Genomic DNA, 72089 nt, shown 5'->3' with positions numbered 1-72089 from the left:
TGATCTCTTGTCATAACAGAGATTTGTAGGGAAGTTTAAATTTCTTGGTGGTTCAGGCCTTACAATCTCTGACCTTGGGGTTTGGCTTGTGCTTCCCTGTGGATGTTTCTTTGTCAGTTCTAGCCCAGCTTATTCATGCCATTGTTTTATGGTCTCATCTGTTTGTACCAGTAACCTTGACATTTTTGCCCCCCTTTTATAAAGAGCACTTATCATCTCTGCTCTGACTTCTTCCTCTGCTCTTTTCTTGGCCTCTTGAAGTCTTCTTTGGGTTTCCAAATACAATGTCAGCTCTCTATTGTATATATCAATCAATTGTTCATGAGGCATATTTTGAAATTGTTCTTCGGTCATCCCTTTCTCCATTACAATCTTCTTCAATATTTGTACCCTTTGAGGGTCTTCAAACCACTTTCTCACATCCTCTTCTTTCTTTTTAGCTTCATCTCTCCCCTTCTCCAATCTCATCCTTAACTCCCTTTCTCTCACATAATCTTCTTGACTTTTCTTATCTTTGTAGGAATCTTTTTCTAGTTGAATTTTTCTTTTCAGATCTTCAAGCGAAAGATTTATCAATGAGTTGTAACTGTAACCATATAGTTGGAGAAACTTTATGTCATTATGTTTGGCCTTCAGTATTTCATATTCAGTTTCATCTCTGGCCTCTTTTCAGTTCTCTTCTTGCTGCTATCCGATTCTACCAATACTTTTTCTGCTTTTTCTTTCTTCTTAGTTACCTTTTCCATATAATCTGAAATATCATCTACCAGAGCATTCTTGTAAATTCTGTCAATTGTGTCAAAGGATTGCAGGTTCAGGAATGCAGGTTTGTTTCCAGCTTTTATCAACAAACCTCTTTTTAGTTCTTTTTTTCTCCAGTCTTCAGCCTCTTGATGAATACTCTCTCTTGTCATTTTTTCAATATATCTCTCATCATATTCAAGGCTTATCAAATAGGCTTTATCTTCATTCTCCCTTTCATCATCTTTCAATCCTATCTCTTCTTCATCATCAAGATCAACAGGTTCATCAATGTTGTGAAGTGCTCCAATCATTGGTTCTTCCAGATTGATAGATTGAGCTCCTTCAACTTATGTAGATCCAACCTCCCTTCTCTTGTACACTTTTACTTTCACAAATTTCTGCCTTTCTGGCTTGGGAGTTTCAGATTTAGATGTTTCTTTTCTTTTCAAAGAATCTCTTGCTCAGTTTCATGCTCTGTTGGCTCAGTGATTATTGGTTCTTCATTCACAGTCTTCTTCACTTCATCGCCATCAGTCTCTATGCTTATAGGTTTGTCTGTGTGGGTTACAGGTTCTTCAACAAAAATTTCTTCAACTAGTGGTTCTTGCATTGGTATTTCTTCATCTTCTTCATTCACTTCAGTAACTATAGGTTCAGTAATTTCAATAGGCTCTTCAACTACTGGTTCTGAACTCTTGCTCAAGTTTATGAAGTCGGTCTATGCCTTTTTCGCAACCTCTACTATCTCAGGATGATTCCCTTCAGGCTTGTTCAGTATGTCTATCAGATCTTTCATTATTACTAGTTTCACCATAGAACTTGCTGATATCTCAATTATATCATCCTCTTCTTGATTAACAGGACCTAAGCCAAGTTCTTGTTCTATATGTGTTTCTGGTTTAGGTTCTTCACTTTCAGGCTCATATATGATTGGCTCAGGTGGTGTGGGTTCAGGTTCAACTTGCACAGGCTCAGTTACCACTGGCTCATCTGTTTGTGTAGGCTCTTGATCATCAACATTTTGTTTTGCTTTTAGAGCTTCCAGTGTAGCCTTAATCACATCATCTGCCTCCTTCCTCATTCTGTCATTCTCTTCTTCTTTTTCTTTCATTTTAGTTAGTGCTTCAAGCACTTCTTGAGGAATTTCATCATCTTCTTCTTGAGCCTTTTAATTTATTGTATTCAGATCTTCATTCATTAGTCTCATGGCTATTTTGACATATTCCACTTCAGCCATATCTGGTTCAATTACATTATCTTTCATGAGTATGGCATCACCAGATTGCACTTTGTGTAGGGACTTCGGATGTAGGTCATCATCTGTGTATGCAATCCCTTTCCCTTTCTGTTTTCTCTTCAACATTTCTTCTTCTGTTTCATCTTCCTCATCATGCTCCCCCTCATCATCAGCATCTCCCTCATATTCTTGATTAATCATATTCAAGGAATTTGAGGGTCCAACTTCTCCAACTTCTTCATCAGAACTTGCATATAGATTTTCAATTAATTTTAAGCCCACAGCATCTGCATCTTCATGTTTCTCCCCCTGTTTTGGTGCATCTGAGGTCTTCTCAACCTCAGAGTGCCCCTCTAGGGTTCAAATCTTCAATAAAGCCTGTTGCAACGCTTTTTCAAGTGTTTGATTTCGCAGTGTTAGCACAGCATTCTTCTCTCTTAACAAAATGTTTTCAAATTCAAGCTCTGCATTTTGAACAACAACGTCGTAGAGATTTGGACTGGATGGTGGAGTTTCTTGGGTAGGCTTAAAGTCAAGTTCTGAGTAGGGTTCTGGTTCATAAGTTTCTAGAGATGGAGGCTTACAAGTGTCAGGTTCATGTGAGGTGGGTTGTGTAGGTTTAGCAATAGTAGTAGTAGGTTGGTCGTGTATTGGGGAGGATGGTGGTGTTGAAATATGTGTATCTTGAACAGGTTGGGTTAGTTGGGAAACAGGTGGTGAGTAATTAATTGTGTCATGTAATGGAGATGTTGGTGGTGAAAAAACATGTAAATCATGAATCTCTTCAGTGTCAGATACTTCAGGTTTAGTAGTGGCAGGTGAGGAAGGAATATTGTCATCTGCATCACCAAGTTCAACAGAGTCAGTGTCATCATGGAATTCTTAAGGAGGTGGTGAATCTGGAGGAGTAATTTTCTGTATGGTATCAGCAACATTTGATATTACGTTTGCTACAAACACATCATCATCCATAGGCTCAGTAGCTCTGTTGCTAGGACCTTCAACTGGTTCATTAGTTTCTTCATTAACTTCCAACTCTCCACCCACTAACTCTGCATCAGCTCCTTCATGAGCAATTTGTCCAGTCACTGGCTCATTACCAATGTTATCATCATTAGCATCATCTCCATCTGGACCATTATCCCCCATATTAATCATCACCGTTTCCCGGGGTTCTAGGCACATCAATGGCACCTAAGGCTGACACAAGCAGCCATGAGAGAACATCCCAGTCATCATTTTTTTTAAACTTGCACTTTGTTCGTTGAAGATCCGGCGATGATCTATTTATCAGTATCTGCAGGAACCTTGGATACATGAGGAACCACTGATTCACTTCTTTCTCAGCATTTGACACCAAATCGTTGAAGTTTAATCTTGATACATTGAAAGGCTATTAGTACAAAATCGCCACAGTGAGAGTGCCAAGCTCCCTGATCAGTAGTGTCCAAGTCCCTCTCCTTGGAGATAAGGACAGGATGACATGATGGATCAGGAAACGGTATAGCAGTGGAAAGCTGCCTTTCTTAAACTGTCCCTCTTTCACATCTCCTTGGTAACCCATAGTCTCTTGAAAAACTCTTAACAGTCTTGGAGCTGAATAAGATGGTTGAGCGTCAAAATTGTCGTCTAGGTTCAATGCAGCTCTTATTGAAGCTTCTGTAATCTCAATATCATGATTTAGGACAGAGCCCTCAATCCTCTTCCTGTTAACATCATTCACATAAGTGGCCGAGCCCCAAAAATCTGAAATGTGGTTCCTATAAATTGTAGGGCTTTCAGTGAGGGTTACTCTCAGGTTGGAATTCCTCATAAAAGTGATCATTAGCTCCAACTCATGGTTATCATCGTCTAGCTCCAACTGAGCGCACATATTGTGCCTCTTTTCGAATTTTAGGGCCATCAGTTCTGCAAAAATAAAAACAATAGTCAGTACACAAAGTTGCAGAAAAAATATGCGAAGGTAGTTAGAGAAGATTAGCGTCTTCAGTAACCTGTTCCGTAGTAATATGCGTACCTGCAAAAACAAGTAAACAATTAGTCCGAAATTCAATAAGAAACCCTAATTTCGAAATCAGCTAGACGATAATCGATCAATGATATCTTACCGAGGTCGAAACAGAGCTAATGTCTAATGTCAAAGTATGTTCGAGTAGAGATTGAATATTCGAGTAAGACGGGGATGCACGAGCAAGAGGTTTGCAGTTAGGTTTAAGAGAGGGAGAAGAAATATATGAAAAAGTTTCTAAGTCCCCCTTTTATACCTAACGCTTGGGTAGTACAGTACCTCCATTTGTCGTCTAGTGCACAACAGTTGTCATTTAATTTCAAATTTAATGTACCTCCCTTGCTCGAGAATATAGCCAAAATAACAGCTGGCTCCCACTGTACTCGAGTACATAGTACAATCCTTGCTCAACATACTTGTATTAATATAATGCTCGAGCACGAGTACACTTGAGATACTTTGCTCGAATATACCTGTGCTCGATGCCTTAGCCAAATGTTAATTGATTAGTTTGCTTGCTCGAGTATAGGATCATGCTCGACAAGAAGTGTACTCGACAATACTTAGTAAAATTCCCTTAGTCATGTATACGTGAGACACACTCATTGTTGAACCTTACTCGAATATGCATCATGCTCGACATTACTTAAATCTATCATGACCAAATATATGCTCGAGATGCAACTCTTCTAAGCAGTGGTATAACCTTTGCTCTAGTTACTTAGAGTACTATAACGTAATGTGCTCGAGGTACCTCTATGCTTGAAAGGCTTAGCAGATTTAATCCTTCCTATGCATGTACTCGAACATTCAACCTAAGAGTCTAGCATACAAGTTTGCTCAAACTACTTCAAAATTTCATCCATCAAGTTCCTCAGCTCGAATTCTCATACCTAAGTGGCTAGTACACAGCTATGCTCAAAACACTTAAGCGTCTCCTATCATTCAGTTCTTTGTGCTCGAAAACTTAGGTCTGACCACTTACCATGCAGTCATGCTCGAAACACATAACATCAATTTTCATATCATAGCAGGTTCTCGAAAGTAAGATGCATGCTCGAAATAAATAGATGAATCTTACAAATCATATAGCATACTCGAAGCAATTTAATTACACAAGCAAGCAAAGTTTCTTTGCTTGAAAGACTTAAATGAGTTTCAGTTCAGATTGTGAAGGTAACACATTTTATGCCAATTAGTTCGGACATTTTCACATATATCCTACGCTCAAATTTGCAATATTGCATAAAAGATAATCATTTCAGAACATTGAGCTGACCTAAGCAATTTGTTTAAGGTGAAATAAGAGAGCAAATTTCAGTTGAACATTCTTTTGAAAACATTTTCATAGAAAGATCTCAACATGGGATCAGATTGTTCAAAAGCGTCACACCATATCATAGTAAGCCTTATTACAATTTATGTCAGGTTGACAATAGGTAATTGCACTTAGCATGATTATCATGACATTTGTGATATACTTAAAGTTCAATTAAAGCTTAAGTGAAGAATGGTTACATTTTGGATTTCAGGTTGTTCCTTATCTCTTCTCAAAGCTTATTTAGCTTTCTCCAATCACCCCAATTTAACTTCAACCCCCTGATGCCTTGGTCAAAAAAATTTTTTATTGAGCAGTTTATTAGAAAATTATATATAGATATCAGACTATAAGGTTGAACGTTGGACTTACATGCCATCCGAACTTACAAGCCTTACATTCAGGGTGTTTAGGACTTATTTGGATGCCCCACCCCTGTAGTTCCCTTAGTGCCCCTTAAGTCATTATATATTGTTATTTGATATATTATTTTGAGGCAATCTTCTTTTTCTATATTATTCCTCTTTCTTTTTCCATCTTTTTATTTTTGATAAGATTTTGTATATCTATATTTTTATATCTTTCAGATACTTTGTAAATAAATTTTTTGTGTGACCAAAACACCAACAGGCTCGTGTATGATTGAATAATTGCCTTTCTGCCTATCATTCGGATAGATATGCAAGGAAACATACCTTGGTCTTCAACTGAGTCACCACATCAGACTTAGCAATTTCATTATATTTGTATCATGCATGTCATTACACTCATGAAAAGATATTCAAAGCAAAATGTCAATTTACTGAACAGAAATCCTTTAAGCCTATATTCCATGGGTTAGGGATTTTAAACAATATATTATCATTTCCCATAAGGTTGGATACAATTCCTATCCAAAAACCTTTAAGCTTCTATAAAGCTTACAATTGAATAATCTTATCATATCTCTTATGTGAGATCACCAAAAACCGTGTGGCTTAGTCAAGAACATTTAACTGCTTCAAAAACATTTCCTTAGAAAGTTCATTTAGAACATTGATTCTGAAAACAGTGTTGTCATTTAAGCACATTTAACAAGCACACACTTCAATAATATCAGACACATTTATTCAGACAGCATGAGTCATTCAGATAAGCACAGAAGTCTGTCGAGCATGCTCAGAAATTCATCGAGCATACTCGAAAGTCCATCGAGCAATCTTAAGATCTATCATTTCAGTGCTTGTGCTCGAAAGACTTAACTGTGTGCTCGAGCAACAACTTATGCTTGGAATACTTAAAAAAAATTTCTAGAACACATGTCCATGCTCTATCAGTAATAACATATCATTTGTGCTCGAATTACTTGAGAGATCTCAAGTATGGTTTGTTTGTGCTCGAAGAACATCAAACACACCAACAAACATAGAGTCATGCTCGAAATACTTAAATAGTTTTTCAAGACAAGAATCTATGCTCTAGCAACTGAGCTATGACATCTGTGCTCGAAAGACTTAGAAAAGTCTTCCAAGTACCTCTGCCTGTGCTCGAGGAGCAACAAGCACAGTATCAAGCACAGAGTCATGCTCGAAGTACTTAACCACAGAAATACATCATGTAAGCTCAGATCAAAGTACTGAAAGCTGTAATTAACAATAATATCACATTTTCACACAAAGACAGTCACATACATGATTCAATGCAAATAGAATGATCAGTTAAGCATAGCAAATCATCATGCAAACATTCAAAGTGAGTAATAAAGATAATCAGCGAGCACCTCACTTAAGCACATGTCCTCAATCAAACTTCATCAACATTTATCATTCCTAGGCATTTTAAAAGAAAATGAAACCTTGTTTTGTCTAAAGGTTTGGTGAATAAATCAGCCAGATTATCAAATGTATCTACCCTTTTCATTTATATTAAGCCTTTTTCCTGACAGCCCATAATGAAATGATGTCTAATCTCAATGTGCTTAGTCTTAGAATGTTGGACTGGATTCTTAGCAATGCATAGCAGCAGTATTATCAATTAAAATAGGAGTAAGTAAAAAATCCAGACTATAATCCAGTAGTCGATTCTGAATCCATAGAACCTGTGCATAGCAGGTAGAAGCAGCAATGTACTCAGCTTCAGCAGTAGAGATGGACACTGTAGTTTGCTTCTTGCATTGCCAAGACACCAGCCTGTTCCCTAGAAACTGGCATCCTCCTGAAGTTGATTTTCTACTCATGTTGCAACCATCATAGTCACTATCTGTGAAGGCCATCAAGTCAAAGGAAGGGTTCTTTGGATACCAAATCCCCAAATCTGGTTTTCCTTTGAGATATCTAAACTCCTCTTAACTACTAGCATATGTGAGACCTTGGGGTTAGCTTGGAATCTTGCACGGACACACACAGCAAACATAATATCTGGCCTAGATGCTGTAAGATACATCAGGGATCCTATCTTGGCCCTATATTCATGCTGGTCCACCGGCTCCCCCTTCTCATCAGGTACCATTTTCTCATGTGTGTCCATTGGAGTAGACATTGTCTTGAAGTCTTGGCACTTAAACTTGTTAAGAATCTCTTGGACATACTTTGATTGGTTAATAAAAATTCCATCAGCCTTCTGTTGTACTTGAAGTCCAAGGAAGAAATTCATTTCCCCCATTGAGCTCATCTTGAATTTGGATTTCATCACTTGCTCAAACTCTTTGCACATTTGTTCATTTGTAGAGCCAAAGATAATGTCATCCGCATACACTTGCAACAGCAGCAGATCCTTGTTCCATCTTTTGTAGAACAACGTCTTTTCATAGCTCCTCTGCAAAAACCATTGTCTAACAGATGGTTTGACAACTCATCATACCAGGCCCTTGGTGCTTGATGCAGTCCATACAATGCTTTGCTGAGTTTGTAGATCTTGTTGGGGTGAATTGGATCTTCAAATCCTAGAGGTTGAGTCACATATACCTCCTCATCAATCTTTCCATTTAAGAATGCAGATTTCACATCAAGTTGATAGACTTTTATGTTCATTGATGTTGCATATGCTAGAAATATTCTGATGGCCTCTAGTCTTGCAACTAGAGAATTTACTTCTTCAAAGTCCACTCCTTCTTCTTGTAAGCATCCTAGAGCCACCAATCTTGCTTTGTTTTTTATCACTATACCCCTTTCATCTTTCTTGTTTCTAAACACCCATTTGGTTCCAATAGCATACTTGCCTCTGGGCTTGTCAACCAAGTCCCATACATGTAAGTCGCTGAATTGATCTAACTCTTCCTGCATAGCTTCTACCCAGCTGTTGTCTTTTAAAGCTTGATTGATGTTCTTTGGTTCAAATTGGGATAGAAAGCAGGCATAGAGGCAGATGTTTGCTTTTTCAGAAGAGCTTCTGGTCACTCTCTCATGCAAGTCTCCTATGATATTCTCTGTAGGGTAATTTCTTTCAACAGAAGTAGTCTGCATAATTTGTTGTGCTGACACTTCTGTCTTAAGATTGGTCATATTGATCTCAGCAGTTTCTCTTTCAATTCATTCTTGAGTTTCAAAAACTTCTAGAGTTTGATAAATCTCAGATGATGATGCTTCATTTGATCCAATTTGTAAAGAGTCAAACAAGGACTAAAACCTGTCTTCAAATTGATTTGTCACTTTAGGCTGAACAGGTTGCTGACTTTGTATGGGTTCACTCTCTATATCACTTGGACCTTCATTAGGAACTTCATCTGTAGCCTCTTGTCCATTCATTTCAACTTCAGCTGCTCCTTGATTGCATCTCTCAAAGGTAAATCCATTTGGCTCATGAGCAACAGATGACCATAGCTTGTCCAGATTAACTTGTTTTTGTTTTCCTTTATCTTCAAAGCTTGTTCTGTACATGCTGTCATCCATGTCTTCATTATAAATCTTGAATGACTTGATCATCTTCTCCAAGTCAAATAGCCATTTGGGTCCTTCAACATTATTGAAGTGGTTTTCATTGAATATTATGTCTGAAGACTCAATGACTACCATGTGCTCTTTCACATAGACTCTGTAAGCCTTTAAATGAGATGAGTATCCCACAAAGAAACATTCCAGAGATTTTGACTAGAATTTGTTTAGATAGTCCTTTGTATTCAACAGTGAGCATCTGCATCCAAAAGGCTTTAAGAAATTCATGTAAGGTTTTCTTTTGAAGATAACCTCATATGGGGTCTTATTTTGAGCCTTGTTTAGTAGAACCCTGTTCTGCACATAGCAAGCAGTGTTGATTGCTTCTGCCCAGAAAGTGACTGGCAGATTTGCATCAGCAATCATGGTCCTTGCAGCTTCAATTAGTGTTTTGTTTCTTCTTTCTGCAACACCATTTGCTCAGGAGTTCTAGGTGCACTATATTGCTGAAAGATCCCCTTAGAAGTGCAGAATTCTTCAATTTAACTATTCTTGAATTTTGTCCCATTGTCACTTCTAATGACTTTCACTTTCCTTTCAAGTTAATTTTCCATTTTCAGCACATAGGATCTAATCAACTGTGGGGTTTCATCTTTTCTGCTCATGAAGTATACCCAAGTAAATCTTGAGTAATAATCTGTGATCACAAGACAGTATCTCTTCTTTCCAATACTTGGAACACTCACTAGACCAAACAGATTCATGTGAAGTAGTTCCAAGACCTCATCAATGGTATTTATCAATTTGCTCTTATGAGAGGATTTATGTTGTTTCCCTTTGAGGCAAGATGTGCATTTTTCTTCAAGCTTAAATTCTCTTGTGGGAATGCCAACAACATGTTCACCATTCACTAGCTTTTTCATATTCTTCAAGTTGACATAACACATCTTCCTATGCCACAATTTGGTCTCATTTTCAGTGGCTTTAGAAACAAAGCATGAACCACCTCTAGATGTACCAGTATTCATTCTCAGTTCATAATGGTTGCCATTTCTTGGAACCATCATCATGATCATCTCAGTTGGAATCGCAAATTCAGGCTTTAGAATTAGGCAGTGTTCATCATTGAAGGCTACTTTGTACCCTTTATCACAAACTTGAGAAATGCTGAGTAGATTATATTGTAGTCCTTCAACATGCAGCACATTCTCAAAGGATACCTTGCCATTGGTGAGTGTTCCTCTTCCAACAATCTTCCCTCCATTTTTATCACTCCCAAAAGCAACTGGACCTTCATACTTTCCTTCATAACTGATAAGAGCTCCCTTATCATAGGTCATGTGCCTAGAACATCCACTGTCCATGTACCACAAGTCATTACTGTTCAAGGACTGTTCCTGCACATATATACAAAAGAGAATCAGTTGGATTCTGAGTCACAAACTGCATCAGTTTGCAATTCAGATTCAAGTGAAGATTCATCAGGAGTTGGAAGTGGATCTTCATAGACTATCTCACAATCTTCATTTGAGTCTGAGTCTGATTCATTTGACACGACTGATGATTTAATGTTATTCTCTATCTGATCAATCACACTGTCTTTCCACTCATTTAGCTCCTTCTTAGTCTTCCACTGAAACCCTTTAGGTTCAAACCCTTGTTTCAATAAGAACTTTTCATCCCCATTAAGAACACCAGGTCTCATTTTGGCCTTTCTTTTGTCATTTGACCTTTTGTTCTTTACAGGCTTGCTTGATACTTTTGCATCATCCTTGATTTTCAAAACTTGTTTCAGTCTCTTTTCCAAAACAGATCTTTTCTCTTCATCACTTGAGTTGTTCTTCTCTTCATTTAGATATCTTTGATACATATGCTTGTATCCTTTCATATTAAAACCACAAACCACATCAGGGACCACAAACTCTTCTTCTTCAAACCAGCAAGAATCAGTGTGATGACCATAAGTATCACACTTCTTACACCATACCTTGGCATAGCCCCCATGTCCTCAAGCAATTGCTTATCTTTAATTTTGTCACTTGGTTAGGGAAGTCAAAGCCTAGGGATGTCTTTGGACATAGAGAGTTGCTGAAGTCCATTTTGATTGGCTTGTTCAGATCAGGCATCAGATGATATTTCTCTTTAACAAATACAATTGGTTTCAACTTGGATGGGAATTTTGAACAGCTTCCCTCTTCTTTAGAAACAAATCTTCTCATATGTACATGCTCCACATCTCCAATATCAAACAGTTCATTATTAGAGAAAACTAGATAGATTGGAGGATGGGACTGATCATATGAAGATGTCTTTGTCATTTCATTTCTTTTCTTGATTTATGGTTGTGGTCTTGCACAAATGTCAAATACCATATGTTCTTTCCTTATCTATTCATAGTGTTTCTTCATCTTGGGAGTCATCTTTGGCAGTAAAGGAATCTTTTTATTTTTCTTCTTGTTTGATCCCTTCTTTTTCTTCTTACCCTTAGATGATTTGGTACTGCCACAACTGCAAGTACTCTCCTCACTGGAGTATTCACTACATTTCTTCTTATCACCATCCTTCTTTACTTCCTCCTTGACTTCTGGATTCTCATTCTGCTTCATTACAAACTCTCCATTTTCATCAACAATCACCTCTTCATATTGTTTTACAAATTCAGATTTGTCTTCAAACACATTCTTAAAAAGTTCGTGGCACCTTTTTGTATTTCTCTTCATCTGTCATTTTAGCCACAAATCCCACAATGTTTCCAGTAGACACAAGGTTTTTCAAGAATTCCATTTGAATTAACAAATCAGCATTCCTTAGCTTCTCTTCAGCATACAATTTTTTCAGTCCCTCAATCTCAACTGTCATTCTTGATTTAGTTCTGTATGCTCGCATACAATCTTCTTTTAGCCCCTTAATTTGATTCTCATAGGTTGCTTCACTAGTTTCATACACATTTAGAAATGCTTCCTTTCTACCACACTCAGTCTTCCATTTTCCAACTTCCTAATTGAGTTCATCGATTGTAATAAGAAGATCAGAAATTGAAATATTAGAGTGTACCTGTGCATTTGAAGATTCTGGTTTGTCCTGCACTTTTGCTTTTTCAATCTTAGCTGTGTGGTTACTCCAATCAAACTCCCCATCCTGAGGCACCCTTGTGACTGCAACATTCCCATGATCCTTAACCTGATTTACATTGCTTTGATTGACTCTGTTCTGATTATTGTGAATCTGCAGTTGGTTGTTCCTTTGAGGCTAAAAGGGTTGTTGATGGGGTCTATTTTGGTTTTGATAGGGGTTTTGGTTGGTGATCTGATTTCTCTAACGCTGGAAGTTCTGGTTCTGATTTTGGTAGAATTGACTTTGATTCACTTGGTTTCCAACTTGCTTGGGCATGTTGCATTCTCTTGCAAAGTGTCCAGGTTGTTGACAGTTGTAGCAGATTGCTTTTGATTTGTCAAAACCTATTCTCTCATTCGGTCCATTGAAGCTTGATCTTCCAGTTCTGTTGTATAACCTCTTGCTTCTCACAGCCAGCATGGCAGCCTGCCATTTGATGTCCATATCTTCCAAGTCATCAGCATCAATTTGCTCAAGGTCTTCTTGCACAATGCTTGTGTTGATCAGGTTCTTGGCCACAAATGCATGATATGATTCGGTAAACATAGAGAACAAATATTGGTAGTCAATTCCTTGAGTTGTATTGTTCTGCACAAATGTTGACTGTCCACTTGCTGTTGAGGCTACATCATCTTCTATCAACTAAACATTAAATCTTGGCTGTCCACCACATGTTGAATTTTCCTCAGATGGCTCTTCATGATTGGCTGTTGATTCTTGATTGAAAGATTTCCCATGGGAGCTACAAAAGCATTGTTCACTTGAAAACTGGGCTTATCTTCTCTAATCATGTGGTTTTTGATCATTTCATGTTCTGCAGCCTTGAGGAATGCAATTACATCATCCAACTTAAAGTTGGGGAATTTGCCTTTTCCTTAATGAATTTGCTGGCTGTATACCACTCACCAGACAATGATGACAGAAGCTTCTTGTTTACCTCAAAATCAGAGATCTGCAGGTCAGTTGTTCTTATATTATTAACAATCACCATGAACCTTTGCAGGACTGATTTTAGTCTTTCTCCATCTTTAAACTTGAATCTATCCAGCTGTTGCTTCAGTCTATCTTTCTTGATATCTCTCAGTTCTGTATTTCCCTCAAACATATCAATAACTGCATCATACATTTCTTTAGCAGTTTTGTGATGGTTGACGGTTGTCAGTATTTCCCAAGACAGACCTAGCTTCAGCATTGATAGTGCTTTGTCATCTCTCTTCTTCATTTTCAGCTCAACTGTGGCATTGTTGTTTAGAGCATTTGAAGGAACATAGTTTTCGTTTGTGATAGAGGTCCATAGTTCCGGGTCATTGTAGTTCACAGCGGCTTCAAAGAGTACCTTCCATTTAATAAAGTTTTCTTGTCCAAGCAGTCTAGGAATTTTTTTGGTAGAAACTTCTTGATCTTCCATTTCAGCAGATCGGACTTTTAAACCAGAGAAACAGAGTAAAGCTTCAAGCTTTATCACAAACTTTCAGTCCCGTGGCCTTCAGCGAGCTTCCAAAGCTCTGATACCACTTGTTAGGACTGGGAGTCAGGTGCAAACCTTGAAAGGTTGACAAAAACACACTGACTCAGTCACCCAAAGTCCTATTGAATATCCCGGCGGAATCAAGATATCCAACGAATGGGAACGAAGGTGTGAAGTTGTAGACACGAAACAATAACAGATAATCAATAAGAACACAATCAAAGACAAAGATTCATTGTGTTTAATACATCATTCAATAAAACAGTGAAAGGAATGTCTAGGGTTTCATGACGGCGGCGGCGGTACGAGGAAACAAATAGAATATTCTTTTGGAATGTTTCTCGTATTGCGTGCGTCGTTATCCGTTTCCTCAATGGAAACCTAGGACCCTATTTATAAACCCTAACATTCCTTCTAGAAGTTCCTAATCATTACATAATGAAAGAAAATATAAATACAAGTGTAAGAGTCTTCGAGCAAGGTTTGTCTCTTGCTCGAGCAGACTCAGCATGCAGGGTATGCTCGATGAGTGTCTTCGAGCATACTTTACTTAGAATATCTTCAGTGAAGATATTCTCCTCCAACAAGCTTCACTCCTCTTGAACAATCCTTGCTTTGCTCGAACTAGTCCATCGAGCAACCTCATTCTTCTTGATGTCTTCAGTTTTGTCCTTAGACTTATTGAACAATCTTTAGCACGCTCGGATGTAAATCTTGCTCGGGGAACTGAACTGTGCTCGAAGTCCTTGCTTTGAACACATGACATCTTCTTATTGCATCCATATTTTGTCCCCATGTGCCCGACCATCCTGTGCTCGTAACACTTGGTTAAAACTTGTATGATCAAGCTGTCTGCTCGATTGGCAATCCATGCTCGATAGAAGAATACTCTCACTCGTTGAAGTGTAGCTTGCTCGAAGCCTTAATACTTAGAAGAATTGACCACTAATGGTTCTGAAGACCTTGCTCGAAGTAGTAAAATCAAGCTCGATAGTCTAAGCTTGCTCGAAGTCCATACTTAGCCATTTCTTGAGAAGGTTGAGAAGATTCCAATCTTCCTTATAGAAAATCCGACCCAACAGTGGAATAAGATATGTGGCATACACATTCCATAAGGAAAATGGCCTAAAATCTATATAAAAAAAAATTCACAAAAAAAGCCCCAAAGGAAGTCCATTGTGGGCATCCAAATAGAGATGGAATTAACAAATACAGCCCTCTCAATCACACCATGTGCACATCTTCAATTTAGACCACCAAATTAATTGCTTTAATAATCTAAATGATGAATTTGAATGTTGTATGGCACTGACACTCATTATTTATCTTATGTATAATTTTATTTTCTAGGTTCACCATAATCGCAGTTAACAGTGATGATGTTCTATATCATCGAGAGACTCTATCGAATAACTTCTTAGAGAAAACTTTGAAACGAAAGAACATTGCATGATTAAAATATTCCTCGACTTGTATTTCGAATGTATATAAAGTTGTATATTTTCCATCGATGAAATTACATCTAGAATATGGTAACATATTTTAATATGGACAAAGTGACTCACTAAGCGCACTCATGAATTTTTCGATCTCTCTATACATATGGATCCTTATAATACATATTACATCAGCCCCCGAGGCCTTAAATTTCCCAAAACCACCCTTAAATAATATCGCGGACAAAAGGTTTCCAAACTACACCTGATTAGTCGAATTCGCGCGTTAACTAACCGTCTAAGTAACCACCAACCAACTCAGGCCCGTTTAGATAAAATTTGTTGTAATTACACCCCATAAGTCCACACGACACTACACAAGCTGAAGGGGTCGGCAATTCCCTTGTACAACACAAGAATTACCTATTAAGCAAGAATTCACGCTCTACCAAACCATTTTAGCAATCACCAACCAACTCAGCCTCGTATAGATAAATTTAATTTTATTATAGTCAATAAGTTCACACGACACTACACGAGCTGAATGGGTCGGCAGTTCCCTTGTATAACACACGAATTACCGATTAAACGAGAATTCGCGCTCTACCGAACCGTTTGAGAAATCACCAACCACTTCAGCCCCGTTCTAATAAAATTTAATATTATTAAAGCTAATAAGTCCACACGACACTAATGAGCTGATTGGGTCAGAATTTCTCTTTTACAACACACGAATTACCGATTCAACGAGAATTAGCGCTCTAACGAACTGTTTGAGCAATCACCAACCAATTCCGCCCCGTTTTAATAAAATTTAGTATTTTCACAGCCCTTATACCACCATATTACTATACAATCTGATCGGGTTGGTAATTCCCTCAAACAATGTGCGAATCGCAACAATTAACGATTTAAACACCCAAAAACCTAGTTTTCGAACTAACAACAATTGGCCAAACAAGGCACCACTAATGGCCCTGATATTTTAATTTGATGCTAATTACAAACTTTAGAATCCAATAAAAGCAAAATCCCTAATCTCAAACCTCAAAAGGTTCCCAATCAGTACAACCGACGCACCCACTTGTGTAAAAATAACCTATAAATAATATTATTGAAAAAAACGTACTCAAACCTCATTCCCAAAAAATTTTCTCAAAACCCATGATCATACCGAACAATACATAAAAGATTCACCAAGACTTATCTTCGAGTATAGGTTATTTGAACCCATACGCACACATCCTAACTGCCGGAGCGAATCAAAAAAAACTGAAATGTTCATAACTTCACCATACGTACTCTGATTCGCGTGAATCACATATCCACACGTTCGTCTCGCCGGAAAACCAACAGCTGCTAGAAACCTGAACCGTCATCCAGAATGTGAACCCTTTCTTGTTTTGCTCATAACGTGGTCATACGAACTCGAAACCAAGCAAATAATATATCCACATGACCACGTCACCGAGCACTACGACCCTGTACCATCTCCACCACCGGCCGCCACTGGAACAGTCTCCGAAAAACCAAACAGTGTCCGGATTTTGAGCTAAACGAATAAGTCGATCAAATAACGAGCATAATAGGCAGGTTAAAGCCGAAAATGATGTTCCTTAGCATAGGACTCACCTGGAATTGATGGATTATGGCTTGAGAAGGGCTGGACAATTGAAAAAATAGATGAGGGGGGTCTACATTTTGATCGCAGGTAGTGGGAAAGGAGGCGGGCCAATATAATAATTTTAGGAAATTGACAATTTTGGTCCTCCAACTAATAAATTAAGATATCTTGTTTCAAAAGCTTATTAAATGGACTTTTAATAAATACCATTAGGCCCCTCAACATGGAAGATCAAATCCCGTCTAACATACAACCCCTATAGATGCTTAAGCCGATTAACGAAAATTTTCGGGTGTCACAAGTCCACCCTCCTTATAATGGAATTCGTCCCCGAATCTCATTGTAACAGGAATGGATATGGATAGAGACACAACCTAATCACCTGATCATACAAGAAAACGGTAGAGACAAAACCTCTACGGGCACCTGTGTCAAACAGGAACAAAGCCTGTAGCGCAACAAGTAAAAGGGTATCTAGAATGATAGCAGGCTATATCTTATCCCTACAAAGACAGAATTTTAACACATCCAAGCACAAGTAGCATTTAGAACATAGAAGGTAATGGTAAACTACTAATAACGTTGATCAAGTGTGATTAGTCGTTAACTTTACCTGCGCATCCTAAGCACCCCATGTTCTTAACCATATTAGCATTCTATCTCACACTTAATAATTTATGCACACAAAAGAAAATTTAATACTTATAAAAAAAGGTTACCTCTTGGCGTAAAGCTACCCGCGGTTGGCATTTCTAGTCCTTCCCTTAACAGTTCGGGTCCAGGCATCAAAGGATGCCCGGATCCCTTGAACCTTGGCTCTGATACCAACTTGTAAAACCCCGAAACCCGGGAGTCCAACACTTGGTCATCATACCATAAGTTTCATAAATAAATGTCAAAATCAATTTCAAGTTATTAAAAACAAGTCTAGAGTGACATGACTTGTAAGACCCCGAATCCCGGGATTTAAACAGTTGGTAATCATACCAAAAGATTCATAAATAAATGTGAAATCAGTTTTGATTTATTAAAACAAGTCTAGAGTGACATGCAGTGGAAAATATTCAAATACAAAACCCCAAAACTGGGAAACACGCCCAAAATCAAATTTGTAATTAAATACTTGCAATAAAAGAAAAACTGTTTATTTTATTAATGTCTTCGACTAGATGCCTTCAACCATTCGGGTAGTCTCGAGCACGTCCAAGCGGTATCCCCCAACTCCTCAACCTGAAAATCAATCTAACATACACACAAAGTCAGCTTAAGCTGAGTGAGTTCATGTTTTTATAAAGGACATAAGGAAATAAATTTAAAATCAATAAGTACAACAACAACAATAATAAAAATAATGTTTTTCCTCCATTAAGTGCACGACACGGGCCTCCTCACCTCAAGTCAAGACTCAAGTAATATATTTGACCCAGTCACGGCTTAACCAAGCATAAACACATAAGATGAGCCTCCCCACCTCAAGTCAAGGCTTAAGTAATATATTTAACTCGGTCACGGTTTAACAAAACCTAAACACGTAATACGGGCCTCCCTGCTTCAAGTCAAGACTTAAGTAATATATTTGACCCTATCATGGTTTAGCAAAACGGCGGGCCTCCTCACCTCGAGTCAAACTCAAGTAATATATTTGACCCCCTTAAGATAAGCATGCAACACGGGCCTCCTCACCTCAAGTCAAACTCGAGTAATATAATTGACCCGGTCACAGTTTCTCAAAACATCAGTCAAAACGCGTAATGCGGGCCTCCTCACCCCAAGTCACTAAACAAGAAGTCAAGGACTTGAGTAATATATTTGACCCGATCGTGATTTAACCAAAACATTCACATCAGTACCACACATACAAACAATTTAGTCACACAATCCACTTAATAACATCCTCAAACATAGCCTATAAATGATATATAATTTCAGAAATATGTAATTATAGACGAGTCTAAATAATATCCTTAAGCATAGATTATAAATAATATATAATTTTCAGAAATATATAATCATAGGCGAGTCTAAATAATATCCTCAAGCATAGACTATAAATAATATATAAATTTCAGAAATATATAATTATAGATGAGTCTAAATAATATCCTCAAATAGACTATAAATAATATATAATTTCAGAAATATACAATTGTAAGTAAGTCTATGCAATATCATCCAAATAGTTTAAACGAGTAAAATCGTAGTAAGGTGTGTATGCTAGCCCAAAACGTAAAAAGATTAAAAGGAGCATCATGAAACTCACCTGACACAGGTCACACAAATATAAATGAGCTAGAGGACCTCTAAGTAATCCCACAATCAAAATTCTGTTGAGTTGCACACAATAATTACTAACTAAACCGTATCGACTCTCTCACTATACGAGACGTTCTAACATGATTTAATTGACCCGAAGCCTCTCCCATACTTAATTCATATTACATTAGCCCCCAAGACCTTAAATTTCCCAAAACCACCTTTAAATAAAATCGGGGACAAAAGGTTTCCAAACTACACCCAATTTACATTAATTGTGTCGAATTCGCGCGTTAACTAACCGTCTAAGTAACCACCAACCGACTCAGGCCCGTTTAGATAAAATTTGCTGTTATTACAACCCATATGTCCACATGACACTACACAAGCTGAATGTGTCGGCAATTCCCTTGTACAACACACGAATTACTGATTAAGCAAGAATTCACGCTCTACCGAACCAATTTAGCAATCACCAACCAACTCAGCCTCGTATATATAAATTTAATTTTATTACAGTCAATAAGTTCACAAGACACTACACGAGCTGAATGGGTCGGCAGTTCCCTTGTATAACACACGAATTACCGATTAAACGAGAATTCACGCTCTACCGAACCGTTTGAGAAATCACCAACCAATTCAGCCCCGTTCTAATAAAATTTAATATTATTAAAGCTAATAAGTCCACACGAAACTAACAAGCTGATTGGGTCGGCAATTCTCTTTTACAACGCACAAATTACCGATTAAACGAGAATTCGCGCTCTAAGGAACTGTTTGAGCAATCACCAACCAATTCCGCCCCATTTTAATAAAATATATTATTTTCATAGCCCTTATACCACCATATTACTATACAATCTGATCGGGTTGGTAATTTCCTTAGAAAATGTGCGAATCGCAACAATTAACGATTTAAACACCCAAAAACCTAGTTTTCGAACTAACAACAATTGGCCAATCAAGGCACCACTAATGGCCTTGATATTTTAATTTGATGCTAATTACAAACTTTAGAATCCAATAGAAGCAAAATCCCTAATCTCAAACCTCACAAGGTTCCCAATCAGTACAACCGACACACCCACTTGCGTAAAAATAACCTATAAAAAATATTATCGAAAAAAACGTACTCTAACCTCATTCCCGAAAATATTTCTCACAACTCATGATCATACCGAACAATACATAAAATATTCACCGAGACATATCTTCGAGTATAAGTTATTTGAACCCATACGCACACATCCTAACTACCGGTGCGAATCAAAAAAAACCGAAATGTTCATAACTTGACCTTACGAACTCCGATTCGCGTGAATCACATATCCACACGTTCATCTCGCCGGAAAACCAAACAGCTGCTAGAAACCTGAACCGTCATCCAGGATGCAAACCCTTTCTTATTTTGCTCATAACGTGCTCATACAAACTCGAAACCAAGCAAATAATATATCCACGTGACCGCGTCGCCGAGAATTACGACCGTTGAGGAGTTTTCAGGGAGCTGGCCAGAAGGGAAGGAGGTCCTCATACGAAGTCACGCACTTACTTGAGTAGTGCAGGAGACTGGGGAATGGGTCGAGTAAAGTCCCCTGGGGCCGGAAAATCACAGAGACGTACTGATACGATAGGGCTTTGATTGGTATTTATTTTTTCTCAGTGATTGTAAAGGAGGGCGCTTAACTATGTTATAGAAAGGGAAGGCAGAGGCATCTAATGGCGAAGAGAGGCGGCTCGGCAAGGAAGGCAAGGGAAATCGTCAAAGATGACTTCTTTGTTGTCGAATCGAAGGACTAAATAGCACCAGTGATTTTCTGAGTCGGTCTGGATTTCCAACGCCTCGGGAAACTGGTCAAGATAGATGACAGCGCCTTTTCCCCTCTTCCTTAGCGGGAGGGCAAGCTTCTCTTATGGCCTGTACCATCTCCGCCACCGGAACAGTCTCCGAAAAACCAAAAAGTGGCCGGATTTTGAGTTAAACGAATAAGTCGATCAAATAACGAGCATAATAGGTGGGTTAAAGCCGAAAAAAATGTTCCTTAGCGTAGGACTCACCTGGAATTGAAGGATTATGGCTTGAGAAGGGCTAGATAATTGAAATCGATGAGGGGGGCCTACATTCTCATCACATGTGATGGGAAAGGAGGCGGTCCAATATAATAGTTTTAGGAAATTGACAATTTTGGTCCTCCAACTAATAAATTAAGATATCTTGTTTCAAAAGCTTATTAAATGGACTTTTAATGAATACCATGAGGCCCCTCAACATGGAAGATCAAATCCCGTCTAACATACAACCCCTATAGATGCTTAAGCCGTTTAACGAAAATTTCCGGGTGTTACAACATCAATGAATTTTCAATGCCCTATGTTAAACTCGAGAAATTACACCATTTGGGCTGTAAAGATCAAATCGATCTTTAATGTCCATGGAATTTGGAAAGCCATCGAAAAAAAAGAGGGCAGTGAAGTTGATGAGAAAAAGAATAAGGCAGGAATTACGTTACTATACCAAGAAATTCCAGAAAACATGGTATTACAAATTGCTAATCTTACTTCAGCCAAAGAAATTTGGGATGCATTAAAGGTTCGACATCTCGAAGTTGATAGAGTTAAAGAGGCGCGTTTAGAAACACTCGAGTCATACTTTGAGTCTCTAAAAATGGGTGTTGACGAGTCGCTTGATGTGTATGCCGGGAAAATTTGTGAGATTGTATCACAAGCAAGCAATCTTGGGCATACTATGAATGACAAGAAATTGGTCTGAAAACTACTCTTTTCGGTGCCAAAGTAGTTCATTCAGATTATTGCTGCGATCAAGCAGTTTGTTGATCTTTGTGCAATGCCATTCCAAGAAGCCGTTAGAAGATTGAAGGCTTTTGAGGAACGCACCAAGAAGAAAAACAAGGAGGTAGACATGCATAACAGATTTCTGTTCACTAAAGAAGAAGGATAAGAGAAAGTAAAGGAACAAAAGTGTGAACATTGCGGTCATGAAAGTTCAAAGCAAGGAAACAAAGAACGTGGTCGAGTCAAGTATGGGAAGACTTGGAAGAATAAACAAGGAAATCAAGCCCATAAGAATAAGGAGCACATAAAATGTTTCAAGTGTAATGAACGTAGGCATTTCAGGCATGAATGTCTAAATTGGAAAAGAAGGGAGGAGGCAAACCTGATCCGGGAAGAAGATGACGATCCAATACTACTGTGATGGAAAAGCCAAATCTCAAAGAAGATACGAAGGCCTCGCTTAAACAAAATTTAGTTTAAGGGGGGAGTATTAATGAGTATTAATGTATAAACTAAATTTATTAATATTTATATTAAGTATAGGGGTCTGTTTGTAATTATTGTACTTACTAGGGTTAATATGCAATTATTTAGTCAATAAATAGGGGATAATGTCAAACAAATTGCATATTCAATATAATCGAATGTTCAGTATTTTGATTCAAAAATTTCGTTTGTGTACATCATTCAATCGGTGCTTGCTCTATTCTATTGTGAATTGTGTGAATTGCCCTCTTGATTACCAACATTCACAAGATATATTTATTTTTATGGCCAGTGGGACCCAAATTGAGTAGACTTATTTTGAGGTGTTTTACACGCAAGTTTTATGAGAGTGACCCATTGTGACCAATGGTATAATTTAACTAAATTCAAATTAAGGTGTTATCTAATTTAAGTAGACCCAAATGAACTCATAGGCAATTTTCTTTTACCCAAATCAGTTTTCTTTCTACCCACATCCAAACCTTGTCTGTACAACCTGTTTCTAAATTCCGAATTTTTAGTGTAACATAATCACTTTTAAAATGCCCATCAAAATGATCTTCTTTGTCATGTAACCCGTCTTGTTTGTAGTAACTGATATGAAGGCATATTGACGAAAACAAATTTGATTTGTAGATGCAAGCATTGTTTGTATCAGCAAAGGCGAACCTCCTCCAATTCCTAACACATTGTCTGCAGAAGCCCGGGATTTCATACTTGAATGCTTGCAAGTCAATCCAGATGATCGCCCAACTGCCTCCCAACTACTGGAGTACCCTTTTTTGAAAAGACCAGCTTTCATAAACTCTGCCCTTGCTTCTGAATACAATAGCGTGTTGTAGCCGATTTTCATTACCTCCCGTAGTAACAATTCTCTTCTCTAAATTTCATTTTAACTAGTTGAAATGACAACCATTTGAATGTTGTGAATGACAGTAGTTTCATATGATAACCATTTTAGACTTCTTCAGCTTTAGTCAGTCGGATCAACTTCTAACTTCATTACGCCAAACAATTAATACAATCATCCCCATACTTGATAGTTCTACCTAGTAGCTTTAATGTAGTCATTAAAGATAGCAAGATATGTCGGTTTGATAATGGATGAAAACGGGTCATTCTTTTGGTACCGATAGCAAGGTGCCTGTTTGGCTAGCAAACACTTCTTGTCCACCTCTAATATGTTTAAAATAAATAATGTATGGCTTAATTATGTTAAGAAAACAATAGATGGCAATAATGATCTAAATATTTGAATAAATTGGTCATTCTCTCATTACATGTAGCAACCGCAATTGCTTTTTGGTCCAATAGTATTGAGGTGATGGTTTAAGGCTTGGAATCTTATGATCTTATGTTCGAAACCTGATTCAAGGAAGATTTCTCACAGTAGCTAACATGGATGTTGATAATGGAAAGAGCGCAACTAGAATTGTGTTGTATTTATGTGATGCTTTGATCACATGGAACAATATGGAACAATATAAACAATATGCAATAGCTCTTTCATCATGTGAAGTTGAATTCATAGCCACTGTCTTAGCTGCATGTCAAGCCTTATGGTTACAATGATTGTTTGAAGATTTAGATGGTTGGAAACAAGAAAAGGTTACATTGTTTGTGGATAGCATGTTAGCAACAAGGATTGATTGAAGCCTTGACTAGATGGAAACAAGAAAAGGTGACACTCTTTGTGAATAACATGTTAGCAACAACACTATTTCATGGACGAAGAAAACATATAGCTAGGTACAAAATGCACTTTATACTAGAATGCGTGGAGAAGCAACAAATAGAAATGGAGCATATAAGCAGTGAGGAACAGATGGTGGATATACTCACAAAGGCACACGCAATTAATAAGCAAATTTCTACACGTGTGTGGACTCCTAGGTGTTAAGGACCTCACAATACAAGATCGAGATTAAGGGGGGTGATTGTTAGTTAATCCTGGTTTCGTTAACTTTATTAAGGATTAGTTAAACTTTGTTAGAAAACTCAGTTAGTATTAGTATATTTAGTGCCTAATTGTAATCTAAACATTTGTGAATAATAGATTAAAAAAATAAAAAATATAAATAATTGTGCAAAAAAAAAAAGTGAGGTTCGATATTTTGGAATCTCAAATAATTAGGGAACCAATGGATTAATCTCAACTCTATTTTATTTTACTCTCAATTTGTTGAAATATACAGAAATTTCAGTTAAATTGAAAAGTATTAATAAGAGTACTAATTCTAGTTGTTGGTTTTTGTATTTGTATGTTTAAATGAGCTCCATAGAGGGTAGACTGGAAACTGGGCTTGCAGTGTATATGAAAAATGGGCCTATTGGAGTAGTAAAATGGTGTAGGATTATGTAGTACAAGTTGGGTCTGGCCTAATATGTTTCAGCCCAATCTTAATTGTTGGTACATTAAAAGAGTTGACATTAATTAATTAACGCAAAAAGAGTCTCTCTCATATCATCTCTCATGAGTACTTGCAGTATTTGTTTTCATCTTTGTATATAGTTTCATCAAGTTGGAGATTCTTGTCTCGTTCTTTTGTAATTGTGGATGTATTCGTTTGTTTATCGATTAGTTGAATTAAACATTTGAGTTTATTGTTCATTTAATAATCTAGTTTGTATTTCTTCATTCTTGTATTGTTCTTGAGTGAAAAAAATATACATGTTGATTTGGGAGTAATAAGATAAGATTTAGTGTTCGTGACACAATTTGTTAATAATAAAAATGTTAAAACTAGAAGAATAAATTAATCAAAAACAATGTATGAGGCCATCCACCAACTTCGATTCATTTTTTCCAGCTTTGCTTGCATAGTTTGATTATATGTTCATCCAATCATCTTCAATATGTTACCCTCAAATTATTTTATATTATGGTTTCAAATCAAACCATCTAGGATAATGGCAATTTGTTTAATGGACGAATTATTGTCACGCTTGCCTCATCATCTTAATATCTGAAAACTCGAAACCTCTTTGTAGACGAGATTAGATTGTAGGTGGGTTTGGGGCTAGCAGTCGGTCTATCACATTCTTAGTCACTGTCGTGTCGTGTGTATTTATTCACTAAATTGCGCATCTCAATTATATCTCATGCAAGTACTTATGGGCTCTCGAATTTATATTTATGTTGCATTTAACACATCATATATATCATGTGGTTGTTTATTTATTTTTCATGTTTTGTTATCAAAATAATTAATGGTGAGGTTAGGTTATAAGGGAATTTATATATTTCCCCTTCCTAAACTTTGAAATTACATATTTCTCTAAATCATGTTTAAAGAACATTGTACATTTTTAATTAAAAACTTGTATTTTGAAAAAATATGTAATCTCAAAGGTTAGGAAGGGAAAATATGTAAAAATATCTAGGTTATAATAGGAAATATGGTTTTTTAGGAAGCATAAGAAGTAATCTAGTTTATTGATTTTTAATATGGATGGTTGAAGTTAGTTTAGAGAAGAAATCAAGTGTGAAAAAAGGGGAAGGACATAATAGTAATAACACTTTTGTTGACTTTCTCTACTCACATACAAGACACATGTTAAATTTTCCTATCATTTTAAAATGTTCATAACTTTTTTTATACCACATTTAAAAAAACACATAATCACCATAACAACGAATGTTTTCTTATCTTTTATACGAGTACCATATTGATATATAAAAATTAAAAAAATTTAATGGGTTTTTTACAAATTGTGTTTTATCATACAATTGTGTTTTTCATGGTATTTTTTTTTTCATAGTATTTTTACCATTGTGTTATATAATTATGTTTTTCATTGTGTTTTTGTCATTTTTCCATTTTGTTTTTTACATAGTGTTTTTTTCTAGTGTTCTTTCCGGTGACTGTTTTTCAACGACTTTTCGGTGAATTTTTTCAGCGATTTTTCCGGTGAACTTTTCCGGGGATTGTTTTACGGTGACTTCCAGACGACTTTTCCGGTGAAATTTCGTAGCGAAATTTCCGAAGACTTTTCCGGTGAGGTGGTGGCGGTGGGTGACAGTTGTGGTGGCGGTGGGCGGTGGAGTGGTGGTGGTTGTAGGAGATGAGTGAAGATGTAAGTAGGTTTTTAAAATTAATGTAAGTGGATTTTAAGATTAAAGTATGTGTATTTTTAATATTAAAGTAGTAGACTAAAACTTTGTTCCTAGCGTTCCAAACAAATCAAATTTCCTAGACTAAAATCAAACTACTTAAATAATAAAAATATATAAACATATTTTCTATGGACACCGCCCAATTACTAAAACACCGACATATACGTCGCGTATAGGCCGGTGTTTCTAGAAAATCCAACCAATTTTGTCTTATTATATTTTTTTTTTATTTTTTTTCTTTGTTATTTTGTTGTTATTATTATTATTATATATTAATAATATATAATTAATTATTTATTTATTATTTAATATCTTTTAGTGAAAAACAGTTAACACATATATATACTAAAAATCATTGTTAAATCTGTACAAATAAAAGAAAATACGACAACTAAAACATAAAATCTACGTGAAGTCCCCCATGTCCATGCCCATGTCGTCATCGTGGCCCACGAGCCCCTCGAATGCGTCGCCAACGTCGGCGTCGTCCTCTCCCCTGCGCCTCGGCCCCGAACCGTCCGGGGCATCCACGTCGTCGCCCCGTCTGCGTCTCACGCCAGACGTGCTTGCCTCGTGGTCAAAACTGGGGGGGTGGTGGCGGTAGCGGTGGCGGTGGCACGGTGTACTGCTGTCCAGACAGCTCCGTTACCTTACTGGCAACAAGCCAGTCGATCTAGCGCGACATCTAGCTCATCCGCCAGTCAATCTGGCGCGACATCCGCCTCATCTCCAACTCTAGGGCCTCCAACCTAGCGTCGGTGGCAGGACCCAGACGCACCGCGCGATATGTGCGTGGAACGTGCTGCGTCGGCCCCTAACAATAAAATCACAGAAATACGTTTAATACAAAGTCAAATTAAAAGAAACGATAAAACGATAATATATTAAAACATAACTAAGATGCGACCGGATCTTCACGTCCGGCACCACCGTCGTCCGAATCCCCGCCGGCCCCCTCCCCCGCGTCGACAGGCTCATGGACAAGCTCTACCTCCAGTGTCGCGATCGGGGGAGGCTCGACTAAAGGCACCGGGACGTAAGGCGCACGTGCCCTGCCCCGACCACCAGTCGGTCCCGCGGTCCGTGTGGCCCGGGGAACGAACGCACAATGTGCATGCCGCCGCAACGCTAGCAGTCCAGCGGGCAGGGAGGGGTCGGAGTGATACGCAGGCCGTCCACCAGGTCTTCATGGCCCAGAGATATCGCAAGCTGGGTAACGTACCCGCCACCCATCAAGGACCCTCGTCCCTGCCTGAACTGGTAGGTGACAAAATAGTCTACGAACCCCCTAGCGAGGTTGCAATGCCTGTAAGTCAGCAGACACCTCAAAAAAAAACAGGTCGCGTGGGCTACAGTGATCCGCGCCCTGATTGCGACCCGCAATGGACATCCCAATCAGCCTGTGAAGGTACCTGTGTAATATAAGATAATATAATTTATTAACAATAATAATAATATAATGTTATATTCTATTATATTATACTATATTAACAATAATATAATATAATATAATATTATATTATATTATATTATATTATATTATATTATATTATATTATATTATATTATACATTTTAAGAATGTACCTGTGCAGCGGGTCCCTAATAGACAAGACCTTGGAATTGGTGTCCAAGGTCCTATCCCCGAAGTCGTGATCGCTAATGGCCCGCCACCATACCCGCAGCTCGTCCTCCGGTATCTGGTGGATGCTCTCCGTGTATATCGGGCTGCGTACCTCCTGCACGGTGTATAAGCCCAGAGCAACCGCGAACTCCTCCATCGAGAGATGGACGTCATGCCCGAAAATGCGGAAGTAAACCTCCGATTGTGTCGTATCGGCGCCTGGCACCCTCATCTCAGTCTCTGGCGTACCAGGCGCGCGGGGCCTGCAATAATATAATATAATATAATATAATATAATATAATATAATATAATATAATATAATATAATATAATATAATATAATATAATATAATATAATATAACAATGTGGAGTAAACTTACGTAACGCGTATCGTGGAGTAAACCTCCAGTGTCAGCTCCCGGTGAGCTGATAGTGGCATACTGAAGCATCGGCTCCAGGGCGTATCCTGTCCAATGTACTCAGCCGCCCGCTGGTGCGCGTCACAGGACTCCAAAAACGGGCAGGATATAATCGTGCTGGGAAACGGGTGCATCTGGCGTAGGCGAATGTATCGTGTGTGAGCAAGAGTAACCTCATCAAACTGCAGATGAGGTAGGTGAGCAACACGTCGTTGCCCTCGGGGGGTCCGCGGCCCCGGCCACGGCCCCACACCGGCCACGAACATAGCCCTGGCCCCGCCCGAGCTGCTCGAGCTCGTGCTCAATCTCGTCGTCCACAAACTATAATAATAACAAATAATAATTAAAACAATAACAATTACAATAATAACAATAAATACTAATAATAAATATTTATATTAATATTTATATCAAATAATAATTATTATTATTATTATAATAAAAATATTAATAGTGATAACAATAATAATAAATACTAATAATAAATATTAATAATAATATTTATAATAATATTAATATTAATAATAATATTATTATTAATAATAAAAATAAACAGAAAAAAAATTATATCAGACGCCGCGTATAGGGCTATACGCCGCGTCTGATAGTCCCTGTAAACCGACGGCCGGACTCCGGCCATTTTACTGTCGAACTCCGGCCGACAGTGTTATCCATCCAAACAATATAATCATCATCATCACATCATCAACAACACATCTTCATCATCATGATAACCTAATCATCACCACTAACATAATATTAAAAAATTACCTCCATATCGTGTCGGTGTCGGTGTCGGGTGAAATCTCATCGGCTCGTTTGGTATTCCGGTCGGTGTCCGTCCGATATAGGCTCGTGTGTGGATGCTCGTTGTTCGCGCGGAAGTTTTGAAATTTGAAAGTGTGGCAGCTGAGCAGGCGTCTGCTGATATAAGGGGTCCTAGACGCCGCGTATAGGCCTATACGCGTCTTAGGCCTATTTTTTTTTTAATTATCATTATTTATTATTATTTATTATTTATCAGTTATTAATATTAATATTAATTTGTTATTTAGTTATTATTTATTATTATTATTATATTATTTAGTTATTAATATTAATATTAATTTTTTATTTAATTATTGTTATTTAATATTTTTAAAATTATTATTATTTATTATTTATTATTATTATTATTATAAACTTTTTGTCCATTGATACAATGTCTTCTATAAGCTGTCTAGATCTACGTTAAAGGATTCCCTTCGCCAACCCTGGCGTATATCTTCGTACTCCTTCAAACGCTGTCCGAACCGTGTTTTCCATTCGAGCGCCGTCGGTACGGCACTTCTTTCCCAATTAGGGTTTGGTGTAGGCATTGGGAAATCCTCTACCAGGTTGATATATATCCAGTGATCACCTCCCCAGTTAGCGATGCATATAACCTGTGGATCCGGAACCAAGTCAGGACCGATTCTCAATGAGAAGTAAGATTCGGTCTGATTGCCAACTAGGTTGACTAACACACACGCGTATGACTGACCAGCCACGTGCCCGTGACCAGGTAAGCTGAACCAACGACTCGGCGGCGCCGGTTTGACCGTGTTGTAGTATGGAATGCTGGAATGAACCCAGCCATACAATCTGTCATTCTCTTTGTTGAACATCACCCTCCACCACCCTTCATTCGTTTCCAGCTCGTTCTGCATCGCCTGCCTAATATCTAGCCAAACTTTCTCATGTATCCCCAAACCCACTGCGATTGATCGAAAACCGCAGTTACCGTCTGGGCGTACGTTTTTTATGTCTGCGACGAACGGCTGGGCCCAGCTAAGAATGACGCTCCTAAATATTTCTATCGCCGGTACTTGCGCTGGCGAAACCATCAAAGGAAACCCGATGTGAGCTCCCGTAGGTTTCGATGTCTTAGGTTGTCCACGAGGAGTTTTAAATCGCGACGCTGACTGGGACAACGAACGAGTCAGCGAGGATGGGGTGGGGGTTTCTTGGTTAGGCCCCTGTGACGAGGATGGGTTGTAGGAGCTGTGTCTGGGGAGATCTGGAGTGAGGGTGTATGCACTGTGCCTCGGGGGATCTGGTTTTTTGGGACGCCCCCGAGGATCCTCTCTTTTTTCTGGCTCCTTCTTTTTAGATCTCCCTGGAATAGCAGACAAGAGCCTGGCAAAGAAACTTTTCTTTTGATTAGGGTCATCTATGGACGATAGCATATTTGTGATGTCCCGTAGACCTGCTGCGTAGTCTGGCTCTTCGTTCGGCGGACAGGCTGGATCAAAATTAAGCCTCCTCCTGAACAGGTTAACATCCTCTATTGGGATACACGTGTCGTTAACTATGTATCCCTCAATCCGACAAGCAAATGGCAACCCCGAAGACGAATACAAATGGTGGTCGCATGAAGCGCTGCCGTCACGCATCTTGTGTATCAACCCATACTCGTTCACAAGTAGACCCAGAGCGTGAATCGACACCCTGTTTATTATCTTCTTCAACCAGACGTGTTGTCGATGTCCTTCCATGACCTTCGAACGGGAGGCTTCAAAAGATTACCGATTTCTTTCATCTGCGAGTTGACCATTTTAAGGATTTGCCTGGCAATTGTGTCGAGCGAGTTGTTGCTTCTATTGAGGTACCTTTTCAGATTTGCGTGCTGGCTCTCAACTCGGTTCGTCGTAGTTTCGCCGTAGTTTCGGCGTTCGTCGATCCAGCAGGCTACAAACTTGTGTTTGTATGGATCCAGCCAGCTCTTGCGAATGTATTTCCAGACCTCTGAAAAATAAAAGGAAACGTTATTAACACGTATGTTTAGGCTATTAAAAACTGTCAGGTGATACGAATGACTCACCGGCTCTATCATCCCGTATCAAATGACGCTCCATGTTGAGGCGACGGTGGTCGTACTCCTGAATCGTCGGCGACTGATACAGGACCTTCCACCAGTACGCAAAGTCCGTCCCCATTTCCGTGCTATATAGGCCCTTAAATTTTCTCCTTATATTCTCGGATATGTGCCACATGCATAAATTTTTGGTGGCATTAGGGAAGACCGCGTCGCATGCGTTCATGAGGGCCTGGTCCGCATCAGTCAAGATCACGCATGGCTCCATGCAGTCGTAGAGCATTTGTTTAAGTTTCTCAAGAGCCCAGCCGAAGTTCCTCTGCTGTTCCCTGATCACAAACGCGGCGGCGATACAAAACGACTGTGATGTCAAGGTCACACCGATAAACTGAACCAACGGCCAGCCGTACATGTTGGTGTTGTACGTCGTTTCAACCCTCAGCACCTCGGGGGACGCACGCCACATCATATGCGACTTACTATGACAGAAGAAAATTTCCTCCATCCTGTCGTCGGCATCACTCTCCCGGGTATAGAACGTGAAACCGTTGCCTACGAGAAAGTTTTCCAGCGCCTGCATTGGATGAAATAAAACTTTGCTAAATATTACAAGCATGACAAGTACACATTAAAATTACAAGTGTTTTGAACTACCTTCATAGGGGTGTCGCCTAGTAGCCCATCCTTCCTAATCTTGGCGGTGTGGTTGTATATATCTTTTAATACAAGTTGCACATCGGGAAACTTTTCGCGGAGGGCTGCTTCGATTTCTTGCGTGTCACACCCTCAAAATCCACTAACGGAGTTTTACCGTCAGAGGGTGTGAACTGGCAGGATCGAAATCATCAGTTATAATCAAACCATAAATTAAAGTTTCAAAACCATGAAAACGTTTACGAGTAATTTAAATGCGGAAACGTAAAAACCGTCAATCAAAAGTTGCGTCACGCAGAACGACTTAAAACCAAAGATAATCGTTAAAAATAAGTTTGCAGGACAAAAGCGTTTTCAATCAATGCATGTTCCTAAACCGCGCGCCCGCCTCGGCTACCTGAGAATAACATACTAAAAGTGTCAACACAAGGTTGGTGAGTTCACAAGTTATATAAAATAAATCGTTTAGCGTTTTGCGTAACCACGTTACGGCGTTTTGCGTTAAGCGTTTTGCGTAACCACGTTACGGCGTTTTGCGTTAAGCGTTTTGCGTAACCACGTTACGGCGTTTTGCGTTGAGCGTTTTGCGTTACCAGATAGTGTTATGTCAAATTATATATCGATAGGTAGCTAGTCTATACAACAAGTATTACTAAGTGTTCGACACCGAAGCTGACTCGTTTAGTAAGTGCCTTGTCACCAGGTCCTCCAGACCATGGTACGTGTTAGCCAAAATTACACCCGCTCGACCTCCAGTCGAGTTTAGCGTTGGGTGGGGTTTGTCAAACCCAGTAGTACTACTCAACAGTGACTCGCTATTCTAAATATTAACCGGTTCGATGTGTAGCACTTCAAATATTTCATTTGCCACTTAGCCTTTACAAGTGATATATAATTTATAACAAAATCTTAAATGCGTTGTGGAGTATGTTATCTCCCCCAAGTGAAAAGCGTTTGAAAACAGTTTAAAGAGGGGAAAGTGAAACTCACTGTTTGCGAAGAATTTCCCAAAATAAATCACCAAGATGCGCGTCACCGAAAAACTCTCTCTAACGTTCTAAAACAACAAAGAGATTTTTCTAAGTGTCGGAATATTATCGAGTCTCTAGACCCGGCACATAATACCTATGCACATAACATGTTTCGTGTTTCGTTCGTGAATCGTGTGTGACTTTAACAAGTGTTTTTGTGACACATCACATGTTTAAGCAATCATATACGTGTCATGTATTCATAACGTACATTACTAGCAATTTTTCCCGTAAGGGCATTTTGCTCAACAAATAGCAATTTAACTAGCCATTATTCCCCATGAGGGCAATTTGGTCAAATCATGGCAATCAATTAGCAATTATTCCCCGCAAGGGTATTTTGGTCAAAACATAACAATTATATAGCAAGTATCATGTTTCATGCATCTTTACACAACTCAGCAGCTAGTTTCACCGAGACAGAAATCCTACTAAAAAGATTGTACTATTTCACCGATCATAGCATCTCAATTAATTTACCAAAAATCATCACAGAAGCACACATGTCTTAGGTTTCCAGAACATATTTAATTATATTTTTATTCCACATAGTTTTCTCACAATCATCAAATCATTACAGCAAACTCATAACAGTCAAGTTCATGCGCAACAGAATGTTATTTGCAATTCCCGTTAAACGAAAAATCCAATAAATGCAAGACTACTTGGGTTAGGTTTCTAACTCAATAAGTCAACTTCCAGAAGTGGAACCAACCCAATTGGTCTCGTAGTTAATGAGATATAACATTTACAACACAACCTAACAGCAGGTCTAACAGCTCAGCTTTGCACAACATTTTTGTAAAATCATAAAAGTTAACTTCTACTTGTCCAAAAATTACAAACTTATACTTTATAGAAACTAGACTCAACCTAGTTTACTGCAGTACTAATAATCTCAACCAATTTTCACGTTTACACTTTGTTACAGTCACTTAAACATCATATACACATTCTGTCCAGAAACTGTTTGCATCCAAACTCAATATATTAACAACCGATGAACTATCATGCATTCATATGACCCTCTAGACTCCATAAACACCATCCATGCACATCAATTACATATTACATACTTGATTAGGGTTTGTGTTTGAACTCAAATCAAAGACACAACAATTTACAAGCAACAAGATTCAATCTAGTTATCAAATCATCATCAATCAACAACAATCATGTTAACTTCATACATACATGAAATCGGCTCATCTAGGGTTTTCAATTAACCCATTAAACATCAAAATCAATCAACAAGAATGTAAAGGATGATCAATTATACCTTCCTAGCACCTAGTTCTTCAATCAAACACTTGATTTGGTGTTGTATGTGTGTGTATTGATGGACGGCAGCCAAGGAGAGGTGAGGAGAGGGTTCCGATCGGCACTTAGGTTTAGAATAATAATAAGTTAGGGTTAAGGTTAAGGATCTATTTATAAACACACAAGTTACACTCAAGTCCCTCTACTTTCAAGTGTTGTTTTTCAAACTTAACTAACTTAGTTCTTATTTCTTGTCTAGCATTACACACAATATAATCAAGTAACACATATGTTAACACATAATTATCACATAATTATTGTTTTGACGTTTTTCGTTTATTCATCAATCGTTTGCGTCAACTCGTTTGCGTTTCGGTGCAAATCCCGAAAGACTACACATGTAGTAAGTGTTAAGCGTCATTTAAACCCTAGTTTAAATGTAATGAAGTGTGCGTTATAGATTCAATGATCTTTAAGTTTGAATTGACGGAGTTGAGTTAACGGAGTTAACCTGAAATTGACGATTGTCACATTGCGGCTTCACGCCGGCCCTGTGTAAACTCTCAACCATATCCAGCTGGTCGGTGTTCATTTTTCTAAAAGACGCACACCCCTCCTCAAATTCAACGGGATCGTGGTTGTGAGTCTCGTTTACCACTTGAACCCTCCAACATGCACCCCTCAAGTCGTACCTGCCCAGGATCTTAAACGGATAGCATTTTTTGATGCTGCCGGTACGTCTCACCGTCGCCTTTATTTTGGGTTCGCCTCCACGATTACATGCAAGGTCCACGGCATTTTTCCTTGACCGCTGGACCACAACAGCAAACCCATGCTCTCGTCCTCTAATTTTTACCCATTTCTCCAGCTCCTCGCGGCTCTCAAAAATCTGAAACAGTTTTACGCTAATTCTTAAGCCGTTTATTAAATAACATACAAACAAATAATTTTAACTTAAAAAAAACACACGGTGTCTTACAGCATCTGTTTTATACGAAACCTTTACCTCGCGTATGTAGTCGTCATCGTACCCATCTTCGTTATTTGGGTTTGGCCCGGTATAATCATTTCGCCCGTGGTGCGATGAAGACTCGGTTCCATAAGACGGATCATTTGCTACTGCTGGCTGGTACGATGACGTAGCTTAACCTCCATAATCCGACCAGGCGACAGATGACGGGTACGAAAGCTGTCTACCGTAATCCGACACGAAGTACTCCTACCATATATAAATTAGAAATTCAAACAACAGTGCCAGTGATAATAATTAATAATAATAATACCTATAATAATATAAAATATAATATTTTAATAATAAATAAGAATATTAAAATAATAATAACATAACCGTATATTTACAAAAAGACTGTATAACGAAACCTGGTTCAAGTTTGGCAAGCCCGGCGAGCCAGTGTTACCATAAAACTGTTCGGGCTGGGTATCATACCCGACATACTCCTAACAAAACGTAATGCAGCATGTGTTAGTAAAAAAAACTACCAAATTCATACTAAATAAATATATAACGAAACCTAGTTCAAGTCGGGTAACCACGACGTGCCAGGCTGATCGTTAGCGGCGTAACCCGGGTCCTCCTCTGGAAATAAATGGTTAAACCAAGACATTCTGTGTAACGCCCGTTAATTTCCGACAAAAGGTTTAATCTTGTAGTGTTATGTACACCTTTCGGGCTTGACCCGGCATTCTCCCGGGAGCTCCTTGCAAACCTCGTAAACGTTCTCACTTAACTTTCCACCCAAGTTGCTACATACTTCAATTTGGAGGGACTTGGATGTAACTATTTTATATCATAAAACAAAAGAAAACTCAAACCCTAAACCTATTTGCAGCCGTCGGACCTGGACCCCCCCTGCTCGTTTTTCTTCTGCCTAGCCAAGTTTCAGCCGTGAAAACTTCAATTCAAGGTCGGTTTTATGATTCCCAGTGTCTTTTACACCTTAATTGATCATATTAACGCGCTTATTGGTCGTTAAGATTGAGTTTTGATGATAACAGTTTGCTGACAGATTCGTATATGTTTATTGTAGGGTCTGTAACGCGATGTTAATCCACTGTTTTTGATCAATTCTTGATTTCATGATGTTCTACTTTGAGTCTAGTTTCCAGAAAGGTATAATACGTAATTTTTGGACGAGATTTGAATACTTTTTATGATTTTATAAAATCGAGTGTCAAACCTGATGTGGGACGACGGATTCTGGTCCGTCTTCCCGACATCATAACCTTTTTTCTACAAGTCTAAATTGGATGGTTCCACTTCTGGAAGTTAATATTTTGAGTTAGGAACCAAACCCAATTGGAATCGTTTAATTTGGCTGGGTAATGAATTTTATAAAAATAAAACCATTTTGTTGCGCAGCTGAAATAGCTGCACATACCTTTCTGTGTTAGAAGAATTTTTATGATTTTTGTGTCCACTAGAAAAATATAATAAAAATATTTTTATAAACTTAAGATATTTATGTAACACTGGTAAAAATTTAATAATTTAATTCCATGGTTTTCCTATGTAATAAAATACATCTTTGCATGCTAAAATCTGCATGTTATATTCGTATTGATCAATAAGTTCGTTTTAGGCTTAACCGGTGGCTGCCCTTTCTCGCATCTTTCGGGGCTATTATAATTGAAGTTCGTACTCTGTCATATTCTTAGGTATGTCACTTACAATATACTAAAATTTCATGGCCAATGGAGGTGTTTAGGTCGGTCAATCGATGTTAGTTCGAAAACTAGGGTTTATCGGGTGTAGGATTGGCAATTGTTGAGTTTGATGCGTTAAACGATTGGATGACCGACCGAATCAGTTTGTACAACCCTATGTGGGTTTAAGGGCTGTAGGAAAATTATATTTTTGATGCACGGGGCTGTTGGGGTAGTGCTTCGTCAATCGAATCGGCGGTGCGTGAATTTTCGTTTAAACGTTAAAGTAAGAGTTGTAAAAAGGAACCGTCAACCCTATCAACTCGGGTGACATAATCTTGATGAATGAAAAGATTTAAAATGGAATTTGGTCCATTCGGGGCTGATTCGTTTAACAAATGGTTTTAAGGTTTATTTCGCGCGCATTCGATCCGATTTGATTATCGTTGGGCCTTAGGCCAAGTTGTTGGGCCTTGGGCCAAGTGGTTGGGCCTTGGGCCAAGTTGTTGGGCCTTGGGCCAAAGTGGTTGGGCCTTGGGCCAAGTTGTTGGGCCTTGGGCCAAAGTGTTGGGCCTTGGGCCAAGTGGTTGGGCCTTGGGCCAAGTTGTTGTGCTTGAACGGCCCATTAGGCTAGAGTGTTCTTACAGTCTAGTTTAGTAACGCGTTGTGTATAATTTACAGGCCCTTGCTTGTGATTGTGCACTTAGGGATTTCCTAGCTCATTGCAGGTGTTCGGTTGATTCAGGTGAGTTCATGATTCCCTTTTTACTCTTTTACGTTTTGGGCTAGCATACACACCGAAATACAATTTTAAACGATTTTACTCGTTACAGGGAATTGAATAGTTTTACATGGTCTCACTCGTGATGGTGCATTTTGAAAGCTATATTTGAATTAGTTTATATGCCTTAGGATATTTTAGACTCGTTCATGGTCTTGTGTCCTTAAGGTTACATACATTATTGATGGTCTAGACTCGAGGATGTTAGTAGACTTGGCAGTAATTGAATATGAGTAGACCTATTTATGTTTGCATGCACTGATGTTACGTGTTGGGTTGTACGTGTGCTCGACCCTGATGTTATTACTTGGATGAGATGTTACGTGTTGGGTTGTACGTGTGCTCGACCCTGATGTTATTACTTGGATGAGATGTTACGTGTTTGGGTTGTTATAGATGTCTAAGTACGAATACTTAGTGTTGATGATGGCCTAACTGTTCGTGTCCCGTATTATATTTTAAACTCTTGGAATGTTTTAGAATCCAGTTTTTATATTTAAACTCTTGGAATGTTTTATAATCTCGTTTTTATATTTAAACTCTTGGAATGTTTTATAATCCCGTTTTGATATTTAAACTCTTGAAATGTTTTTAAACGAATTTATATAGGCTTGCTAGATATGGTAGGCCTTGGGATGTTAAATATATATATATATGTATATACATTATTGCTTGGCCTATATTTGGCGATATTGTAGTCGTTTCGACTACTGATGTTGTGTATGCCTACTTTGTGTTTGCATGCACTGATGTTACGTGTTTGGGTTGTACGTTTGCTCGACCCTGATGTTGAGCCGTGATCGAGTCAAATATATTACTTGGGGAAGACCCGGGGTGAGGAGGCCCGTATCACGTGCTTGGATGTATGAACCGTGGTCGGGTCAAATATATTACTTGGGGAAGACCCGGGGTGAGGAGGCCCGTATCACGTGTTTGGATGTTAAACCGCGACCGAGTCAAATATATTACTTGGGGATGACCCGGGGTGAGGAGGCTCGTGTTGCGTGATTTTGTTTTATTAAACTGTGACCGAGTCAAATATATTACTTGAGGATGACCCGGGGTGATGAGACTCGTGTTGCATGATTTTAACGGTTTTGTTAAACCGCGGCCGGGTCAAATATATTACTCGGGGAAGACCCGGGGTGAAGAGGCCCGTGCTGTGTGAAAAGATGTTTAATGCTTTATTCACTTATGATTTGGTTAAGAAAGGCTATTTATGATTTTATGGTCTCATGATTTTCCACTACATTTCATACTTATGGAATTTAAATTTTTAATGAATGTCGTTTATGAAAACTTGAACTCACTCAGCTCAAGTGACTTTGTGTGTATGTCAGATTGACTTTCAGGTTAAGAAGTGGATGCTACCGCTTGGACGTGCTGGATGCTACTCGGGAGGTTGAAGGCATTTCTGGTCGAGGAATTCAAATAAAACAAATATTTTATTTACATTTGATTTTGGACACCTGTACCCATGTTTGGGATATTTAAATATTTACACATTTTCCGCTGTTATTTACTCTGAACTTGTTTTAAATAAAACGAATCGATTGGTTTTAAATTTTTGTGAATTTGTGGACGTGATTACCAACTGTAGGATTCCCGGGATTTGGGGTCTTACATTTTGGGTATATATAGTACAAACGTTGTGTTGTTTTTTGTTGAACGATGAAACATACAACAACGACATTTATAATAAAGGAGGGAAAGGAGGGGAGCCGACCTCCAATAATTCAACAACACCAAGATGCCACGTATAGACCATACGCGGTTTCTAAGGTACGAGTTGACAACCTAGCCCAGCTTTAGCAGGGCAGGTTGTAATCAAACTAAGACACCGCGTATAGACCTATACGCGGCGTCTTTCTCATAAAAAGACGCCGCGGAAAGATCTATACGCGGCCGATAGGAGAGCTTTTCTAGAAAAACCCACCCTCTTGTCTTGTTATGTTTTTTGCTTTTTTTTTCTTTTTTTTTTTCTTTTCTTTTTTTTTGTTATTTATAATAATAATTATTAATATTATTTTAATCATGAATAATATATTATTATTCACAATTCGGCAAAGCGTGTTCGGTAGCAGGCCTTATATGGGAAAATTAACATTGCAAAACGACCCTTTAATTTATTGGCTGCTATCGTTATGGACATCTTGAATCAGTTACGGTGATTACCTTGGGAAAAACTGACAGTGCCAAAAGAACCCTTTCTTGGATGCTCTCGGTATCGGCACCTCAAATCCATCTCTTCGATATCTTCAAACTCCAACGGTCTTGACCTTCAGCCACCATCGGCAACCGTAGTTGTGTTCACTCAAACACATATTAGTCGTCACTAAGCTTAAGCTTAGGCTTGTTATTGGTTTTATTTTTATTTTTGGGTATTCTAAGTTGGTCATGTTGCGTATATTAAAGAATTATCAGCGTATATATATACGTATACATATATAATAGATGTGCGTTATAAGAATTCATTGCGCCTACATAACCAGCACCAGATCGAGACGCTAGTTTGATGAGTTTCAATTTCTCGGATCCGCGGTATCCGTTAACGGCAGCGAGAATGTGAGCCCATACTTTGGACAGATAAGTGGAAATTCGGTCATTGCTCCAGCTCAACGAGCACCAGACTGAGATATTAGCCGGGACTTACCTGAACCGGTTGACACGTATGCTGACGTGGATTTAGGCTCCGTGCTGGCGCTGATATTAACACGTTTGCATAATACACAATGAAAGCACAAACTCAAACAACAATCCATACAATAGCAATTCTCTTCAACGATCAGTCAAACAAGAAAAAGAGAAAAATAACGAAGACAATTGCTATTGTATGGATTGTTGTTTGAGTTTGTGCTTTCATTATGTATTATGCAAACGTGTCAACGAATGCTGTAAACAAACGTGTTAATATCCGGGTCAGCACCGAACCTAAATCCACGTCTGCATACGTGTCAACCGGTTCAGCTAAGTGCGAACTAATATCTCAATCTGGTGCTTGTTATGTTGGAGCAATGACCGAATTTCCACCTATCTGTCCAAAGTAGGGGCTCCCGTTCTCGCTGCTGTTAGGATACTGCGGATCCGAGAGATTCAAACTCATCAAACTAGCGTCTCGATCTGGTGCTGGTTATCTCGACGCAATGAATTCTTATACCGCACATCTACTATATATATTATATATACGTATATATAAGCCGATAATTCTTTAATATACGCAACATGAACAACTTAGAATACCCCTAACGAAAAATAAAACTAATAACAAGCCTAAGCTTAAGCTTAGTGACGACTGATATGTGTTCGAGTGAACACAACTACGGTTGTCAGTGGTGACTGGCGGTCAAGACCGTTGGAGTTCGAAGAAATCAAAGAGCCAGATTTGAGGTGTCGATAACGAAAGCAGCCAAGAAATTGAAAGTTCGTTTGGAAATGCCAGTTTTCCCAAGTAAGCCACTGTAACTAATTGAAGATGCCCATAACGAAAGCAGCCAATAATTTAAAAGTTCGTTTCGCACTGTCAATTTTCTCAAATAAGTCCTACTACTAAACGCCCTTTATCGAATTTCCAATAATAATATGTTATTGATAATTAAATATTATTAATATTAATAATAATCATAAATAACATTAATAATAACAAAAGAAAAGAAAAGAAATAAAAAGGAAAAAAAACCATAATAAGACAACACTGTTGGACTTTTCTAGAAAAACTTACTAACATAAATATAACATAATATAATAATATTATTATATTATATTATATTATATTATATTATATTATATTATATTATACAATACGCTATACAAACGTACCTCCGAAAGTCTTGAGTCGCCGCCTAACCCCGACATCTGACTCTCTGGCGTACATCAGGTACCTAATAATAATAATATTTTAGTACTAATAATAATAGAAAACTAAATGCTTTAATACTAATAATTATATGTTTAGAATAAAAATAATAATAATATAATAATAATAATTAATATTTTAATAGTATTTTAGTATAATTATTTTAATAATAATAATAATAATATAATAGTGTATATTTAAATAGTATTTAAATATTATTATTTTAATAATAATAATACTATTTTAATAAATACAATAATAGTATTTTATTTTACTAACAATAATATTTTCATAACAACAATATCTTAATAATAATATTAATATTTTAATAGTAATAATATAATAAAAATTTTAGCGCTAACGGTAACAATACGGGAAATCTATTTTAAGTTTAGGAGGCCCGGCGAACTAGGGTTACCGTCAAACGGTCGGCGCCTAGACAAATTTATAAAGTAAACCATTCACCAAATCTCTGTCCTAACATCTACAACTATGTCCTAACATGTAAAAAATAAAGATAAAACGAAACCTGGTTTAACTCCGACTGACCGTTAGCGCCGTCCGGCATCTCCTCGTCCGACTCTGGAAACATACATGGTTTAACTCCGACTGACCGTTACCTGTCCGGCATCTCCTCGTCCGACTCCGGAAACATATATGGTTGTTGGTGTTGGTTGAATGAAGAGGGTGAGGGTTAAGAAAAAAAAATAAAGGAAAAAAGAAATGGTGGAGAGGGAGGGGAGGGAGCCGGGCTCCAAAAAGAATAAAAAAGACAATACGCCACGTATAGCCTTATACGCGGCGTATAGCCCGTACGATCCGACAACCCTATGACAGGCCAGGCTAGGACGTCAAATCGTACCCTAAAACGCCGCGTATAGACCTATACGCGGCGCCTAGGTTGGTGGTGGGGCGGTGTCCTTAGCAGGACCCTATATAAAAGGACACATTGTGTAGTTAGGTATATTTATATTCACCCACCATTTTTTTTTTTTTTGGCAACAATTTACATTTTCTCCTTAAAAATTATATGAATTCTAGAAAATGAAAGCCTCAATAGTGAAAAGTAGTTATGGTACAATAAGATTTTATGGTGATTTTGAGTTAATAATCAATTTTATAAAAGTGTTGGCCGCATGTAATGTTTGTTTTTATTTGCATGTACACATTTATGAACTCAAAAGAGTAAAGGTAGGATGACTATGGACTCTGGAGCACCAAATTTGTGGATAAGTATTGTTGGTTTAAGAAGGGACATGTTAATCGGAAAGCAACACAAATCCAATATATACTGTTTTGTCATTTGAAATCAATGTACATTAAATATTAAGGTTAGTGGTGCGACGGGGAACAAGAGATTGATTATTCATGGCATTGTCATCATTACTTGTTGGAGGATTTGGCGGGCTAGGAATGAAAAGATTTTTTCGGGCAAGAACACTAAGGTGGTAGAAATTGTTGCGGATATAAAATCTTTGGGTTTTCTTTGGTACAAAAATAGATCTAAGATAGGGGTAGTGGATTGGAAAATATGGTGTTTATTTGATGTAACGTGATTGTTGTTTTTGGTTTTTGGTTTTCGGCGTCTTTCTCCGTCTTGGTGATAGTCGTTGGTTGTGTTTGTTTTTAATGAAAGTCAATTTTCAAAAAAAAAAATATATTAATTTAAAAGGGGAAATAAATGATAATCATTGTTCGTATTGAAGTCTCAATCTTGACGGTTTAAAATATACAACAATTATCATACAAATGATGTAAACCAATCTTGCTCAATTTGGTTGGTCTAAATATAACTAATAATCATCCTTGGTCACGTGGTGGAGCTAGAGACGAGAAGGTTCATGAGGTACACTCGCTAGTCGCTATTTGATTAATATTTCTAAGTTTTCACCACTACTCTCTATTTAAAGCAAACAAAAAAAAAGGATTTATTCATATTAGAATTTGTATGTCGGTTTTAAAAGTAACTTGTAGTGGAAATCAATATAAAATACAACAGTTTATTATAACATCCAATTATAAATCTCCCACCAAGTCAATTTGCAAATACCATGAAATAGTACAATCGCATGGTGTTTATCAAAATCAAAATATTTAGTAACCGGAAGACTCATTGGAGTATAATAGATTAATAGATAAAGGGACCATATATGCTTCCCTCAAAAAAAAAAAAAAACCAAGATTGAACAAAACTAGACATCTTACTCCTCTCTCTAATCTACCTATATAATAAAAGAGTTGATTTTCCATAAATTTTTCCTTTTATATTTAACCAAATCTCTTCAAAGTGTCACATGGTACTAATTTTTTTTTAATAATTTTATTTCCAATTCAAAATCCGTATGGCGCTATCATATTCAGATTACATTTTTATTTTTTATCCGCACCCAAGGTTCTAACCCTAGAATCTCCATTTGTCTATTGCATTCAATCCATCAAAATTCCATCAAACCTTTGTAATTCGATTTACATATTCAATTGTCTCACCTAAACAGATTCAATCAGATTCACAGCTTCATTCGGATTCAATAGATTCACAGATTTAATCAATCAATCTTTGTAATTCTATTCACAGGTTCAATTGATCAATCTTTGTAATGCGATTCGTGTAATTCGAATTATGTAATCTAATTCATGTATTTGATTTATATGTAAACGTTGGTCTTTCAATTGAAACTCTAATTCTGTGATCATTATATGCGAATATGTGGTCTTTCTATTCAGTGTTTCATATGCTTTTTAGACCTTATATCGATTCACAATTAGTGTTACCCGGTTTGTTTTATTATCTTTTGATGTTTCTTTGAATACTTTCTAAGTATTCAGTTACTTTAAATTTTAATTACTTTAATTGATTATATAATACATATTTGTTTTCATCAAACCCTGGTTTATACTTAGATTCAGATCCTATTTATTAATGTCACACTTTTATATTCTTATTGTTATAATTATTGAGTTTTTAATATTGTTGATTGTGTTATAGATACACCTTTTAGATTGTTCTACAGAGTACAGACGAGAGATATTAATGGCATTTCCATCTATCGTTGACATGATTGTTGAATTTTTTGTAATTATAGGTGGTTTAGGAGGTCCCTTTGTATTTGTAGGTGGTTTATTTAATTTTTTTTTAAACTAGATAACTCGCAAGGGGGGTTGCAAGTTTAACCACAAATTATAAACTCGTAATGCGGGGCAGCGAGTTTAAAGAAAATCTGACAAAACTTATAACTCGCAAGGGGGGGGGGGGGGGGCAACGAGGTTTGAATACATCAAATCACCTTCCGAAATTACCATGTTTTTATTCCATGCATATGTTTTTAGAGTAGAAATCTTACAACCCATTCAAAAATAATATGTTTTTTATTCCCTCCATGTGTTTTTTATATCAAATCATGCCCCACGTTGGTGTTGAATGAAATAGGTCCAGCATAGCCAGTGGCGGAGCCACATGGTGTCTACCGGGTTCGGTCGTCTTTTTTGATTTTATATATAACATATTGTATCGAATTAACGAGTGAAGCTAGTATCATTTTTTCAAAAAAAGATATTCGAACCCATTAATTATTAAAAAAAGTTAACAATCAATATTTTTTTTATAAAATCTAAAAAGTTTTAAAATAACTATAAAAATACTAATAAACATTATAAATGAACCGGTAATAACTGATATATATTATAAAAATACCTAAAATTATTCTTAAATGGACCAATAATAACCTGTTAATGTTTTTAAACATAATGCCTAAATAAAATTTAAATAAAAGTTGAGATTGAAAAGAAGTTTTTTTAAATCATGATTGAAGATGTTATGAGTCGTTTTCAAAACATGAAAGCGTGTAGAGAACAATTATAATATATATCTTTTTTATGTAATATGACTTTGTATTATTGATTGTTGACGACGTGCTTTTGTTATGATAGTGATATTGCTTTTTATCTATCTGACCGACCTAGCCCGACCCATCCGGGTCCGAAAATTTGGCGTCGGGAAAAATCGAGCAGCAAAAAATCCCAAACTCATAGGAAAAAAATGTCTAGCTCTGACGGTAGGTGTAGTGTAGTGATATGTTATGTTGGTGAACTTATTTAAAACATATAACGGATTCGTGTGTGCTAACAAATAATAAAAGAGGAAACAAAAGATTTTTTATTTTTTTAAAAGTTACACATAAAAGTTTTTTGAGAACCCGTGACCGTTTTTTTTCAATAATCTCATCATGAAAATCTTTGTTAAGAAATATCCAATATATCAAACATATGCTATATTAAAACATATATAGGGATAAAAATATGGGTAATTTCTGAAAGTCATGATTTGATGTATTCAAAACTCGTTGTCCCCCTTGCAAGTTTAAAAGTTTTGTCAGGTTCTCTTTAAACTCGCTGCCCCCCATTGCGAGTTTATAATATTTGATTAAACTCGCCCCCCCACCCCCCCTACGCGAGTTATCTAGTTTTACAAAAAATAAAATAAACCACCTACAAATAGAAAGGGGTCTTTTAGACCACCTAGAATTACAAAAAAATCATGAATGTTCCATATGGAAATCACTTCACCATTTGTGGTGATGTGCACTCAGGTAATTCAAAGCATAAGCTTATTTGCTTAATCATTTGTATTTTGTTATTAATCGATCTTTGTGTGGATGTAGTATTTGGCCTTTAGTTATCTTTGAGCCCAACGGTCTCCTTTCTAAAGAAAATCCGTATATATTTAATGAGGACTTTGTTGACCCAGGATAATTTTTGGTAGATGCTATTCTCACATTGGTTGCATTAAATTGTATGTCACCATAAGGTAATAGTTTCCCATTTGTTATTACGTTGGTTATTGAAATGGGTCTAAACATCTCATTTTTGTGGAACGGGGTGAGTTGGGTTGGGTTGCAAATATTTATCATCCATTTTAATTATCTATATATTTAGTGAGAAATTTTTTAGCCAAAAAAGTTTGTTATGAATTGAGCATTATTAGGGTTCTTTTTATGGCACTTGTGAAGGTTTTCTGCTATGAACTTGAGAATTGGTATACCATCCATTATTAAAATTCAAAATGCAGCCACTTTCTTTTTATCATGAATTTCTTTTATTCGTGAATTTTTTATCATATAAACACACACCATTTTAATAGCAATGGTGTGAAAAAGGGCTGAGAATTTCCAGATTCAATGTTCTATTGGTTATTAATATTAAGCTTTTATAAGTAACGAATTTTTACGTTGGTTTAGATAAAATAATTAATTTTAAATTTTAAAGAAAGAAAATTTGCACATAGTGTTTGTTTTGCAATGAAGATAAATAAAGGCTAAGGCTATCACTTTAGATGGTTTGGTTGTTTTTGAGACAACCTGTTTTTACACATGGTCAGTTATGTGTTTTATTATTTAGAGTTGAAACAAAAAATAAAGTGAAACTACTAATTTTAATATAAAGGATAAAGTTATAAATTAAATTACAAATATTGTATATAAAGAAACATTTAGAGATGTATGAATTTTCAACTTTTTATTTCTAAATTGTGTATTATGTAATTTATTCTACCATATATTATATTTTTTTATATGTTAAACATATTTTTTATATTTCACATTGTGTTATTATTTAAATAAATTTATTTATTCTAACATGTGTTCTACACGGGTACCTAACCTAGTCTATAATATATATAAATGAACCCCCTAAAATCTTTCGTGTTGCGATGTGGTCGCTCCCCCCCTTTTATGGAAGCCGCCAAATTGCTTGATTTTTAAATTGAGGCCTCTCATTGATTTAACCCAAATTCATAGGTATAGGTCTTACCAAAACCAGATAGATCTTAAACGGGTTATAACATCTCATTAAATTAAAAATTAATCTTACAACTTATTTGATATGAAAATCCTATAAAATAGGAATATACTAAAATTTAATATCGAATTTAAAAAAGAAAAAATTATTTATAATTAATAAACAATTTTATAGTAAAAAACATAATCGGGTTATGGTTCACCAAATCCAGATAGCTTTTAAACGGGTTATAACAAATTATTTATTTATAAAACCCTTTCATCATCAAACCCTAAGTATATTATTGACTTTCTTACAATAAAGAAAATTAAAATCCAAAAAATAAATATTAAAAAACGAAAAATGTAAAACAACCATTCTCTAAAGCCATCAGATTGCTTTATTTGTAAATGAAGGTTTCTCACGCATTTTGACCCGAATTCACGGATAAATGTCTCACCAAACCCAGATAGCTCTTAAATGGGTTATAACATCTCATTATATTAAAAATTAATCACATAAAATATTTGATATAAAATTCTTTAAAATAGGGATATAATAAAAATTAATATCCTATTATATTTAAAAAATAGATTTTATTTATAATTAAGAAACAATTTTATAATAAAGAAAATAAAAGGGTAATGGGTATCGACAAACCTAGATAGCTTTTAAACCGGATTATAACATATCATTTATTTGTGAAACCATTTTATAATCAAACCTCAAGTATATTAATTATTAAGTGTCGCGATGTGGCCCTCTTTTATGGAAGCCACCAGATTGCTTGATTTTTAAATTGAGACCTCTCATTGATTTAACCCAAATTCATGGGTATGGGTCTTACCAAAACCATATAGCTTTTAAACGGGTTATAACATCTCATTAAATTAAAAATTAATCTTAAGAATTATTTGATATGAAAATGCTATAAAACAGGGATATACTAAAATTTAATATCCAATTTAAAAAGAAAAAGATATTATTTATTATTTATAATAAAAAACATAAGCGGGTCATGGGTCACCAAATATAGATAGCTTTTAAACGGGTTATAATATATCATTTATTTATGAAACCCATTCATCATCAAACCCTAAGTATATTATTAACTTTCTTACAATAAAGAAAATTAAAATCTAAAAAATAAATATTAAAAAACGAAAAATGTAAAACAACCATTCTCTAAAGCCATCAGATTGCTTTCTTTGTAAATGAAGGTTTCTCACACATTTGACCCGAATTCACGGATAAATGTCTCACCAAACCCAGATAGCTCTTAAACGAGTTATAACATCTCATTATATTATAAATTAATCACATAAAATATTTGATATGAAATTCTCTAAAATAGGGATATAATAAAAATTAATATCCTATTTTATTTAAAAAAAAGATATTATTTATAATTAAGAAACAATTTAATAATAAAGAAAACAAACGGGTAATGGGTATCACCAAATCCAGATAGCTTTTAAATCGGATTATAATATATCATTTATTTGTGAAACCATTTTATCATCAAACCTCAGGTATATTAATTATTAACTTTCTTATTATAATAAAATTAAAATTCAAATATACATATATAAATATTAAAAATGAATAATGTAATGCCAAACCCAGATAGTTTTTAAACCGGATTATAACATGTCATTTATTTGTGAAACCATTTCATCATCAAACCTCAAGTATATTAATTATTAACTTTCTTACAATAAATAAAATTAAAATCCAAATATACATATATAAATATTGAAAACGAATAATGTAAAACAACCCCCGTAAGTAATTAAGAAACAATTTTATAGTAAAAGAAAATAAGCGGGTCATAGGTCACCAAATCCATGTAGCTTTTAAGCGGATAATAACATATCATTTATTTGTTAAGCTCTATAAGCATCAAACCCTAAGTGTATTAATAACTTTCTTACAATAAAGAAAACTAAAATCCAAAAAATAAATATTAAAAAACGAATAATGTAAAACAATCCCCGTAATACGGGGGATAAAATCTAGTCTATAATATATATAAATGAAACCTTTAAAAGCTCTCTGATTGTTTTCTAAATTCTCTCAAGCCACCATATTGCTTTATTTGTAAATGGAGGCTTCTCATACATTTGACCCGAATTTATGGGTATGGTTCTCACCAAACCCAGATAACTCTTAAACGGGTTATAACATCTCATTAAATTAAAAATTATTTCATCAAATATTTGATGTGAAAATCCTATAAAATAGGGATATACTAAAAATTAATATATGTTTTTTTTTTAAGTTTGGATATTATTTATAATTAAGAACAATTTTATACTAAAAATTAAGCAGGTTATAACATCTCATTTATTCGTAAAACTCTTTTATCATCAAACCTTACGTATATTATTAACTGCCTTACAATAAATAAAATTAGAATTCAAAAAAATATATAAATATTATAAACGAATAATGTAAAACAACCCCCGTAATATGGGGGATAAATTAAATTAAAAATTAATCTTACCAAATATTTGATATGAAAATCATATAAAATAGCGATATACTAAAAATTAATATATGATTTTTTTTAAAAAAATATTATTTATAATTAAGAAACAATTTTATAATAAAAGAAAATAAGCGGGTCATAGGTCACCAAATCCATGTAGCTTTTAAGCGGATCATAACATATCATTTATTTGTTAAGCCCTATAAGCATCAAACCCTAAGTGTATTAATAACTTTCTTACAATAAAGAAGACTAAAATTCATAAAATAAATATTAGAAAACGAAAAATGTAAAACAACCCCCGTAATACGGAAGATAAAACTCTTAGTAATCACTAATTTAAAATAAATCTCTAACCCCTTAAGATTTTACAATTCATATTTTAATTTACCATTGATTTGGTTAAATCAATTTTCTATATTTATAGTAGCAATTATATAGAATCGAATTATGGCAAAATAATCAAATCGAATCGAATTATGGCAAATGAATAGAATCAAATTCTAGCAAAAGCATCGAATCAAATTTATACAGATCGAATCGAATTTTAGCAATCGAATCGAATTTTCATAAATTCGATTCGAACCGGGCTTTCCTACTTTTTCGTTATAAACATTTTCTTTCAACCCCTAATGGCTCGTTTTACCGGTATAAAGAGCTCTGGGTCTTAACAACCTTACCCACTTATCCGGTATAAAGCTCTCTGATTGCTTTCTAAATTCTCTCAAGCCACCATATTGCTTTATTTGTAAATGGAGGCTTCTCATGCATTTGACCCGAATTTATGGGTATGGTTCTCACCAAACCTAGATAGCTCTTAAACGGGTTATAACATCTCATTAAATTAAAAATTATTTCATCAAATATTTGATGTGAAAATCCTATAAAATAGGGATATACTAAAAATTAATATATGTTTTTTTTTAAGTTTGGATATTATTTATAATTAAGAACAATTTATACTAAAAAATAAGCAGATTATAGCATCTCATTTATTCGTGAAACTCTTTTATCATCAAACCTTACATATATTATTAACTGCCGACGACGAAAACAGCCTAAAAAGGTTTTCAGCTATTCATATTTATGACCTTCCCAAAGCCCATAATTAAGCCTGTTTGATAATAAAACCCATAATTATCTAAGACTAAAATAATAACTCATTTATTATTAACATAACCGGATGTTACACAGCATAAAACCGACGATTATGATAAAGTCAATATGATTAACCGACCATTCGGTTATGGCTACCATTAATGTGTCTTTGTGAACCGACTTTAACCAAAATCAATCCGAACATTGTGTGCTTATGTTTTTCCGAATTTGATACCTCTATTTCAGGCTTCCAAATTTTAACCATTATTGGAACCCACATATTTCAATTTTGAAACTTTATTTGAGCACTTTATTTGAGCTATAAACACCATAATCAAACTAATTTCAACCAAACAAAGGAAAAAAAACATGAAAAAATTACATTGGACAATTGACCAAACTTAACCAAAACCAACCCATACCAACCATGATTAACCGAGCATTTAGTTATGATTATGGTTAAGTAGTCTTCTACAACCAACCCTCACATATAGTTACGGTTAAGGTTAAGACTACATAACCGAACCAAATTTGCATAACCCTACTAACAATAGTAGAAGTATTAATATAAAAAAGAACGCTTCTTTAGTACAAAGAATTTGAGTGCTAATAAAGCTTTATTGGTTCGTTTTATAACTAAAGATATGTTTATAACTATTAAAACCATATGATAAGTAGTTGAGAAAAAATCTGAGGCATTTATGTAATCTTTTTTATTTATCGCACTAAAAAAGTATAACTATATTCAGGACTAGCTATAAGGTGTGGCTGGGTGGTCGACGACCATAGGCCTGACATCCCGTTAGGTTCGAATTTTTTTTTAATTTTATGTATTTTTAATAAAACAATATGTATATTTAGTGTTTAAACTCAATTAAATAACCACTAGCTTGGTCTAGTTGTAAAAGGGTATTACTTTCAACCAAAATGTTATTAGTTCTAGTCTCATTTGAGACATGTTTAATTCTATTTTTGTACAAAAGTTTTTTACACAACTTAAATTATAAACAAGCAAGTCTATATCAAAATTAAATTGTTTAAACACAATAAAACACTCCTTTTACTTAAGGCACAAAAAAAATTTCGCTTTCGACCCAAAATTTTTTTTTTTTACTTTCTCGAAACCGGCCCTGACTATATTAATATATTCTTTTTTGAGTTTAGCAATGAAAAATTGAAAATTATTGTATTTGGTTCTCTACATCTATAGTATATTATAAAATGACAAAAATCACATTCTTTTGGACAAAATTAAGACGTTTTACTTTTAAGTAAATTATAAAATGACAAAATCACATTCTTTTGGAGCCCATGCGGTGCATTGTAAAGAATTACCCGGTTTTAAATACAGGCATGATTTGGTTAGGGATGTTCTGTGCGATGTTCTTAAACGGGCAGGGATTTTTGCAAAAAATGAGGCCCCAGTTAACTTTCTTACAGATCCGCTCGAAGGGAGGTCCACGTTACGACCAGCTGATATTCTTGTGTTTGGGTAGGCAGGGGGGAAACACGCTTGTGTGGACCTTAAAGGAGTGTCTCCTCTTGTCGGGCTCAGGGACCGCGGATTTGTTGTGGGTCAGGCTGCGTTGAAGGCCGAATCGGGCAAAGTTGCCAAACACGAGAAAGCCTGTTTAGAAAATCAACACGTGTTTCTCCCTTTTGCTTTTGATACATTTGGGTTTCTGGTCCCGGAGGCCGTGAATTTTCTAAACAGGGTTCAGCATGTCGTTCATGGTACTTTGTCGTCTCCTACGACCCAACGCTTTATTTTTAGTAGAATTGGTTTTGCTATTCAAAAAAGGGTTGCGGTGCAGCTTGTTGTCCATTTACCTGCCACTTTATTGTAATCGTTTTATGAATAATATTGAAGAATGAAAACATGGTCTTTGAAACATAAATCTTACTTGCACTCTCAATTCATTTAAAATATATACAACTTTTCATCCACAACTTTATTAACTTTTGTTAAATTTATATTTATAATATAACAATTTCATCTAAGTTTCTGCATCACCAGTTGTAAATCTTGCTGTTGAATTTGTATGTCACTCCACGTGTGGTCATGTGGGTATCCTGTCATACCTTCAACCCACGTGTCCCTTGCTACGTGTTTGTTACCTCCACGGCCCACGATTTCACACTTCCACTGTTTAGTCCACAGTTTCATCTTCATACTGATGTCTACTAAAACACTATTTCTGAAAGTTGTCATCTTCTTTGGGTCTTATGTCTGGATTTCAGTTATAAGCTGATATGATTCCTTGTTACGTTGTTTGACTTTGTGATTTTTGTGTCGCAGCTTATGGCAACCGGAAATGGGTCTGTGGTCTGAGATCGCCATAGGTATATGTGTTTGTTGTCTTTCATACTTTGTCTCTCTTTTGTTGCATTCCGATAGTTGTCTTGCATTAAAGTTGTTCGACCAAATGTCTTTATCATTGTTGGTCTTTGTTTTTGCCTTTGGTCAGTGTTAGGATGATTATGTTTATTTGTTGTCTTGCATCTCAGTTTTGTGGTTCTCCGCCTATGTTCGTATTTTGTGGTTGTCCATCGGTGATGGAATGCTTTGGTTGTCGACATTGATGAAATGGTTTGGTTTTCAGGCATGCATTCCAGGTGTTTGATGAAATGCTTTGGAGATATTTGTTTTTGGCTGAGTGGGTGTACACTTGCAATGAGGGTAGGATGTTTACTTACATGTAATATGCCCACCTTTGAGGCTTCTTTCTCATCATGCTTTCTTTGATTACACGATTTTGTCGTCTGCTTCACCGTCTTTCTCTCTCAATTTTTCACCTTCGCCTTCACCTGATGTTGCCGGGTTTAATTTCGGAACCCTTGGTAGCGTTGGTGTGGTGGTGGCAGTAGTTAGGTGGGATGAGCTCTGTAGTCACCGACTGCTGTTGCCGGGTTACGAAACGTTTCGTAACCCTAGGTGGTGGTGGTCTTCTGGTGGGGGATGTGTTTTTAGTCAAAAATGGGTTCAGTTAGGTCGTTGGGTTTTAGGGTTTTAATTTACTGTAAATTCGTGTTCGTCTCTATGTATATTATGGTTGTTTTAAGAATAATCTGTTTATTTTGTTTCGCAGGTTGAATATTGGAGACCATTGCAGTAGCAGTCAGAAGGCGGATTATAAGTTACAACTTTGCTAGTAGCAACTTACAACTTTTGATGGGTGATGCAGTGAATGTCCATCAGCTGGAAATGTGAAGACAGTGGCAGAGGTGGGGCGTTGCTATTAGGATTCTACCGAAGGTAAAAGTTTTCATTAATCTCAAATCTCATTTTCTTTTAATTTACAATAATTTCGTATCTTAATCATGTAATAAGATGTACACAAATTACTTACCACGGTGAGAATAAGGATTTTTTTTTACGTTGAATGTTAGGGCTCAATCGAAAGCGACATCAGCAACTAACGACCATGGCAGGTTGCAACGACGAGTAAGATTAGTTCAGTTGGCGTTCCAGCCAACAACCACCACAATCTAAATACTTTTTATTCGTTTACATAGCTGTCAATCGCGGGAGTTTAGAGGTTATTCAAGTGGCTCTCAATATCCTGGGGAGGTTTGGTTATTAGCTTGTGATCTTTATGCATTGCATTCTAAATATATATTTATTTCTTTCTATTAGGATTTGTTGCTTTTCCAATATGTAGATAATGAAGAAATATTCTGAATATATATTCTATATGCAATGTATTAGCTTATGATCTCCTTCATTCATGATTTGTTGTTGTTTTACCAGATTAATGGTGATGAGATTGAAGTAACAAGTGCTTTTTTCCAATATGTAGATAACGAAGAAATATTAATATTGATATTGGTTAGGGAGTCCTTGAGTTGATAGTGATGAAGATGAGATGAACTTAATGAGATATGAACATGGATTTGATCTTGCAATTTAGGTTTTGTTTTTGTAACTTTTGATGTATAATGGTCACAAATTGTTGTTTCATATTTTATGTTAACACGATTTTTTTTTGGCGGCTTGGCGTGCTGCAATGTTCACCAGGCAAAATCACACCAACAAATGCGTGAACACATTTTTTGACTACACACCCTAACCGAATTCATTATCGAATTTGAAAACACACAAATCACCCCCCCACCCCCCGAACGCGAGGGGTGAACATACTAGTTAAATAATATTATACGAGTTTGTCCCCTCATATTTAACTATATGTTATATTTCATTTTAATTTTAAACTAACTCCCACCACCCCTTCAATTTTAAAATGGCCATAACCTTTCATAAATTAGTATATTTTTAAAAAAGTTGTAATACAAAAACGAGTATTTTATTCACTTTAATTTGAGAATTATATTGTTATACTTTTTTTAAATAATAAAATTACATGTAACATTTGGGTGTTTATAGACTCGTTTTGATAGTTTTTAAGTTAAACATGTGAGCTAAACCGTTAGTAATGATTTTTTGTTGTCGAAAATCGAAACTGAACTGTTGAAAATTGAAACCGAAAGTTAAAGAAAAAACAAAACGTGAAACTTAACCAGCGACAGGTATAAACGGTTTTAAGGTTTCAAAGCGAACCATGAACACCCGTAATTGTTAATGATTTATAGGGTTCGTGTTCATACACCCGGCGCATCATTCAGGTACTGTGACAACCAAAACCAAAAATTGATATCAATAATACAAAAAAAAAAAAAAAGAATAGAGCATTCTTGATAGTTTCTCTATCTCTATCTTTATAATTATACTAAAAAACATTACATTTTCTCTTTCATATAAAATTGAATAATACTTTTTTAGACAAAAAGGCAATTTTATGTTTGACCTGATTTTCATTAGACGTTCTTTGATGAAAGAAATAGCAAAAGACATAATTTATGTTTCAAATTTGTTTCACGTTACGCCCTTTGTTACTAACCCAGTTAAATTTTTTTGTTAAATCTGATCATGTGCAAGGCACATGAGGGTATTTTTGTAAATTCTCACATTTATTTAATAATTAAAACTAAAAAATAAATATACTTAAAAAAAATTATAAACTCTCTCTCTCTCTCTCTCTCTCTCTCTCTCTCTCTCTCTATCTATCTCCCCCCCAAATGAATACCCACCTCGTCTTTATCCAAAATCAACACAACCATCACCATAATAACCAACTAAACAACCATCATCAGCCACCTATTGTCGAACGCCGCTACCACACACCACCTGCCGTCGCCACTGCCACCCGCCGCTGCCGACACCAACTATCACCCAAACTCAACCTCCACAACCCCAATTGCAATACCAAATGCCAAAAACCACCCCCATATGGAACACCAAAATCATTTACCATTTAACATCGTCGCCGTCTTACCACTGTACCAAATACCAACCCCAATTCTTGTTTAAACTATTAAAATGCCCCCACATTATAAACCCTAGAAAGCATTCAAATCAACAAGCCGTGTTCGTTAACAACAGATTGCGATTAGAACTTTTGGGATTCTATTCGAAATTCAAAGATGAGTGGTGTAATTAGCTTGCCTCGATTTGATCAATTGGCTACCGGTATTATCATAGGAAAAATGATTTTTTCGGAGTTCTTCATTGTTATAGTTTCTGAGGATGCAGTTGGATCCGAGCCGATGCAGGGCCACCGGCACTCCGGAAGATATGAAACTGCCTGTTGACGGGCGAAGTCGATACCGACGGTGGCATTGCTGCCTGTTGCGAAGGATCGTATGATCTTCGCTTCCTCTGGTAGTAGTACAGGTTGTGAAGCCATGATGGTGTTGGAGATGGAGATAGTGCTGGTTTATAAGAATCCTCTCAGGAAAACCTGCTGTGGTGGTGATGCGCTGGATGGTGACGGTGATGGTGATGGTGATGGTGACGGTGATGATGATGGTGATGGGAGGGATGATGACAGTGATGTTGTATATATATATATTTTATTTTATTGGAAAATAGAAGTATCTTTATTATTTAAGACAATCTTTAATCTAATAGCACAAATAGTTCTTAACAGGTAAGATGATCACACTATCTTCGTGTGCAAGGCACATGGCCAGATTTAATAGAAAATTTTAACTGAGTTAGTGCCAAATGACGTAATGTGAAAGAGATTTGAGACATGAAGTATGCTTTATGCTATTTCCTTTGCTAAAGAACATCTATCGAAAAAACATTCAAACATAAAAGATTGGTTTTGCTATTTTGTCTACATTTTATATCTTTATTGTTATCCTTTCTCGTTACTCCCTTCTTGGCATAATCACTTTCTAATATATTAAAAAATAAATAAAAGAGAGAAGGCGTTCCTTCAAGTTTAAATTGACATTACTGTGGAGAAGATATTGGGAAAGCTCTTGTAAACACACACAACACAAGAAAGAAAAGAGAAGAGAAAGAAAGAAAGAAAAACAGAAAGCCTCCTTCCTTTCTCCATCTCCCTGTCACTCGCAAGCAATTTGATCGTCTGCAGGCACAATCAACGCCTCTACTAGGTGGTATCCATTGTTATTGTTTTCCTCCATTCCATACATACATACATACATACATACATGCTCTCTGTATCTACACACCCCTGCCCTTCATCAATTAACAAACTCCTCCTCCTCCTCCTCCTAATTCCTCATCACATAAAATAAAACCCAATCCTCATTTCCAATCAATTGCACTCACGTCTTAGGGTTTTTACGCCTTTTCCTTCCTTCAACCGCTTTAGGGTTAGTCACTGCTTAATTCTTTTCATTCATTCACAATCCATTATTTCAATCTGTGTTTAGTTACGCTGGTCTCACTTCTAGGGTTTGTGTATGCATTTGAATGTTGATATAAAGTTTGAGGTGGAGATAAAACGCAGATACTTTGACGCTGTAGTTGATTAAGTTTTTGACAAAGGGAAAGGTAGACTTTTTAGTTATTTGTTACTTTCTTACGATGCGCGGTTATGGACAAAACTGAGCCCACTTTTGTACCCCAATGGTTAAAGAACACTGGAACAACGGCTTCGGGTAATAGCTTATATACTTGGTTATGTTTTTGTTAGTGATGATAATCAGTTTTTAATGTGTTTTGTTAATGTGTTTTTGATGATGTAGACGAACAAGGGTCTTCGAAATCGTTAACAAACAAGTCGTTGGATAAAGATTTGGGACGTGTGTCACTTTCAGATAGAACGACAACTTCTTCGTATTTTCGCCGGACTTCTGTTGGTAATGGTTTGGGTAGTTTAAGGTCTTACAGTAGTTTTAACCGAAACAATCGGGATAGGTTTGAAAATAGGCACCAGGAGTATTCTGATCCTGATTCTGATTCTTTGGGTAGTGTTTTGCCAAGGAGGTTTGAAAAGGACGGTTTAAGATGGTCAAGGTCGAGTGTGGGGAAACGGCGCGAGTCATGGACTCGAAAGGGAGCGAGTGAGTTCACCGTCGTGAGCAAAAGTAGCCACGTGAATGGTGGTGGTTCTTTACTTTCTGGTAACGTGAAGAGATCTTTTGAGAAGGATTTTCTGTCTCTTGGAGCAGATGAGAAACAAGTGGATTCTGATATTGGGCGGGTCCCACCTGGAGTTAGCTCAGCTATTAACAGCCTGCCAGTTGGTAATTCGAGTATGATTGGTGGGGATGGGTGGACCTCGGCTCTGGCTGAGGTGCCTGTTATTGGTATTAATAATAATGGAAATGGGTCTAGTGGACAACCCGTTCAACCAGTTTCAGTTCCTGCAACCTCCAGTTTGACTGGTGGTCGGAATATGGCGGAGACATTGGCTCACGGTCCACCCCGGACTCAAACCACTCCCCAGGTAGCATTAATGCTGTAAACCTTATTTGGTGTTTTTATCTGCATTTGAATCTGATTATTGATGCTTATCTGATGATACATTGGATAATGTTAAATGATTTCTTTTGGATAACCAGTTTTGTACGAGAAACAAAAGAATTGTTTATGTAATGACAGATTTAGATAACTTATTCACTAATTGTGTTAAGCATTATTTTATAAAAACCTTTGCTACCATTTAACGAAAGCACTATCTTTTCTATTTAATATTCTTTTTTGGTCATTTTATTTATTAGTTTCCTTATTAATCAGATTTTCAAACACACAAAACGTTTGATCATGTGATCATGACAACTTTTAACATCATTAGCACGTCCAAACACTTCTTCACTACCTATTTTTATAGTTATTTTTTTAAAGTTAGTTATCTTTTACTTTCTAGTTGCACATCAAAAAAGCACGCTTAATATTAGGTTGGCATGTTTTTATATTTGGTCTTTATTGATTGTAGTTGACTGTTGAAACTCAAAGGCTCGAAGAGCTAGCTGTTAAGCAATCCAGACAGTTAATTCCCATGATTCCTCCCTTGCCTAAAGCATTGGTAAGAGCTTTTTATCTTCCATGCATATTTCGGTTTCTGTGATATCAAATTTCTTTTATAGCACGTACTAGTGATTCTTACACTGTTTTAGGTGATTACTTATAGAAATTCTTTTCTTGTAATAATAGATTTGTTGGCTTTTGTGATAACGCGACTAACAATGTTTATACTTGTGAGCTTTTACCTTTAACTTCTTTAAAGGGAAACAATGATTTAATGGCCCGTAACCGTTTTCATTGCCTTTTCGTTCACTGTTTAGTTAAAATTATATGGTTTATATTTAAATACATATTTGAAAAGAAATCTTACAAGAACTACTATTTAGATGGACCAATATCTTCTAACATTGTGTTTCAAATAATATAAGTTAAGGTTTCATGGGTCACTGGGGTATCTTTTTCATTAAATCCAACAACCTTTTTCAATCTTTAAGATCCCTGGGTCATTTTTCTTTGTAATCAATGACTTGATGTCATAATCATGAAGTTTATCGGTTTCTGTCAGTATCAACGTTATTAAAACTAAAAATAGTATTCGCATCAGTCAGAAAAAAAGGAAAGCAGAAAAGGCAATTGGGTGGATTTGAAGTTGTTTTAGTAATAGTCAATGAATAACATAGAAATTATAGGTAAGAAAAAAGTTGAGTATCAGGAAATATGACTAAAGTTTTGTATTTTGTAACTAATATTTAATTTTTAACTTTTTAATTCAATTATAATTTTATGAACGCTTTATTTCAGTTCTGTGCATGTTATAGATTTTGTTACTTATAAATTTAGATTCTCTGGTTAATTGGTAACAAATTAAAGTCTGTTAACGTTAATCACTTTGTTTATTAGAAAATTAGAAAAATGTGAATGAAAGACCATTAATTTTTGTTTTTATCTAACTTTTTGAACCTTCTTTTGGGGCTTGAAGATTGGACAATCGCATATCACCAATCCACACACTCCTCGATCAGCTATTGTGAAGCCCGATGTTTCAAAGACATTCACCGTGGGAAAACTTCTTGTTCTCAAACCCTCACGTGAACGAAATGGAATCTCCCCGACTGCAAAGGACAGTTTGAGCCCTACAAGTGGTAGTAAATTACCAAGTAGCCCTCATGCTGTATCCTCGGTTAATCTATCAAGTAAGCCTGGTGTACTTGTTTTGGAGAAGAAACCGTCAATACAAGCTCAAAGCCGAAGCAACTTTTTTAACCTTATGAGGAAGAAATCAATGGCTAGTGGTTGTTCTTCTTTTGTTGGTGCCCCTGAGACTGGTGAACCACCCGTGGTCCCTCCAAGTGGGTCGGGTCCAGCCATGGTTCAGCAGTCCAGTGAAACTAAGGTTGACTTGACCTGCAATGGGGATGCTGGTCACAACCAGTCAAGCCCTGATGTCATTCCCGAGGAGGAAGAGGCTCGGTTGTTACGGTTAATGGGTTGGGAAGAAAGTGCTGAGGTGGAATGCCTTACTGATGAGGAGATTCATTCTTTCTACCAACATGTAAGTATGCTAAACAAAAATATGATAGATGATTATAATTTTACTAGTGTGATATAGTTAAATATGTTTAGAAATATTATACTCTTCCCATGATAGTATTTGATATTTTCTAAAAAGGATGTTTGGTGCTTTTATGCATTTGTAATTTAAAATACAGTTTGGATGATTTTTGGGCTTGTTTAGCTCATGTTTTTTAGTTAGAATTTTCATTCTGTTTGACCCGTTTGAAATATGCAGTTGCTGAAGGTAAAACCGACCTCAAAGGGGGCGCAGGCCGCGCAGCCGAAGCTGTTGACGCCAATGTCGTCCAACTCAAAGTTGGACTTCTGATGAAGATATTGTTTTCGGTTTTGGTTCTTTTATGTTTGTTTTCTTGTTTGGTCAAGGTCAAAGTCAAACATCTGGATTGAAATCTTTGCTGTTGATGGGGAATAACTTATAGGTCTTTATGGTTTTGGGACTAGGGGTTTAGGGTTTTATTAAGGGATTTTGTGCAAAAAAATTTGGGATTTTCTTGGGAAATTTTTTGGTTTTTTCATGAAAAGGGCAAGAAAAATAGATTTTTACAAGCTTCTTGTCTCTTTATGGTTTATTTCTGCATCCTTTTATATTCTCATGTTTTCTGTTTGCATAAGAAAATTGTTCATATTATTATGTGTTAGTAGAGACCCCAATTGATCATTTTATATCTTGAATAAAAAATAATTGTGAAAAGTTAATTACTTGGTTAATAATTAACATATAGTTGGTGATTATACACATTTAAAAAAAAAATTCTATTTAATAAAAAAAATATTCTTAAAAATAGACTCTATTTGTATACCTTTTTTTTTAAAGACCAATTTTATAAAATAAAAAAAAAGGACCAATTACAAGAAGCAAGGATCCCCAAATACAAAGAAAACAAAAGAGGCAAACACCAAACAAATAGCCCATACAAGAAAAATAAAAAGAAAAGTTTTCGAAATTAAAATGACACCACTTCTCCCACTCTAGACACAGTCTCTTGTTTCGGTTACTTACCTGAAGGAATGACATGACCTTGATGTCATTTATTAATTTTGCCCTTGAGAATGCCTTATTATTGAATAACATATCCTTTCTCGTTAACCATACCAACCAACAAGTTACTAATACAATCGCTTGAATCGTCTCACATTCTATCTTATTCCCCTTGTATATGGTTAGATATTTTATTATTTCCCGTACAGAAGCAAAGTAATTATTCCCCGACAGCTTCACCCATTCAAGAATAATAGACCAGATCCAACGTGTTACCTCACACCAAACCATCAAATGCAAAGATGATTCCATCGCTACACCACACAACACACATTTATTTGTTATAGCATAGTGTCTATTGATAGGGTCTAAGTTTTGTTTGTATAACTGAAAAGTCAAATGTGTAGTTGATTATGTATAGTAGCGCATAAGTCACCATGGAAACGGATATGCTATGTGGCGCATATCTTATGCGTTGGATAACATATAAGCCCATGTGATCTTATACGTCAACCCTATAAATAGGTTGACTTATGCGTGAATAGTAACTTTTGGTCATAAATGTCAGATTCTAGAGAGAGAAAGTGCCTGTTCATGTCATATCTTTTATAATCTTTGGGTTATATTAATGAAATGGATTTAAAGTTTCTTGTGTTCTTCCGTCCTTGTTGTTTTCCGCACCTCAAGGTTTGAGCGATAGCATTTCAGATCCTTACGTAGAGTCTACGTCATCCTACAACGTCTTTTCAAATGGTATTAGAGCCCTTTGGGCTCGTTATTCGCTTGGGGGTATCAGAGCCCTTTGGGCTCGTTATTCGATTGGAAAACACAAGATTTTTAGTCTTTTCTCTCTATCTTCAATTTTCACCAATCAATTTCCTTCAAATTTTTCACCAAGTGTTCCTTATACATCCGTGTCAAATCCTTCAAAGACTCATCTCATTTCATCATCATTTTCATGTTCAAATTGTCAAAATTCATCATGATTCAATCTGAGAGCATATGTATGTTAGCGCATATGTATTGGGCGGATAACATATACGGCGCATAACATATACGCTATATATGTTATACGTTGAAGACATATACGCTAGTAAACATATCCGTTGACTCATCCAAAACAGACCCGTTTGACTTTGTTCTAAAAGATATCCGTTGATCAAGTTTAAAACTTATCCATTGTCTCATTTCACATTTGTAACTTGTCTTTCAAGTGTCTTGTTCTATTCTTAAGTGTGCAATCATGGATAACCTCAGTGCATAGTCTCAGCCTTCTACTTTACTTCAAAATATCAATTTGGAAAACGAGATGGGTACTTCCAACAAACCCCTGAAGCTTCTAAGGATGAATGATTATCCATCATGGGCGGACAAGTTCGAAACATATGTTCAAGCGTTGAATTATGAAACTTGGACTGTTGTGGAGGAGGAATACAGTATTCCTAAGAACGAGAATGGAAGCAACTATCGATTATCTCAAATCGAGGAACATGACAAAAACTCATTCCTAAAAGAGAAGAAAATGTTAAACCTCTTTCAGCAAGCATTAAGGCGGAGATCTTCCAGCTTTTACAACACAATGGATCGTGTTACTCAATTTGGCAAGCTCTGTTGAACAAGGACAGAGGCGATCCCGATATGAGAAAAAGCAAGTGGCGTTATTTGATATATTCACCCAAGTTAAAGGTGAATCATTTGCACAACTCGTGGAAAGATAATGCCATCTGGTGAAGGAAATGAAGAGACTTGGGATTGACAAGCTGGAGTATGAATACATCGATAGACTTGCTGATGCTTTACCGGAGGAATGGGGCACGTTCATTATGATATAGCAATCTAATCCAGTTGCTTATGCCCGTCTGAACTTGGCTAGATTCATTGAGAAGCTTGAAGCTCATGAATTAGAATTGAGGAAGAAACAGAAGATGAAATCTACAGCTGTATCTCAGGACATTGGACCCTATTACAAGAGTTCTCAATATGTAGCTTCATCAAGTCCAAAGATTCAAACCACTTTCTGTGCAGAACCTATAGGAAAAGCCTTTGTGACTAATGTACCTACTACACCACAATACAGTAGTAGTTATTCTGGCACAATTCCTGTCTCACAAGCATCATCTTCAAGTTCACAAGCAACTAACCCTGACGTACTTCAATGCAACATAGCGGTGAACTTAAAGAATACGGGTGACACGACTACAGAATCAGTCAAAGAGCACATGGCATTTCTCGGGTCGGTCTTAGAATCGTATGAATGTTTAGTTGACGGGAGGATTGGCAAATACAACATGACAAAGGAAGACTACGACCAAATTGATCCTGAAGAGATGGAAGTGATAGACATTAGGTGGTGCATGGCGAGTGTCATCCGTAGAGCTCAACGTTTCAAAGAAATCATCGGTAAAAACGTCTTGAGGGTTCACCATCAAAGCTTGGCTTTGATAAGTCCATGGTAGGTGTTTCAGATGCAAAGAGAAAGGTCACTTTAAGCGGGAATGCACTAGTAAGATAGTGGATGATAATGGGGTGAATCCTTTTGGTAGAGACTAATATAAGCAAGCAATCTATCATCGTCCCACACAAAATGAAGCCGAATCGTCCAAGGGAAAGAAAACAACCGAAGTATCTACGTCACAGCAAAAGGCAGCTACAACCCAAGTGGATGAAGGTTTTAACTGGAACACAATGCTCCAAGCTAATGTGGCTGAGGTTGTTGAAGATCCTAGGTTGGTATGTGAAGGACAGGATAAGGTTGGACAGGTTGAGAATGTGGCGAACAAGGTTGTGTTTGATATGGGTTTGAATGGTACTAAGGTTAATGATATGGGGTCAAATGAGAAGGTGTTTGTTACTGAGGACAAACAGAATGAGAAGGATAATGATCAAGTTGTTGCTGATCAAGATGATTCAGATGATGAGTTTCCACGAACCTACAACAAGATTCATCTGGTTCCATTTGATTACCTTACCTCTTTATTTCCTCCTGATATTGTTGAAAGTTTTGCATGATGGTTCAACGGTGAGGAAGTACCGTTTGGAAAATTGACTTCGGGGAAGAGGACGAGGAGAAATCAGCTGCTATAGAGGAATCAAATTCTATTGAGGAATCAAATGCTATTGAGGAATCAGCTGAGGTAAATGTTCAAGAGGATCATGTTGAAGGAGTAATTGAAGATCTAACCGATGAAGAATCTGAGTTTTCGACTGATGAAAGCTTACTAGCTGAGCATGCACTCATGGCCAATCAGGTAAAACTGAACTCTAATGTTTGTGAAAAGTGTGAGTTACCTTGTGATGAGTGTGATTTCAAAGACTTAGAAATCAGAGAACTTAGAAAGCATTATGTTAATACTTTGTTAGATTTAAAATATGTGAATGAAACATATGATAAACTCCAATCGTGTGAAAAGAAGCTGTGGGAGAAAATCCTACAAGATTAAAAGACCATCTTAATGCTTAAACACACGGTTGAAGACAAGCAAATTGCCATTAACAGACACATCGATGAGAACGCAGCCCTCAAACTTGAGTTGCAAACACTCAAGATTGAGACTGAGAGAGTAAATTTGAAATTAGTCAGTTATGCTGCTTCATCATATGTCCTTGATAACATCATGCCTAAAAAATCTTCAAAATCTAAGGATGATGTGACCGAGAACATTAACTCATCTGTGGATTATCATGCGGTTCCGCCACCAATGTGGAATGCTTACGTTCCAAAGAAACCTAAGGGTTTCAAAAAGGCGTTGAACGTGGAAGTTAAAACTCCATTCCATGATTCCACCGTGTCTGTTGATGAAGTTATCAATGTTTCTAAGAAAGTTGAGATCACATCTCATGATCGTCAAACGCATCTTACGATATCTCATGGGATGTCCGGGGGGTCGGTCTCTGGTATCCAAAGGACGATGAGTTTGTGCTAAGGGCATAATCAGACTCAAATTACGGAAGCTGCAAACTGAACACCAAATCTACAACAACGGGGTGCTAATTCTTCGGCAAACGACTTGTTACTTGGCAATGCGAAAAGCAAACCACGATATCGCTATCTACCTGCGAAGCTGAGTATGTAGCTGCCTCTAGTAGCTGTTCTTAGGTTCTATGGATCCAACTACAGATGCGGGACTACGGTTTGAATTTTCTAACTACCCCTATCTTTGTAGATAATTCTACAGCAATATATATCATTAAGAATCCGGTAAATCACTCTAAAACTAAACACATAGAAATACGGTATCACTTCATTCATGATTGCTATGAAAAGAAGTTGATCATCGTAGATAAAATTCAAACCGATGAACAAAAAGCAGATCTTTTTACCAAAGCTTTTGATAAATTGCGTTTTTCATACTTATTAAAGCTTAATGGTACAAGACTTTTGGGCGGTGGGGATAAGAGTGTTACCGAGTTACTGGATGAGTCAGATATCATGTAAACCCTAGTATCAAAGTCAAATTTTGATTTTGTAAATATTTTTCATATGGTTTTTGATTTTAGGGGGAGAAAAAATTTTAGAAAAACCAAAAACATTAAAAAATTTGAAAAAGTAAAAAACAATATAAAATTTGAAAAAGTCAAAAACAATATAAAATTCAAAAATTCAAAAACATTAAAAATTGTTGCTCCTCAGAAAATGAGTTTTTGAAGCAAAAAGGGAAGATGATAGTACATTGATCATCTAGTCCCAAATCCAGTAAAAAGTAGGCATAAAAGGCTGTGTGCTTAATTGTATTAGTGCATTGGTAGGCTTTTAAAACAAACAAGTAAGGAAAAGTATGTGATATAAACCTAAAATGCCAAATTGAAAGGGGTGTTAGTTTCTAGCTAAAGTCTTGATGATGATGGAAAAAATGTAATAGTCAGTAATACTCAAGCCTTCTAATCAGAATGATTGGTTATTAATTTGTAACATCATAACTATTAGTTAATGGTTAAATGCTTCAACGATGTATGGTCTTATGGCCTTAAATCCTATATTGATGGGATGCTTTAAGGTTTCTGACTCTATCGGGTCTTTATGCGGTTTATCATCTGGGTATTCATTTCGATGAATACTAAAATTGCTTTAAAAAGTGAACCCGCAATTTAGCTGCTTCATAAGTCATTAAACTTTTTCACATAAGTAATTCTGTGCTAACTAATTACTGACTTGATCAAACCACGTTGTTAGTCATACATTGTCCCCTTGCTCGCGTCTTATTACCAATAAGAAACAGACCACAAGGGACACGGTGTAAGCAAGCCGACATATGAAATCGTGCATACTCATCCATGGAAAAGGACCTTAGGGTATTGCTTGATAACGGGGGTATATCTTGTAGTGGGGATTATTTGCTAGTATGCTTAAAATAAAAGGATTTTGATCTTCTGATTCTAAGGTTTAAGTCAAGTTGGGGTGATTGTATAAACGCTAAAAATATGTCCTTGATCACATCATGCCTAAAAAATCTTCAAAATCTCTGATAGTTCCTGATATTTTGTGCCTAATTGAACCAATTAATCATATCACATAAATTTCTAAACAATTTGTTTGGAATGTTTAAGTGGACAACAATACCAATGACTAACTTAACACTAGTCAGAATAAACGCTAAAAATAAAACTGTGATGGAAGGGCAAGTTGGTTAATATGATTCCCTGCTCAAAGTCACAAAAATATGTGATTTTATGTTTGTAAATAATTTGAAGTTCATTTTGTTTTACTTGTTATTGTTTTTCATTTAAAAAGCCGAAAAGATTTTATTTTTGATTTAGTTTTCGACTTTCAATGTACGGGTGAACTATCTCTGGGGATTAAATGGTGTTCAAGAACAATGAATCAAGTTGTGTTTTTCAAAATAGTTCAAAACAAGATCAAAACGTGTATCTGTTATATTCGAGGTCATTGATTTGGACTTGATATACAGTGTATTTTCAGATTAAGCTTATTTAAGTTATTATATTGATGTGCAAGGACATTAAGTTGTATTTGTAACATCACATGGGTGTGAATTGAAAAAACTGGTAAAAAATGCAAGGACATAGAGAGTGTTTATGGTCCAAGCGCATAAGTGATATAGTTATGCGCCAGATAAGTCTATATATACTCTCCTACATATGCAGCGCATAAGTCAGAAAACTTACGCGGCGCACCATAAACACTCTCTAACTTGATTTTGTTCTTCACTTTATCTTGCCGTCATATTGCTAATTTTCTTTGTTTTGGTGATCTATACACCAACTCAAAGAACGAAGGTGAGGAATTTGGACTTGTAATGCTTACGTATATGTGTTGTTTGACCTGAATCCAAAATATTTTGACATATTAAATCATTGTGTTAGTCTAATGAATAATAAACGAGCACATTGATAAAGTTTAATTGAACTATAATGATGTTAATCTAGACAGATCTAAAAATTGACTTATCCGGTTACTAAACCCTTCAATTGACCATTCAAAACGTTTAAAACATAAAAATTGATGATTGATTTGGGTTAATCGGCGTATAATAGTTACTATAATGAGTTTGTTTTGATCAAACTTGGTTGTTTCAATGATTGATTGATTTTGGTTAAAAGTTGGACATATACGGCGCATATGTCAAAACATATGCGATGTATATCTTTGAGAACTTATACGTTTGACTATTTTGTCAACTGACTTATGCGCTAGTCAAATCAAAATACTTATGCGCTAGGTTGTTCTTGACATATCAGTGATTGAACATATCTGTGGTCAAATTTTAGTCAACAACACTTATACATATCCATTGATGTTTTGAAAAATTGAAAAACTGGTTCTAACAAGTTTTATTCTTTTTGATTTATAGATGGTGAAAAAGGTTAAGATTACTGATGATAAGCATAATATCTGTGCTTATTTAAATGAGGAAGATCGTAAAGCCAAAAAATTTGTTGTTATAATGCCTTTCTTGAAGAGATCAAGGATCTATAAGGCAATGACTCACTTGGCAGTTCCGTATGAGAATATAGTTTTAGAGTTCTGGAAGAAAGCAGAGGTAATTGGAACCGATATACGTTCAGAGGTACAAGGAAAGAAGATTGTGGTGAATGTGGCCCTAATCAGGAAAGTCTTAGAGTTTGGAGATGAGCCGACTGATCCAGTTGATCTTGATGAGCGATTAATCAAAGGTTGTATGCTTAGGATGTCGTACAGAGAGACTTTGAATAAGTTGTCTCTGAGGAAGACTGCTTTGTCACGTCAATTCAAGTTTCTTGTTCACGTTGTGGTTCACTGTTTGGGTCATCGAAAATGTGGATATGATGAAATATTGGATTATCAGATGAGTACGATGACTGCATTATGTTTGAACTTGAAGTACAATTTTTCTCACATGATACTAGATAATATGAAGATGAATTTTGGGAACTAGCGGCGGTGGCAGTATTCTAGATTTGTGCAGATGTTTGTGGAGGATGTATTTCCTACAGTCAAGAAGGAGGGATCGACTATCTTTCTAGATCATGTGACTGGGAATAACTTGGCAAAACTTGTGTACAAGAATGTCAAAGAAAGTGACATACCAAAGTTCAGAGGGTTGTTTGGACATTTGTTGAACCCTAATTATGTTTCCCCGACAGATAATAAGTGGAGAAATCGGGAGTGACTCTGACAGAGAGACTGAAAATAGGGTGATGCTTGATTATAAGCCTGTGGGAGGTACTAAACGTTTCATCAAGATAGAGTTTGAGTCGGATGAAGAACCGATTGCTCCAAAGAAGAAAAGGAGGAATATTGTGAAGAAAGAAGTAGTTACTCCAGTAACTCAGGAGGAAGTATATTCTGGTACATCCGATAAAGATCCTGAAGAAACAGAATTGGATTCAGAGGGCAGACGTATAGCCTTGGTTAATCCACGTGCCCGTTTTGAAAAGAAAGTTGTTGTTTCAAAGAAGAGGAAAATGACCGATGATAAAGATGAGTCGTATGTTCCTGATATCATTGTTGATAAGCCGGTCAAAAAGAAGGTTGTGAGAATCAAGAAGAAGTCAAAGAGGGCCGTATCTCCAAAGTTAAAGCTGATAGATGAACCTGATATTGAACAACCCGAGATTGTTGAAACTCCTATTAATCCGGAATTTATTGTTTAAGAACCAGCTGTTGATCTGGGTGGAGATGACAAAGTCTTTACCAAAGTATATGGAGGTGAAGGTTGTGTTGAAGAAATAAAGTTTAAGATGCAGTATAACCAAGATCTTATCGATGCCAAGGGCAAAAGTTGATGAACCAGTGATACAGGTTGATATTCCTAAAGTTGGAGGTTCATCATCAGTATTTGTTGATCCTGTGATTGAACCTATGGTTACTGAACATGTAGTGGAACTAGTGATTGATCCTGTTGTAGTACCAGAGGCGCTATACTCATACTTGTGGCAGTATAGATGAATTGGAAGTTCTTGATATTGAGCCTTTAGCATTTAAACCTCGGGTTAGATTTTCATCTGCTGGGGAGGAGTTAGTGGAAGTTGTGATTGAGTTAACACGGGCTGATATTTCCAGGATGCTTGATGTTACTGAAGAGGAGTTTGTGTTTGATTTTGAAAAGGATTTGGGATTGATTGAAGATGTTAATGCTGTTCTTGTGAATGAACCTATCCAAGAGGAGGAGTTAGACAAAGAACCAGTGACTTACTTTAATGAAGATCATGTATTTCTCGATTTTGATGAGGAAATAGAGATGATAAGTCAAGAGTTTGACAGTCAAGGTAACTCGATACCGACTGATAAAGGAAAGTCTATAGAAGAGGAGGAGGTTAACAATCAGGAACAAGAAGAGTGGTTTAAGAGACAAAAGATCGAGCCTAAATGAATATACTTGAAACCAGTCAAGTATTATTAGAAAGAAAAAGAAGTTAAGCTTGGAAAAGTTGTGAGTATAGCGCATTTGTCCAAGATAAGGAAGATTGCAGTTCGGAGGACGTATGGGGTACAATACTTTGAAAGCTTATGTGAGTTAAAATCTTTACCTTGGATGGACGTAGTGGATATAGTTGAGAAGGAGTTGCTATATTGTCCTAAACGTGGGCCAATGAAAGAAATTTGGGATTTAATTAAAAGACAGGCGAAATATAGATTTCAAAGCGGGACACCGCAAACACCATTTTTACACGTGTCTCGCGTGAAGAAAGATTCATAGACGGGTGATTTTTTGTGAAGACCCGGAGATACAAGCAACGTAGACCTTAAAAGTTATACCTATGTACCTTGTGGAGCAGGACTTTCATGTTTACTTCAGATGGTGGTATCATGATGAAAATAGGGGAGAAGCGGTGATTGTATTGAATCGTGATGGAGTGTGGGATGTTATCAATGTCAATGACCTAATGTGGTTGATTAACTGTTCAGATAAGGACATCGAGGCTTTATACAAGATCAAGATTCAGGTTTCTCGTGAGAAGCATTATGATTTAGCAATGCAATATCACAAGGTAGTGAAAGTTTGTCACAAGTATAAGATTCATGCAGGAAAAGTCTGGAAGATTAAATGGCTTAAGCTGGGAGAAGAAGAAGAAAGAAAGGAGAAAGAACATGAACGACATATCAAAGAGAATATAGCAAGGGATTCATTATCAAAGTTTCAGTATAAAGGAGTTAGTGTGTCAATCCCTACCAATCAGAAGCCGTCTAATAAACGTTCATGGGAAGATATGAGGTGAGAGTACAGGGAAAAAGTCTTTGGGATGAAAGAGTGAAGCTAATTGAATATTCAAGACCTAGAAACATCCAAGGGGGAGTTTGTTAGAGCATAATGTCTATTGCTAGGGTCTTAGTTTTGTCTGTATAGCTAAAAAGTCATATGTGTAGTTGATTATGTATAGTAGCGCATAAGTCACCATGGAAAATGTAAGAGCTTGGTTAGGATCTAGAACTTATGATTACGACGATACATGATGTTTAGGTATACGATTAAGTTCGATATATGTTATGATTGATACGACTGATGTGAGAGAATGAATTGGCAGAGTAACGAGAGAGAAATTGATAAACAAACTTGAAAACTTACATTAATGAATAAGTTACAGCATATAAATAGGGGATGACCACATTCGTTAACATAACAGTTAACGAATGTGTCATGCGTTACATTAAACCACACGAATGAACTCTTCATTCATTAATACATTTAACATATAACGAGTAGCCCTCATTCGTTATCTCATTCGTTAATCTGGGTTAACGAATGAGCTTACAGATTAGACGAATGTGTTACATTTGTTACAGGGTAACGAATGTAACTTACATTAGAGCAAATGGCCCATTTAGCCATATTTACATTAAGATCCCTATACTTTAAACTAATTACATTAATGTCCTGATAA

The 72089-nt window shown here is 36.4% G+C and overlaps 2 protein-coding genes across 2 annotated transcripts; both read left to right on the top strand.

The window, feature by feature from the left end:
• The first annotated feature begins 57842 nt into the window (after positions 1 to 57842).
• On the top strand, positions 57843 to 59318 carry LOC143633301 (uncharacterized). Its single transcript, XM_077101626.1, has 3 exons — positions 57843 to 57906; positions 57994 to 58697; positions 59187 to 59318. The coding sequence occupies exons 1-3, from the start codon at positions 57843 to 57845 to the stop codon at positions 59316 to 59318; spliced, it is 900 nt and encodes a 299-aa protein (XP_076957741.1).
• An 862-nt stretch (positions 59319 to 60180) lies between these two features.
• On the top strand, positions 60181 to 61233 carry LOC143633290 (uncharacterized). Its single transcript, XM_077101620.1, has 2 exons — positions 60181 to 60767; positions 61005 to 61233. Exons 1-2 carry the CDS (start codon positions 60483 to 60485, stop codon positions 61095 to 61097), a joined length of 378 nt encoding a protein of 125 aa, XP_076957735.1. The 5' UTR covers positions 60181 to 60482; the 3' UTR covers positions 61098 to 61233.
• Positions 61234 to 72089: the final 10856 nt, after the last annotated feature.

This window comes from Bidens hawaiensis, unplaced genomic scaffold, assembly GCF_021521415.1.
Source record: "Bidens hawaiensis isolate Kalapana, Puna unplaced genomic scaffold, B.hawaiensis_p1.1 tig00006667_1, whole genome shotgun sequence".
Classification (NCBI taxonomy): Eukaryota; Viridiplantae; Streptophyta; class Magnoliopsida; order Asterales; family Asteraceae; genus Bidens; species Bidens hawaiensis.
Note: the sequence above shows the minus strand (reverse complement) of the source record. Positions and strands in the feature narration are given on the sequence as shown.

Bases quoted from the DNA above. Each gene is read 5' to 3' on its own strand.
- LOC143633290 (XM_077101620.1), top strand. From the start codon at position 60,483: ATGAGGAAGAAATCAATGGCTAGTGGTTGTTCTTCTTTTGTTGGTGCC. The intron at 60,768-61,004 runs GTAAGTATGCTA...TGAAATATGCAG, and splicing joins TTCATTCTTTCTACCAACAT to TTGCTGAAGGTAAAACCGAC.
- LOC143633301 (XM_077101626.1), top strand. From the start codon at position 57,843: ATGGACAAAACTGAGCCCACTTTTGTACCCCAATGGTTAAAGAACACT. The intron at 57,907-57,993 runs GTAATAGCTTAT...TTGATGATGTAG, and splicing joins CACTGGAACAACGGCTTCGG to ACGAACAAGGGTCTTCGAAA. The intron at 58,698-59,186 runs GTAGCATTAATG...TATTGATTGTAG, and splicing joins GGACTCAAACCACTCCCCAG to TTGACTGTTGAAACTCAAAG.